Raw genomic sequence first — 61,224 nt, 5'->3', positions numbered from 1 at the left:
AAAAAAAAAACATGCCCAACAGAAAACACAAGAAATAAACACACCCAAAATTGAACTGTGAATTAGTTTTCAATTGAAATCAAATGAAACCTAAACATAAAATCGAAACCTAAAAGCAAACAGAAAACCTAAAAAAATCAAATGAAACCTAAACTTAATAATCTTTTGATTCACCTTCAATTGAAAAAAGTGAAACATTAACCATTGGAGAATTGATACGATTTCTTACCTTTGAGAGGTGGTTTCATAGTTTTCTTTAGATTTCATATTTCTTTTTCTCCTGTTGATTTCGTTTCTTCACCATTTTTTTTGTAGTTTTAGAAAAATTAGGTCACAAAAAATGAAGCGAGTTAGGTCAGAATTTGCTTCAATGGTTGAAGTATGTAACCATAGAAGAAGAGAAGAAGGTAAAATCGAGAATCAGAGGATGATTTTCGCTTCGATTGAATTTTAGATCTGGGATTTCTGGGTTTTGATGGAGTAAGATAAGACTCAACAGAGTTTTATTTTCTTTTTGAACATTGTTCTTGAGAACTAGTTAAGAATCTAGGATGCTCTTCGGGAGTCGTAAGATCCGTATTTGTGAGGTTTGCTATCTTTGTTTATTGTAAATAGATTTCCACACCTTGATATTTGATCTAAACATAAATCAAAAAGGATTATCTGTTAGAGGCAGACTGGTATCAAAAGTCTTCACTTTGGCCGAAGAAACTCTTAGGCTGTAAATGACGCCGGCTAAGGGAATCAATTGCGTAGAGACTTACGGGGTTCAAGAGACGTAAGGAGTGCGACTGTAACTGAAATTCCTGGAGAGTGGATTATGTCTCAACGATATTCCAGTTCGAAGTCTGATAGTTGGTTAGTGTCTGAAGCGGCTTAATACAATGTGGTGTTCAAATATGGACGAGGCTCCGAGGTATTTCTGCTATTTTAGTTTCCTCGTTAACAAAATTTTTGGTATCTTGTGGTTTTTCTTTTCCGCATTATATTATTTATCTTTATAATTAGATTTTCACAGATTTGTACGTATTCAATCTAAGTAGATACGTTAGTTTAATTGTAATCGATTACGAGACTTTTTTCTTGTAGAATTTGTATCTTGAAAGATAGATAATAATTTTAGTCACTTGGAAGAATTTTGATTGGATTATTTGGATATAATGATTTTTGAGATCGTCCAAGTACACTTTGCTTAACAATCAGGTTCACGAACCCTGTGTCTATGCACATACTGAAGAGTAGAGGTTGAGATTTAAAATCTATATATACATATTATCAAGGATCATTCAGTTGGTATACTTGTTATTGTATTAACTTTTGTCTATACACGTTATCGAACGCAAAAGCTGGGTATATTTGGTATGCCCTGCATTTTCAGTACCCAAACTAGCTTCTGAATTTTTGGGCTTCTAGAAGCCAAAAAGGACTTCTGAAGTGATATCCACACATGACATTAGAGATTGGGAAAGCGAAATTTACCTACTAGATTTTGATGGGCTTCTCCATATTTCTATATTTTACTATTATATAAGGATATCGGTCAGGAAAACTACTGACCGGTATCTGTGGCGTGTTATTGAGAGACCCATAAATTCCCAAGAATGCTATTTAGTTTGCATGAATGTTATGATTCAAAGGTGAAATTGGTGTTAGGCCACCAATCGCGTGGAAGAAGTTGAGTTACGTCATTTCTCATTTATTGTTGATCATTGAATAAGCGTATACTTGAACTGGTTAATCCCAATCGAATTCTCTATTTGCTACTATAATATAAAATATACCGTGTGACTTGAAATCTATCATTATGACTACATTTTTTATTGTTATTAGAATTAAGCGGTAATTATACGAAGGTATGTGATTTCCAAGAAATCATGCATATTTTTGGTTGTTGCATGGTGGGATTGTATAATGAATATACATCTATCTCTGATTTTATTTTATTCTTTGGTGTCCCAAAATAATTCTCTAAACTAAAACTCATTCAAATACTCGAAATATGACACATAACCCCTAGATATCTAGTCCCGAGAATTAGAATTGCAGTTCCATATCTACCTTTTAACCTAAATTCTCTACTTCAACCCAAAATTGTTTTTGTGATTATAAACTTCCTTAGAGCAACCACAATAGGCGAGTAAAACTATAAATATGGTCCACAAAGCAGACACATTCGATCGAACTAAAGAGCAAAACCCGGACTAAAACCAAATCTCAGAGTATATTTGGTCTGCGAGGAAGACCAAAACCAAATATAGTCGAGCGGACATTAAAAGTGTGCCTGATACCGAGCGCATGTATAATGTCCGTTTATAGCAGGGCATAAGTACAAAATCCGTATGATGGTGGGGCGAAGGTATAACGTGAGCCTGATGAGTGAGGCGAAGGTATAATGTGAGCCTGGTGAGAGGCAAGTGTAAAATGGGGCAAAGGTATAATATGAGCCTGATGGGAGGAGAATATTTAATGCGAGTTTGAATGGGGAGGAGGTATAATGTGTGCTCGACCAAATTTTACTCGACTACCGTAGCGTACCACCATGGACTAAACCCAAAATTTTGACTATTTTTTGATTTTTGGTTTTAGTCGCACATTGCAGTTGCTCTTATGACCCAAAATTTGCATTCCCATCGACAAATATTTGCTCAGTGATTTTGAATTCATCACCGTGAGAAAGACAAACCATGTGACTCAGGATTTGTCAAATAATTCAAAATCTGCCAAACCAAAATATGTCATTTTGAAGTCGAAATCCTCGATATTACCCATAATCTATTAAGCAACCTTTTAAAGAAAAAATTGGGTTAAAGTCCAAAGGTTAAAGTCCATAGGAATCTTTCATACCGGGAAAGAAACGAAAGATGCCTCAAAACCCAAAACTCAGCCCAAGTAACCAAATATGTCTCAGGCGATCCATCCATGTGCCAGATACGCGTCAGAAGCAGACACGCAACTCTTACAAAGAAACAAATGTCTTCATAAGGCTCATAACTACAATATTTCCAAACTACCGTCGTTCATCGGACACGAGGGAGAAGTTCAACTACCGTTCAAGGTATTCAACTCTAAAAACAAACCCTAATTTTATATCTGTAATTCATCATATCATCATTCTCCAATTATATTCTCAAATTGAGATCACTTATTCGATTTTAGGAGCAATGAAAAACAAGGGGCTATTGCAAAGTAAGGAATTGTATCAGGTATTGCTTTCTTCACATTTGATTTTTGTTCTATACATCATTTTGATGATTGGGTTTAGGGATTTTGTTCTGCAATGCTCTATTGATGTCTACTGAATTTGGGTATTCTGAATCATGGTTTTAGTTCTAATTTCAATAACACTTTTTTGGCTAGTATATCTTGAACACTAGTGTGTACCCACGAGAATCAGAATTTCTCAAGGAGTTGAGAGATACTACTGCGGAGTATCTAGGGTAATTGATTTCATCTTCTCCGCCTTTCTTCCTAGTTAAGACTGTCTATATTAAGCTTGTACTGATCGTAACTTAACAATCCAGGGCTTTAATGGTACTGCGCCAGATGCCGGTCAGTTAATGACCAGGGGGTTAGTCCTCGAGTGATTTCGGGGGAGTTGAGTGTATTTTAAATCTCAGGGATTTTGAGAGAGTTTGAGAGAGTGTAGGGAGTTTGAGAGAGTTTTGTGTTTTTGAGTTCAGGTAGTTTGGGGGAGTGTAGGGAGTTTGAGAGAGTTTATTAGAGGGAGTTTGGGGGAGTTTGAGAGAGTTTATTAGAGTTCACTCCTAACTCATTCTCTTTTACGAAACAATACCCTTATTTGCAAATAACATTGATATTTAATCAAAAGAAAAAAATAAATGAAAATGATCATATCTCTGTATCAATAGTATGTTATTTTGTGCAACGAGATAAATTTTTTTCCCTTCAATTTAACGGTCTCCATACAATTCTAACTCCCTTTGTTCACGAACATTTTCCCACATATCATCCGCTATACTCTTTCTCCATGAATTAGAACTCTGCACAAAATAGAAGAAAAAATATCAAATTTAGTTTTCAGTAAGTAACACACACATACCTCAAAGTAATTGTTCCACATCTCTTCGGATCCAGTAATCATCTTGTTAGCATCATCCCAACCGAATCCAGAAGAACAAGATTTAAACAAATCCTGGTATTGACCAAATCTAGTCTTCAGCCATCTATGTTTCCCTTTATAGTTCTCAAAAGATTTGTCACAACCACATGCTTGGTTAAGTTTTGGAAGTATTTCCTCTTCCACTATTCTCTTAGTAAAACATCCACTAGTGTCTTTCTTCTTCTCAAGTGTAGCTTCTACCAATAGTTCCAATAATTTCTCAGTCTCTCGAGTTGTCCATTGTTTGTAATTCGTAGTCACTTCCGTTTCCGGTTCCGTATTCTTATTCTTCCTAACATTCTTTTTCTTCTTGTTGTTTTCAGCAGGTTGGCTGGATTTTTCCATTCTATGGTGTGACATGTTAGCTACATTAGTACTTAGACTAATACTAGAACTTAACAAAGCAAGGATAGTAATAACACCAAACAGTCTAATGTAAACATGATAAAAAAATGTGATACTAGATTACACAGCACTAACACGCAGAGCTACTTAGCCAAATTGTTAATCAAAGAAAATCCCTTAGCAACTCCTTGCAACAAAAGCACCGTATGAATTGGCTAAAACACGCCAATACGGAATGAAGTACGCCACTGTATTGAACTTTGGCATATAAAATAGAAGAAAAGTATGTGTCTAAATAAGAGGACTTAACAAGTGATAGTTATTATCAATGACACCCATGCAAAGTAGCAATCCAATTAATGCATGATGACATAACAAATTATGAAGATAGCTGTAAAGGAATTCTGTTTCACCGAAACACAGTTTCAGATTGTCCAATCTTTGCAATACTAATACTTACCTGATCCTCTTGAAATTTTTACGGTACACTTACAACTCAATATTCCACAACACACTCAAAAATCATAGCATTCCAACGGTTCATTAAAAAGATACATTACTCAAAACCCGACTACTTTCAATACGTGCATACAAAATTCAGTTCCGGATTTCTCACACTTTGGTATACCTAAAGTGATCAAAACTTCATGAAATTTCTACAGTAGGAAACCTTTATATATACAAACATCATACTAAAATTTCAGCTTTGTCCGATAAGCGTAGAATGAGATACATAGGAATCAGTCCCCTATTCGGGATTTAAACTCAGCAGACCATAGTCATATATTGTGCAAGCTTTGAAGTAGCAAACGTGAAAATTTTACTGCACTTCTATAACATAGTAAACTACGACATACTCAAATTTCATCATATTCCAACGGTTGAATTTAAAGATATCATTATAATAAAATCATGCAATTTCTTACCAAGATCTTTTGAACCACAAATTAGGGTTTTGACAGCGAAAGAGTACCCACAAAAAAAAACTATACACACAATCAAAATAAACAATCATGGAGATCAAAGATATGAAAAAAACAATCAAAATAGTACACAAATCAAACTATTATAAACAATCATGGAGATCAAAGAAGAAAAAAAACATACCTGGAAAAAAACATTTCCTCTTCTTTCTCCTATGGTTTTCTACGCACCAAACTCCTTCCCAAATCTCTACTTTTTTGAGAGATTTGTTGTGAGACCAAAATACACTAAAAACTCCTTCGAACTCCCCAAAGCAACCAACTCCCTAGTATTGTAGGGTTTTATGACTAACAGGGAGTTCAAGAGCTTTTTTTAAACTCCCCAGCGACTAACAGGTGTTTTCTAGAGAGTTTAGGAGACTCCTCTAAACTCCCCCACGACTAACGGAGATTTGGAGAGACTCCCTCAAACTCCCTCAGGACTAACAGGAGAAAACCTAAATACATTAAAATCTCTCGAACTCTCCCACGACTAACCCCCTGGACATTGCTTCTGGGTCTTGTTAATGCAAAGAAGACAATTGGAATTGGGGTTTTCACAGGATATTCTCTCCTCCTAACTGCTCTTGCGATACCTGATGATGGGAAGGTCTATTGGTTTATCCATTAATCTGCTTCCTTTTATCGATTCATGTCTCTCATTCCCTTTCTAACTAAGAATGGTGTGTGTGCAAAATGATGCAGATTACAGCTATTGATGTTAGTCGGAAAGCATATGATGACATAGGATTACCAATTATGCAAAAGGCATGTGTTGAACATAAAATCGAGTCTCCTGCTCTTCCTATACTTGACAAACTGTTGAAAAATGTGAGTACTAAGAATCACTGACAGAGATAAAAGGAAATGAATCACTGTGACAGTGACTTGTAGTTAGTTCTTATCTTTTAACATTGTCCTCTATTCATATATTATTGTTGCAGGCAGAGAATGAAGGGACCTTTGACTTTGCTTATGTCGACGCGGACAAGGTTAACTACTGGAATTATCATGAGAAATTGTTGAAACTGTTGAGAATTGGCGGCGTCGTAGTTTATGATAACACTTTGTGGGGAGGATCAGTGACTATGAGCGATGAATCCTTGGTTCCAGAGCACTACAGAGCCTCTAGGCGTCACTCAATCGAGTTTAACAAGCTTATAGCAGCTGATTCTCGCAGTCGGTTGTCACAGTACCAGTTGACGATCGTAGCACTGTATGCGTACGTGTTCGTTAGTTGCTTGTAGTTTCTTATATGGTAACAAGCTCCAATCAGGAATCAACTGTAGTGTTGGCTGTCTTTGTTAATGACTGATTACGGTAGATTATGAGAAGCAGGAATGTAAAATGGAATAAATGGAGATAAGTTTATTTCTAGAGTGGGAGTGAGAGTTAGTATACGCAGGAGAGAGTGCCTGTAGCTGTATGACGTGCTTCTTCCTTTTCGAGATTTCTCGGCTTGAGGACAAGCCTTGTTTGAAGGAGAGTGGGGATGTAAGAACACCGGCACTACTGTGTTGTCTAAACTAGTTCTTTCTTCAGTATTTTTATTCTGCGACTGTTAGATGTTTTCCTTAATTAGTTGTGTTGCCTTATTTTAGAAATCTAATCCTAAGTACCTGCTGTAGAACTATTTTTCCTTTCATTCATTATAAGTATTTCAGGGTGGTCATTCCCCCGATCTGAGGAATTTTGATTGTTTTCAGTTAAAGAAGAAGAATTGGTTATGTTTGAGGCGTCGAAAGTAGTTCAAGCAACATCTTGATTGAGAAAGAAGGTAGAAGTATTCAAGGAACCACATAACCTGCAGAATTTTGTTCAAGCTACACTCCCAGCTAATCAAGTGAAAGGTGCTACAAATTGTTGTTTCTGGTGAAGGTCGTCATTGGTCAGACGATGCGATTCAGTTTATAACTAAGATGACAGCTGCTGATGGAATATGGGCACTTTTAGCCTGGCTGTTGATTCAATTGCCTACGGTTGTAAAAGATAGTCTTCTAAAAGTTGAATTCGTCTCTGTTGAAGATATAATTCATCTACTTGTGGTCGGCAATACGACGTCTCTATTGGCTTGATTCTTTACCACTGAACCAAGCGGCGTGTCAATAGTAAAGAAGTAAAAATACTGAATTTTGATGGGCCTTTTCAGCAAGTTTTCTGTTGGGCTCTGGTTTAGGTCCCTGAAAACTACAGGGAGACCCATTCTACAGATTTTCTACACCGTGAAATTCACGGGCGGAAAAGTTCACGCGTGCACCCAATTTTGGTGAAAAAATTTCTCCCAAACCCACAATTTGTAAAATTTGGTTTCTTCGTATCTTTTCTTCTTCTTCACGGGAAATTCTTTCTCAATTATTTTTCTTTTCTTCCTCCCAACTGTGACTTACGATCAATAATATTGTTAGACAGTATAATCACATGAAGATTGAAAACAATAGATGAATGGAATCGAAAGTTAGGGTTTGAGGTGATGTTCTGAGATGAATCGAGATCTTGTTGTTTGTTATTTCCTAAAGATGTATGAATAGTTTTTTTTTAATTAGGTATTATGATTGAGAAGATGGATCTGAGATGGAGATAGGGTTTGTAATTGTTTCAATCAAGTAGAACAGGAAGAAAAGTTGATTTGAGATTTAGAAAATACATGGAATAATAATAAAGCTTATTTGAGCTGGGATGATGATCAACGAAGAAGAAGATGATGTTGTTATGAGTGCATAACATGTCATGTAGTCGAAAAAAAAGGATGCACAACACATTATCCTGCATCTTTGTTATTTTGTGTGAAATTGAAAATTGATGCATAATGCATCATGCAGTCGAGAAAATGGATGCATAACCTGATATGCATCCAAAATACGGCTGCATAATGCATTATGCATCGAGAAAATTGTTGCATAATCTTTTATGCATCGAGAAAATGGATGCATAACCTGATATGCATCCTTAAATATGGCTGCATAACCAAGTATGCATCAATTTTTTATGTACGCACTAAAATCAACCAAAACAATGGCTACATAACTTGTTATAGATGCATAACTTTGTCATGCAGATGCATAACTTGTTATGCAGTCGAGAAAATGGTTGTATAATTCGTTATGCGTCTGCAGAATGTGTTATGCATCTCTTTTGGTGGCTGCATAATGGTTATGTAGTTAGTTTTCGAAAATTTTGCCTAAAATGATGAGCACCTCCGATTTTTTCGTGAAAAACAAAAATTTGATATTGTTGTTTGTACTCGTTGCGTAGCTTTCTTAAAAAGATTTCCAATGGTAAAAAATTTGTAAAATTCCAAGGCGCGGTTTTTTAGATATGTTATATCCAAGTTGCGTTGCCAATTATACCCCTGAAAAATTAGGCTGCATAACGAGTTATGCCTGGAAAAAATAGTATGCATAACGAGTTATGTATTGATTCGTAATAATTTCGGATAATTTTGGGTGTCACAGTATCTAAAATTAATTGTGGGTCTGACAATAAGAATATTATTTTTTTTGGGCATGTGCCAAATTTTTCCTACCCAGAAACAATTCTACCTTGGGGGACTTAAAGGGAAAATTAGGGGGAGTCCCAAAAAAATAATATTCTCATTCTCAGGCCCACAATTAATTTTGGATACCGTGACACCCATAAATATTTCTCTGACACCCATAATCATCCGAAATTATTAAAACTTGTCTGCATGACGGTTTATGCATCCGCATGACGTGTTATGCATACTTTTTTTCCAGGGATAACTCGTTATGCATCCTAATTTTTCAGGGGTATAATTGGAACGCAACTTGGATATAACATATCTAAAAATCCGCGCCTTGGAATTTTACAAATTTTATATCGTTGGAAATCTTTTAAAGAGAGCTACGCAACGAGTGCAAACAACAATATTAAATTTTTATTTTTCACGAAAAAATCGGAGGTGATCATCGTTTTAGGGGAAATTTTCGAAAACTGAATGCATATTCATTATGCAGCCTCCAAAAAAGATGCATAACACATTATGCAGATGCATAACGAATTATGCAACCATTTTTTCGACTGCATAACAAGTTATGTATCTGCATAACAAAGTTATGCATCTATAACAAGTTATGTAGTCATTGTTTTGGTTGATTTTAGTTCGTACAGAAAAAATTGATGCGTAATACGTTATGCAGCCATATTTAAATGATGCATTTCAGGTTATGCATCCATTTTCTCGATGCATAAAAAAATTATGGAACAATTTTCTCGATGCATAATGCATTATGCAGTCATATTTTCGGATGCATAACAGGTTATGCATCCACTTTCATGACTGCATAACTTGTTATGTAGATATTATTGTTGGTGCATAACAAGTTATGCAACCTTGTTTTTTGTTGGTTTCAATACTAAGAAAAAATTATCTGCATAACGTAGATATTATTTCCTTCATCAAACCACCCATCTCTACTCTTTTAATAGTTTGTAAGCATTCATCCTTAAAAGTGTGTGGAAACCATAACGTAGATATTATACTGTGTCCGTCTCCAAACCCTGAATTCTCTTTTGAATCATAACTCCTATTCACAGCAGCACGTCATCTAAAGAAGAAGATAAGGAAACGAATTGATAAGCAATGGCATACGAGAACACTTTCTTCACAAACGATATTCAACTATCTTTTTCTACATCCCTAATTGTCTATTATTTTCGTGTGCAGCCTAATATACTTTGATTGTTTAAACATCGGTGGTGTTTAGTTTGTTACCATGACTTAGAGAAACGATGGAGCAATCAGTGGGTGTGATTTCAGATCAGAAATTGGGTGAAGATTGATAGATATTACTATCCCATGCTAATTTAAGACTTCGAGTAACCCGTGAGTGGCGGTGCAACTATTAATGACACCCAGGGCCGTTCTTGAGTTATCCAAGGCCCAATGCTAAGAGAGAAAAAATGGCCCTTATTATTCTGAACACAGACCCTCTAATTATTTGTTTTATTATGATTAAAGGTCAAACATAATATGGGATTTAGTGTATCGTTGCACAATGTGGCCCAATACCTTACATTGCCTGCTGGGCCTAAGGGCCGGTCCTGATAGCACCCATACAAACGGTAAGGGGCAACCACAACAATAGTATCTGTAACATCCCGAGTTCCGGTGAGATAAGGATGAGGAGTAAGGATAAGCACCTCTACCTTATTCTCAGGAATAACTACGGATATATCAAAGATCGAGTCTTTCCTCTGCACCTGAATTCTTGTGCACGACTATTCTCATTTTGTATGAGTAGTCTGAATCCTAGCGTAACCTATACATTTCAAAGCAAAGGTAAGTCGTACTCAGTATGACTGATGAGCCGAGGTTGATTATCAAACTAGTGTGACCATCCTTACTTAGATCGAAGGCAAGTCGTACTCATTATAGCGAGAAGAATCATTGCCAAAGGTGTGGTACTCAGTGAAAAAGCGGGGGTACAACTAGGGCTGCACAAGAACCGGTCTACACGACCTGAACCAGAGTAGAACCTGAAAAACCGGACTGGTACCAAACCGAAACCGGCTTGACCGGTACAGACACCGGTTCTGAAATTTGAGAACCGGACTAGACCGGTACAGACACCGGTTCTTGGGGAGAACCGTACTTGAACCGGACCATCTGTACCGGCTATTATTAACCGTTGAGATCTATCTAGGTTTTTAATCCTAGCCGTTGAGATCTAGATAGGATGTCGAAAAGAAAAAAAAATGAAGAAGCATTCTTCAGTTCTTTCTTCTTCGTTTCTTCTTCTCACTCAGCGGCAACATCATTTTCTCGATTCTCTTAGGGTTTGAATCGAGATTGAATATCAGTAATATCAGTGGATCACTATCTCTATCAGGATTCAGGTCAGTATTCTTCTCCTTAGGCTTTGAAACTTTGAATCGTTTGATTGTACATTGATTTCGTATTGAACCATAGAATATTGATTTTTTTGACATAATCTCTAGCAAACTTTTTGATTTTATAAAGTTCAAATCATGGGTATGGTTCTAATTTCAGTTTTATGATCCGAGTTTTGATTGTATTAATTTTTTTAGGGTTACTGTACATCTGATTGTATTGATTTTTTTAGGGTTTATTTTTTCCTTTTATTTTGTTTTGGTTTGTCTGATTGTCTCGCAGTAGAATTCCTTTTCTAATTTATGTTCTAAGTTCGTTTGTATTTTTTTTCCTTCAGATATTAAGAAGATTAGTCTAAAGGCCAAAGCAGAGAAGAAGGAAGAATAAGATTTTTTGGGTTCTCAAGTACTGCACAATGGCTTGTGGTAAGCTCAATTTTTACTCAACTCTTATATAAAGAAACAAGCAATAAGAGTTCAGTGCATATTGATATGGATCAAAATGCAGTTTAGCTATTCCTTGGCTTTACAATAGGATTTCATTTTACTCTCATAAATGAAGGATCAGCAATTTCTGTAATTTGATGTAATTTGAAAGTACATATATGATGGGTTTCTACAAGGGACACACTAAGTTTCTCTTCTTCTTGAAACATACTTACAATAACAAATTTCTGCAGTTTTTATGGTGAGGTAGATGCTTAAGCTTTAAAGAGCATGATCAGTTTGGGCTTAACAATTTCTGCAGTTTTGTGGAAATGCTAGCTTTTTCCAACTTTTAAATGTCACCGATTTCCATTTATTAGCTTACACTCTTTACTGACTACTGTTTCTTGTGCAAATTTACTTACTTGTTAATTTCCTCTTTAACTATAAATGAATTTCAGGCTGAACCGCTGAACGCTTAAGGATCGTGATGTGTTTCAGGGCAGCATGTGTTACAAAATACCCATTAAAGACTTAAATTACTTCAGAGTATGTAAACTAGCTTGTATTTCATTAATTTTACTCTTTCAGTCATCTTCGTTGTAGTCAGGGATATGAGTGGGGAAATGATGAGTTCTTTGAGAACAAGTCTCATACGTTCAGCGTCTTTCTTGAATTTATTTTTTCTCTTTCTTAGATCCCTTTCTTAAAAATGCAGTTACTTCTCTCTCTTTGTCACTGGAAATTAATCACCCAGCCAGCATGTGATTAACTTAATAATTAATCATAGTGCTCAGCTAACAAGATATAGGGCTCCTAAATCTGATTGATAGATTACTTGAACCTTAAAATAAGAAGTGGAAAGGAAAAATTCAAATCTGTAAACAACAATGTAACATTAACAAACCCCTTTTCTAGTCCTAGTTGCAGAGTAAATGAGAGTTTTTAGAGGTGTGATCAGTGTTAGTTAGTACTCCAATCAGACTAGTACCGTACTGAGTAGAGAGACCCATGAAGTGCGGGGCAAATGGGTTCCGATTGTTGCAATCTCAAGGCCTCAGTCAATTAATGCTAACATATCATTAACTGCATTGCTAGATGACCATATATATAATACCATTGGTTGATTATTATTTGTTTCTAATATTCTATAATGAATGTTGGTATAATCTTAATGTAATTGGTTCTGTTTTATGTTTGTTAGATAACCACATCAACTGCAACTCCAACTACAAATACAACTCCAAATACAAGTACAAATCAACAAACAGAAGTTGGATCATCCTCTCAAGCTGCATCTCACACAAATGAATCTGAAACTGCAACTCCAACAAGTAAAGGCAGAGCTGAAGCAGTTGAAGTTGGTGATAGCAAAAAGAAGCACGGCAGAGTGAGATCAACTGTTTGGTTGGAAATGACTAGGATAGATGATGAATGGGCTGAATGTCGTTATTGCCACAATAAATACAAATCTCACAATGACAATAATGGCACTTCTGGATTGGGAAAGCATTTCAATAGAAATGTTGTTTTGAAGTTATGGAAATGTTGAACTTAAGTATGTATGCAACCTGAACTTATTTTGGATACATTGATCATATGGAAATGTTGTATAACTTAGTATTAATTTGTAACGTTTTTCGGGTAAAAAACCCGGTACCGGTCTTGTACCGGACCGGTACCGGCGGTACAGGTACAACACCAGGTACAAGTACAGGTACCGGTACTCAAAAATAGGTACGGTCAACACCAAGTACAGACACCGGTTCCATAAGAGAACCGGTCCACACCGGAGTATGTGCAGCCCTAGGTACAACAACCACACCCAATATTTCGCTTAGCAATCTGTATGGACAAACTCCAATATACTTTTAAGAGAATCAACAAGACTCAATCTATAAAAAGTATATCGAAGAGTTATATCTCTCTTTCTCGAGTTAATTCTTACTCAAGAAAATAGAAATATGCGAGTCTAATTGAATGCAAGAGAAAATACTTGAAAGGTACCAAAGACCAATATTCAAGTATCAATCAATCTCAATCAACAACCAAAGGTCGGATTTCCAATTGATTGATTCAAACGCACAACCTGTGATATTTTAATTATATAACAAAATATAATGCGGAATATAAATAACACAGACACCAGAATTTTGTTGACGAGGAAACCGCAAATGCAGAAAAACCCCGGGACCTAGTCCAGATTGAACACACACTGTATTAAGCCGCTACAAACACTAGTCTACTTCAAACTAACTTCGGTCTGGACTGTAGTTGAACCCCAATCAATATCATACTGATTCAAGGTACAGTTATGCTCATACGTCTCTGATCCCAGCAGGATGCTACGCACTTGATTCCCTTAGCTGATCTCACCCACAACTAAGAGTTGCTACGACCCAAAGTCGAAGACTTTAATAACAAATTTGTATCACACAGAAAAGTCTACAGTAATAGATAAATACGTCTCCCACAGATATACCTACGAGTTTTGTTCCGTCTTTTGATAAATCAAGGTGAACAGGAACCAATTGATAACCCAGACTTATATTCCCGAAAAACAGCCTAGTATTATCAATCACCTCACAATAATCTTAAATCGACGCGGCGAAAGAAGATATTGTGGAATCACTGATAGACACATTTTTGTGTTTTATGTGTTTGTAGGCACCTTTGGAAAATAAACATTTTTTGGAAATTCGGCTCGAAAAGTTGGTAAAAGCCCCGGAGGACACGTGTTATTCGGACTCTCACCATTGGATAAGGGGAACCTCAATTACTAAGGGGCACCCCAGGTCACCCCAAAAGGCATCTTCTATTCGCACCCCAGTACAGGATTAGGGGGAGGTCATCTTCTCCATTTGAATTTTGTTTTTGGCGGGAAAATGGAGAACACTTCTGCAGATTTTTGATCGAATTGTTGAACGTGTTCTAGGGAAATTCAATGGCTGATTTTTGGTAGATAGTTGTGATATGGCCTATTAAACACACTGTGGGCGTTTGGTTCGACTAGAATTGGCTAGAATCAGCCAAACAATTCACGGGTTGAAAACAGGGCAGTTCATATATATCACGGGTTTCACGTGATGTGGAGAAGATTCAACGTGTTTTGTGCGTGCATGGAAGACCCTTACAGCCTGTTGGAGCGTCAAGGAGTTAAATATGGTAATTTGGAGGCTTGAAAACGCGTGAGAAGATGAAACAGGAAAGAAAATATTCCCAGAAATATTTTCTTTACTGCCGAGTTAAAGAGAATTATATGGAGTGAATGAGCGAGATTCGATGGGTCTGTTAGCTATAAATAGGTTGCTTGGGTTGAGTAGAAAGGGTGTCGAGAGTCTGGGGGGCTGAGGAGACCCAGAAAAGAAGAAATTCGAGTTTTCCCAAACTCGGTTTCTGCTGCTGATGCTGATGATGAACATGAAGAACACGAAGAACGGACCTGCACCAGCAGTCGTTTTTCTACAGTAATAACGACTCACACCTGTGGGTCGTACATCAGGCAGACTTATTTGCTACAGCGTTTGCGACACAGCCGCAGCAGTCTTATTTTGTCACTGAGGGTCGTAGTTCTCTGGTTTGCAACAAATATAATTGTTACAAACCCGGTTTTATTGTATTTCTCATATTCTCATCATTTGTAAACCATTTTTGAGCATCAATGAAATATTTTGAGAGGTTTTCCAACATGATGAGCGGCTAATTCCCTCGTAACCAAGGCAATGGAGGAAGCTATTCACGCAACATAAATGGGTAACTATTTCATTTAATTATATAATTCACCTAATCACTGCTTTTGCAGAGTTTTAAATTATTTGAATGATTGTCTTAATTATTTGTTATTCAGTTTGATAGGTTATGCTTGGTTTAATCTTTTGATAATCTATGCTTAAGGTTTACAAATAATGTTTAAGAATCTGTATGATTGATAGTGAATTAAAGATAAAAGAGGACTTAGGAATTGAATAGAGTTTTGAAATATTTATCATTCAATTTTTCACAATAGTGGAATCTAGTGTCTTGGTTACCTCTCGCACCCATTGTTAATATTTTTGTATATATAATTTTATCAAATCTTTAAATTTAATCTTCACAAGTCCGAGAGTTTGAACCTCATTACTACAACATCATCAAAAACATTAACAATGAATAACGATGAGACAAAGATGTTTGTGACTAATTTTTATCTTGCCTATCGGAGATATCAATCTCAAGATAATCTTTGCGATTGTACTCATACGATAGAAACATCAAGATCAGATCACACAACTACGAGAAAGTAGTATCGTCCTGGCTTCACAATCCCAATGAAGTCTTTAAGTCGTTAACCTGGTTTAGAAGAATAAACCAAAGGTTAAAGGAGAATCGACTCTAGCTTACACAACTAGTATCACACGTAAGGTGTGGGGATTAGGTTTCCTAGTTGCTAGAGTTCTCCCTTATATAGTCTTTCAAATCAGGGTTTGCAATCAATGTTAGCTTGGTAACAAAGCATTCAATATTCACCATTAGATGAAAACCTGATTAGACTCAAGCTAATATCTTTCAACCGTTGGATCGAAAACTTAGCTTGTTACACACAATTGAAATGCACGATTTTAGGTTTGTTTAACCGTACCCAAACATATACATTTGTTGGTTCAAGCCATATGACCAATTTCATATCAACCATATTTTTCTTCACCATAACTAGTTCAAATGACTCAAATGAACTAGTTAGAGAGTTGTTCAATTGCAAGGAAATCTTATGTAACTACACAAGACACAATCGAAGCAAAAACGATTTGATTCACTCGAATCGGTTCATGAAATTTATAGCCATGGTTTGCAAATGCATTCCTTAGTTTATATAAACATGGGTTCAAGAACAATCGTCTTTAGATATAACCAACTCAAGTTCGCGGACTGGGTTCGCGTACTTAAGTTCCCGGAAGGAGTTCAAAAACTCCAGCTGATTTTCTCAGGTCGAGAACTTCCGCCAGTTCGCGGACTAGGTTCGCGGACTGAGTTCACGGCTCTTGTTCTGGTTCTCTTGATCAACAAAGTTCGCAAACTTCGGTTCAAGGAATAAGGACTTATACATATATGTGTTTCCACAACAATGCTTATATCCACCAATGGTTATATAATCTAAACTCTTATTTCAATCATTGAAACATTCTTAGAGGACATTATTATATAGGTTTTATTCACAAACTATTTTTCGTCAAAGTAAGCAATTTTCAAAGTGATTGAAACATGACATGAGTTTAGTCACTAGGTAAAGATGAACTTGGCCAAAGCGAAAACTTACCAACACATATTTCGAGAAATAGATAGGCGAGATAAACTCGGCTCGAAATACCAAATGTGTATAATCAAAGTCTACACAGCAAAACGACTTTTGTCTCAAGATAGGAGATAAATAGACTTTTGAGTGATAGATAAGTTCAAGTCTCCATATACCTTTTAGTCGATGAAGTTCCACCAGTTCCTTGAGTAGTTCTTCGTCTTGTATGGTGATTTCCATGGAGTTCTTGAGCTCAACAACACTATCTATCCTAGTCCGAGACTTTAGCTATAATATACTAGAAATCAATACTTATATTTTTGATCACTAATATTGACAAACATGCTTGAGATAGCAACGCATTCGAGTTCGACCGAGCAATGCTCTAAAACTCAGTACTATAGAAATTTGTCCTAAGTCGTTGCAGTCATAGACGTCGTAGAGTGCGGATACCGCATACTCAATGCTACGAGAACCTAGCCGGGCTTGAAGAATAATGATAAAACAGGCCTAACTCTTAGTATTGTTGAAGCCACCCGAGACCCAGGATAACGCTAAGAAGTATGGGTTTTTCAAATAACCTCGGGTGATGCTGAGGAGTCTTTAGTTTAACGGATGTTTTACTCCGAGCGGATCAACAGAGGCATTTATCATTCAAGGGGAATGAAGGAGGCTCTTCACCTTCGAGCGTAGAAACGAAGATTCTTCGCATTTTAACGGACGACAAAGGCTTTTCGCATCTAAGTGGGGAGGTAAAGTATATTCGACTCTAAGTGTGGCGTCAAAGGATCTTCACCTCTGAATAGTTAGAGAGTAGATTGAGCCTTTTGGCTTGGGCTGATTGGGGTTCTTAAAATTTGAGAAAGCTTCCCTTATTCGGAAATCGAACCTCGTTTTTAACCTCCTTTTTGAGGGTGAAAACGGTTTCTGCTGATTTCGGTAATTTCGGGTGTGTGGGTGAGAAACGAGTCTAAAGCCTAAACAATGTACTGCAAGGGAGTACTTTAGATTCAAAATATCAATCTGTAAAAATCTGGCCTAAACCAAGAAATGGTCGTTCCAGACTTGCTTCGGTCACAAAGAGGAGGAGAAGGGTTGGTTTTGGAGAGGGAAGCGAAGAGAGTGTTGAGACCAGAATAGTTGATCCTGGAAGAGTAGTTGTTTTGTGACTTGCAACATAAAGTTGGAAGCTAACAGATGGGAAAGCTAGCAAACGTTTTCTGAGTGTTGTATGATCCTAACCAGAACTTGTTATTCGGTGGAAATAGGTAAGACCTATTTATACAAGTCGAAGTGAAACGTACTCTGGTCTCGTAAGAAATGTAAAACAGATGAGTAAATGAGAGGAGGTGGTAACCGGTAACGCCTGGAATTGATGTTCCATAAAAGAAAACGTTTTACCATTACTCCCTATATTTACTAGCCGCCTCATCCTTATGACACTGTCTTGTAACGGGCGTAGTGTACGCCGCACGCTGTAAACCTCCAAACCAATACCCAATGAGCATCCCCCAGTTTGTGATATGTGTTGATGTCTCGAGTGTTTTCATGGAAAACATGTAGCATGTTGTTTTTGTTTGGCAAGTTGAGCTTGGGAGACTTGCCGGCTCGGTGGTGACCTTCGACGGTCGAGATTTTGCATCTTGAAAGGAAGAGTAGTGATAGACGCATTTATGTGTCTATATTAGTCTCAATTATCTGTAATGTTAGTACTCGATTTGGTGCTTATTTTGGTATTTTATGTCTTTGTAGGTGTTTTTTGGAGAAATAAACATGTGTGGAGAAATCGGCTCGAAAAGTTGATAAAGGCACCTAGGGGATACTAACTATTCGGTCTCTCAGTTTAGATAAGGGGCATCTCAATCACTAAGGGGTACTCCACTGATAAGGGATACCCTAATTGCTATTTACACCTCACGGCTATTGGCACCCCATCATAGGATAGGGGGAATACCTCCTTCACCTTTTGAATATGATAATGGCGGGAAACTTTCTTCAGGCGCGATGATTCTGAATTATTTAAGAACCGAGTTTTTATGGGTTAGGAAGGGAGATTTCAATACGTTCAGTTAAAGGGAGGATTAATACGTGTTTAAACACGTCATAGGTAGAGCTTCAGGCCGGAAAAAATGGAGGCTTTCTTCTCGGGAAAACAAAGTTTTGGCGGGAAAGAAGTCAGTTAGCAGCGATGATTTTCTTGGCAGATTTGATCGGCATTTTGATGGATTTTCTCGTCAGTTTGACTTGGTATGAGTGTTACAACAAAACGGGACTATTACGTGTGCCAGAAAATAAAATAGGAGTACTCGATAAAACAGGGTGAAAACAAGTTTCGGACTTTTTAGGATTCATTTGGACGAGAATTTAGTGGAATTTCTATTGGATATGGACTGGGAATGATCCAGTACATCAAAACAGGGAAGGTATTGAAGTTGGATTAGATAAAGATGGAAGTTCACCGGACTTGCATCGAAACAGGGAAAGAAGAAAGTTTATTGGGATGGTTTGGTTGTTCTTTTGGAAGTTACATGCAATTTTGGAGAGGATATCGTGTTTGGATTCTTCCAGGATTTAGTTACCGAGTGTGGAGAGTTTAGATAACTCAGGGAAGGTTGGAAGCGTGCAGAGAAATATTATCGCAGCTTGGCCGGGAAGAAAAGGGAAGATATTTTCGTGATTTCTTTCACCTGTTGTGTATATATAAGAGGTTTAGAGTCCCAGGAAGGGAGTCGAGAGTTTTGGGTGTGTAAGGAGAGCCAACAGAGGGCTCAGGAACGGATAATAAAAATTGCAGAGAAGCTCTCGGTTGCTGCTGAAGGAGGAGACGAAGAATATTGACGCACGGAGACAGTCGCAGATTCTGCTGCAATAACAAACTATCGTTCTCTATGCAGTCTTATTCCCTTGTAACGGTGAAGTCTGTAACACAACAACAGCGTGGCAAAACTCTGTTTCCATATATTTCTTCAATAAAAACATCTTTTGAGCCATGAATTACTATTTTGAACGAGTATTTAACATCATGAGCTAAACCCTACCACTGGGACGACGGAGGAAGCCTTATCACAATTTTTTGGTAAATATAATTGATTCTTTAAGACTTTTTGCACTTATTTTAATTGTTTTATGATTTTCACTAATTAGTTGTAATTTCGTTTGATGGTGTATGCTTAGACGTAAGAGCTTTTGATACACCATGCTTGTGATTTACATCTAATATTTTAGAAATCTACCTTGGAAAGGAAATAGAGTCCATAAAAAGAGATATAATTGTTGTGAGTCATCATATGAACCAATTGAATGTGATTAATGGTGGAATCCGAAGTCTCAGTACCTCTTGATCTTGTGACATCTTTTGTATATATTTTTGTTTATTAAGTCTGAAATCAATCTCAACAAGTCCGAGCGAATGATACTTTACTACCACTTTCTACAACAACATAAAAACCACATCAATTTTGGCGCCGCCGACGCGAACTTGTATTTAGATTTGTTTTAGGTTTCTTTTTATTTTTATTATTTTTTGTTCTTTTTTACGTGTTTTGGTATTTTTCGATTCTTTTCAGATTTGGAGCGAAGCTACAAGGGAAGAAAAAGTGTTATAAAAGGAAAGCATCGCCAAAGAAGGAAAGAAAAGAGGAATCCGAAAGGAGTGAAGAAGAAGATTTTGTATATAGTTATTTTGTTTTATTTTTAGAAACTGTAAATAGGGTGTTATTTTTGTAATTTTTCTTTTCCTTTTTGGACATTTTTATTTTTGGACTTTTTGGACATTCTTGGACATTATTTTTAAACCCTAAGGAAGGGTCAAAATTAAATATCAATTGTTTGCAGGGAAGGACGACAGTTACAATACTGTCTCGGCCCCTCGGGTTCGTGCACTGGCATCGGAGTCGGTGGCCTGAGTCGTCTTCAACGGTTCATCGCCCGTCTGGTATGGGAGGTAAGACTCTATCCACCCACGAATCCCCTGTCAGTGGGTTTTATTTTGTGTGAAAACTCACACCCCTGCAATAGAATGTCGAACTGGTATTACAATAGCCAATACAATGAATATCAGACTGAGTTTCAAAATGGACGTTACTACTTTGACCATAGTGTGAATAATGGTTGGGAACATCAGCCTTTTGAAGTTTATGGTCCATATCATGGTGAGACCAATTACTATCCACACGCCAACCGGTCATACGAGCAAAATTCCTCTCTACTAGAGTTAACACGTAAGTTAGCTGAGTCGACACGTAAGTTAGCAGAAATGAATAACTTAGTTATGGACGAAAGCAATGTAACGAGTGAACTTTATTTCCTAGATTCAATCAGGAAGTCATGTGAGTCGACTCAAAATATTTTGTTAGAGGCCCAGAACATAACTGCTCTTAATTTCCAATATAGTGTTTCCAATAGTACCTTTGATAATGAAGATAGTTATTCACATAATCAAGATGAAGAGGATAAAATTGGTAACACTACTTGTTTAGATGAGGTTCAACCATTTTCATGTTATTATAATGATGATTATGATGAGGATAGTGTTGATGAAGAATTTGAAATAAGTAGGCATAGTGATCAGGAATTTGTTACTCCAATTGAGCTTAATAATGATAATGTTTCTAGTTCAAATCCAAATAATTTTAATAATTATTCACCTATTCAAAAGGACGAAGATTTGACTAGAGATGCCCCCGTTTTAGACGATGTAGTATTTCCTTTTGATTACGAAGCTAATAATGGTTTAGAGGAACGAGTTTTTTCGGAGAATATTGTTTTAGAGTCTAGCGATTTAGAAACATTAGTCTTAGACACAGAAAGTGAACTCGTAGAGATGAGTGAGGATGAACCATACTTAGAAGAATCAATTGACCATTTTCAGGAATCTAATGACCTTGAAATTAGGAAAGTTGTGACTAGTCTTTCTAGAGACACTAAAAACTCTAAGTTTGGGGGTGATTATCATTTTCCATGTGCTTTAACTATTAGAAAGGTCCCTCACTTGGGACTTGACATATGTGCCTCAACCATTTTACAAGATTATCTTCATACACGTTTTCCTGAACCTAGTGATGTCCATAAGGAAGTTCAGTTGTTAGAAACCCATCCTATGGTTGATGTGGTTTACCCAGGCTATGATATCCAGATTGACTTTGTTTTCCCACCAAATATTTTTCAACCGATTGTGGGAATGTGTAAGTTTCATATGTGTCAGTTATTAAGTTTTGAGACTAAACCTAATTACTTTAGGAGATTAGGGTCGACAAATTTTTTTAAGGAAGACCACCACTCTCATTGTGGTCAGTTGTGTGAGTCAAAACTGATTGACTTTAAGGATCCACAATTATTCAGGTTATTATTATGTGCTTCTAAGTTTTTACTTGAGTTTTTCCAGACTCTAATACCTGAACCGGACCTTAGCTTTGAGGAATTCCAGCGCATGAAAATATATCTAGACCCTTTCATAGAGCCTGAACCTGAACCACGACTAGATGTAGTTGTCTTAAACAGGAAACTAGACAAGGGTGCGCTTTATTTGTCAATTTTTATGGCATGTTGCAGATTCCTTTTACTTGTGATAGCTCTATTTGGTTTTGATGAGCCACAAATATTTCGGCTATTACTTTATGATACGAGGTGATTAATCTTTTCTTATGTCTGGCTGAAGACGTTAAGCTTAGCACTTCTTGGGAGGTAACCCAATCTCATGCAACACGGTAATATCTTTCCTTATCTCTTGTGATTCAAATGGTAACAGTTTCTCCTTATTCATGCTTTTAATTTTATCTTTAGAACATTGAGGACAATGTTAGATTTAAGTTTGGGGGTATGGGAGAAACTTTTTAGTTGCAATAAGTAAACTCCAGAGCCTAGAAATTTATGCCTATTAAGGATTGCACTAACCAATCTAAGTGGATGGAAGCATTTTGGTTGTAGGAGTTGAGGAACCAATCTGATTAGATGAAAACATATAAAGAGTCTATTCATAAAAGCACAGAGCTCAGGTGTTAGAAATAACATGGTAGTTTCGCCATATCTCGTTGAGTCCTTTTCACTTCTGTTTTTATTTTTCTTTTTAAATATGTTTCTAAATGTTTTGGTGGGGCTCACGATTCAAGTTGTTACCAATGTTAGGGTGAATTAGAGTGATTGAGATACCATGAAAAAAAAAGTTGAAAAAGAAAAAGAAAAAAAAAAGTTGAAAAAAAAAGTTGAAAAAAAAAAAAAAAATTATGACCAGACCATTTGACCAAAAGGAATAAATTCAATAAAGTCGACCACTGGTACCCTTGTATATGTCAGTTGTGTTGACCCAAAGTTAGGTTATCGACCACTGGTTCCTTTTTATATACCACTGTGTTGATATTAGTCAAACTAGTATCTCAGTCCATTAGGATAGGTTCATTTTTTGGCGGAGGCCTTGAGACAGATATGAGAAACGCCGTTCACTTAGTAAACATCAAAACCATCTATGTTTTTCTCTATATCCATATTCTTGATCTATCCATGTGATTAGTTTTGACTCCGGATATTGATGTCCATAGTGCGACTATCTGAGTAGAGCTCTGTCACTTATATATGAATTTTAGTATGCTTGAGTGCAAACTCGTGTACAACAATTGGAATTTCGCATCAGGGTACTTCCTCTTATAGTCAATAAGTATGCCAACCAAGGAGATTCTTTAGTGCCTTCCAAGGTTCTGCGTAGATAGTTAGGGTTTTGAGTAAAAGTTTTGTGGGTATATCTCTTGTAAGCCCTCCCGAGACTATAACTCGGCCACTAGAGCCACCTAGGGGTTTAAAGGCTTATTGCATACGCTAAATGCAATCGACGATGCCTGCGACAATGAGTTAGGATTTTATTTTCTATTTTAGATTTGCTCGAGGACTAGCAAATAATAAGTTTGGGTGTATTTGATAGACGCATTTATGTGTCTATATTAGTCTCAATTCGCTGTAATGTTAGTACTCGATTTGGTGCTTATTTTGGTATTTTATGTCTTTGTAGGTGTTTTTTGGAGAAATAAACATGTGTGGAGAAATCGGCTCGAAAAGTTGATATAGGCACCTGTGGGATACTTACTATTCGGGCTCTCAGTTTAGATAAGGGGCATCTCAATCACTAAGGGGTACTCCACTACCCTAATTGCTATTGACACCTCACGGCTATTGGCACCCCATCATAGGATAACGCGCATACCTCCTTCACCTTTTGAATATGATAATGGCGGGAAACTTTCTTCAGGCGCGATAATTCTGAATTATTTAAATACCGAGTTTTTATGGGTTAGGAAGGGAGATTTCAATACGTTCAGTTAAATGGAGGATTAATACGTGTTTAAACACGTCATAGGTAGATCTTCAGGCCGGCAAAAATGGAGGCTTTCTTCTCGGGAAAACAGATTTTTGGCGGAAAAGAAGTCAGTTAGCAGCGATGATTTTCTTGGCAGATTTGATCGGCGTTTTGATGGATTTTCTCGTCAGTTTGACTTGGTATGAGTGTTACAACAAAACGGGACTACTACGTGTGCCAGAATTGAAATAAAATAAGAGTACTCGATAAAACAGGGTGAAAACAAGTTGCGAACTTTTCAGGATTCATTTGGACGAGAATTTAGTGGAATTTCTATTGGATATGGAATGGGAATGATCCAGTACATCAAAACAGAGAAGGTATTGAAGTTGGATTAGATAAAGATGGAAGTTCACCGGACTTGCATCGAAACAGGGAAAGATGAAAGTGTATTGGGATAGTTTGGTTGTTCTTCTGGAAGTTACGTGCAATTTTGGAGAGGATATTGTGTTTGGATTCTCCAGGATTTAGTTACCGAGTGTGGAGAGTTTAGATAACTCAGGGAAGGTTGGAAGCGTGCAGATAAATACTACCGCAGCTTGGCCGGGAACAAAAGGGAAGATATTTTCGTGATTTCTTTCACCTGTTGTGTATATATAAGAGGTTTAGAGTCACAGGAAGGGAGTTGAGAGTTTTGGGGGTGTGAGGAGAGCCAACAGAGGGCTCAGGAACGGATAATAAGAATTGCAGAGAATCTCTCGGCTACTGCTGAAGGAGGAGACGAAAAACATTGACGCATGGAGACAGTCGCAGATTCTGCTACAATAACAAACTATCGTTCTCTCTGCAGTCTTATTCCTTTGTAACGGTTAAGTCTGTAACGCAGCGACAGCGTTGCAAAACTCTGTTTCCATATATTTCTTCAATAAAAATATCTTTTGAGCCATGGATTACTATTTTGAACGAGTATTTAACATCATGAGCTAAACCCCATCACTGGGACGACGGAGGAAGCCTTATCACAGTTTTTTGGTAAATATAATTGATTCTTTAAGACTTTTTGCACTTATTTTAATTGTTTTATGATTTTCACTAATTAGTTGTAATTTCGTTTGATGGTGTATGCTTAGACGTAAGAGCTTTTGATACACCATGCTTGTGATTTACATCTAATATTTTAGAAATCTACCTTTGCAAGGAAATAGAGTCCATAAAAAGAGCTATAATTGTTGTGAGTCATCAAATGAACCAATTGAATGTGATTAATGGTGGAATCCGAAGTCTCAGTACCTCTTGATCTTGTGACATATTTTGTATATATTTTTGTTTAATAAGTCTGAAATCAATCTCAAGAAGTCCGAGCGAACGATACTTTACTACCACTTTCTACAACAACATAAGAACCACATCAGGTAGCCGTTGATTATTGCAACCATTCGTTGGTAGCCAGTGGCATTAAAGTATGGCCGGCATGGCTTTAATATGTTCTAGTTTAGGCGTGTCCAAAATCTAGGGTTTTGGCATTGTTTGGGCGCGACCAAAACTAGGGCTTAGCGTCGAGCAAAAAGGTTGCCCTGCGTTAACTGGTAACCTTTGACGGATAAGATCTGCGTCTTAGATGGAATTGTGGCCGTCGATTGTTGCAAGCCTTCGTTTTGGAAGCCGTGAAGGGAAGGCCGGCATGGTATGGTTTAGGCGCAGCAAGGTGGCTGGCACGGAATGCCATTGGCACATGTGGCATGGTCGGAATGCCTTGGCGCGGTTTAGGCGTGGCCAAAACTAGGGTTTTGGCATTGGGACAAAGGTTACCATGCGTTGGTTGGTGACCTTGGGCGGCTATGATTTGCATCTAAGATGGAAGGGTGGCCGTTGATTGTCGCACGCCTTCGTTTTGGCCGCTGTAAGGGGAAGGAAGACATGGTATGGTTTAGGCGCGGCAAGGTGGCTGGCACGGCATGCCAATGGCACATGTGGCATGGTCGGCATGCCTTGGTGCGGTTTAGGCGTAGCCAAAACTAGGGTTTTGGCGTTGGGCCAAAGGTTACCATACGTTGGTTGGTGACCTTGGACGGTTAAGATTTGCATCCAAGATGGAAGGGTGGCCATTGATTGTCGCACGCCTTTGTTTTGGCAGAGTGAGGGAAAGGCCCGCAAGGTATGATTTAGGCGCGGCAAGGTGGCTGGCACGGCATGCCATTGGCACATGTGGCATGGTCGGCATGCCATTGGCACATGTGGCATGGTCGGCATGCCTTGGCGTGGTTTAGGCGTGGCCAAAACTAGGGTTTTGGCGTTGGGCCAAAGGTTACCATGCGTTGGTTGGTGACCTTGGACGGCAAAGATTTGCATCTAAGATGGAAGGGTGGTCGTTGATTGTCGCAACCCTTTGCTTTGGCAGCCAGCGGCATGTAGCGGGGCTGACATGGCTTTGGCATGGAATCGTGGCTGGCATGGTTTCACATTGGCACGGTGGCGCGGTTGTCATGGTTGGCATGCCTTGGCGCGGAGGTGTGGCTGGCACGGCATGCCATTGGCACATGTGGTGCGGCTGGCATGGTTTTCCATTGGCACGGTGGCGCAGCTGGCATGGTTGGCATGCTTTGGCGCGAATACGTGGCTGGAATGGTTTGCCATTGGCACGCTGGTGCGGCTTGCATGGTTGGCATGCTTTGGCGCGGAGACGTGGCTGGCATGGTTTTCCATTGGTACGGTGGTGCGGCTGGATTGGTTGGCATTCCTTGGCGCGGATACGTGGCTGGCATGGTTTTTCATTGGCACGGTGGTGTAAGAATTTAGGGTTTGGTGTACGCAGGTGATGTCGGTCAATACTAAGGGTTCTACCGTGGAACATGACACATATATATGTAAAAAAAAAGGTACCATGGTAATTCTTACGTAGGCGTGTTGAATGATTCAATAAATGCGCTAGTGGTCCTAGTGACGTCATGTCAGATGTAAGGTTTTACGATTTTAACCCTAAGCTAAAAACCACCATCAATATTAAGTCCCCTGCTTAGCTCGGAGCAGGAGCATTGTTGCGAGGTAAGCATAAGATGGTGACAGGCGAGGACAAAATCGAAATGACAAATCGTGAAAAGATGGTGAAAAAGACCCGATTAACCTTTTTCGAGAGGTAAGGAGAGTTCATGGTTCTCGTGTTGGAGGCCTTGCATAGATTCTACTTATGGTGTTGCTGGCTAGACCGTGAAGTGGTGAGATGTAGATTGTCGGCTTGGAATGGGAGCCGCAGGCGTTGGTCGGCTTGGAATGGGAGCCGCAGGCGTTGGTCGGCTTGGAATGGGAGTCGCAGGCGTTGGTCGGCTTGGAATGGGAGCCGCAGGCGTTGGTCGGCTTGGAATGGAGGAAACTGGCTTCGGTTAGCAGAATGGTGGAAACTGTCTTCAGTCCGCAGAATGGTGTAAACTGGTTTCAGAACTTCGGCTACCAAACAATGGTGATGACGCTGGAACTTCGGTTATCAAATTGTAATGATGGCGCCTGACAACTTTGTCGAAATCAGGGTTTGGGATACCGAAACCCTAATTAGTGCTCCTTACTAAAATCGTTGTAGAATTCTCGTACGAGCTCGGATTTTGATGGGCCGCCCCTCCATCTGACCGGAAAAGAATTTCTTATCTCCTTACGAGGGAATATTTAGGTTTTGAGCTCGTTTAGGAGGTGAAAACGGCCCGACAGTGAAACTCAGGAAGAATTCAGGAGGGATGTTGTGGGCCCGGGGTAACATAGTCGTGCCGAGTCATCTGTTCCCGTTCATGGAGCAAGAAGGGAACTTTATTCTCTGCAAAACTCTAGAAACTCCATCCGTATGAAAAGAGGTATTGACCTTCTTCTGTTTTCTGTTGCTCGTTTGTATCCGCGCTTTCGTCTACAGTATCTCTCCAGTGGATTCCAAAATTTACCAAACTTCATTGCATTCTTGGGACGGATGGATGGAATATATGCTCGATAACGATCATGTCAGGGTTAATCTTGTAGATTGTGTTTGCGGTGTCGGTCCATCTTCGGCTTTAGGTTGTTCAGTGCCTGGACCTTCTGATCGTGATGATGATGTGTTGTGAATGCTTGTATGGTCGAAAACTTCTGGCGGCCCCAGATGAAATAGGGAGACGTTCCGTTGCCGATGTGCTTCTATCAAGTATTCCAGGACTTTGTTCCAAGCGACATCCTTCGAACCATCTTCTGAATCTTGGACTATCGTATGGAATGAGATGTGGTAAGAAGTCCCCAGTTATTCTTCGGTTTGATCCGATGGCATGGATGAATATGTGAATGTATCTTTGTAGCGTGCTCTTGAAGTCTTCGGTGTACATGTACGGCTTCGTGTTGAGAAATTCCTGCGGCTCGTGAAACTTCGACTATGATGATGTTGAAATCAGAAATAACCTGGTTGAGGGGAGTGAAAGCGTCTTGATAGATACATTTTTGTGTCTGATTTGTCCTCAATTTCTGTATTGTTTGTACTCGACTGTGTGCTTATTATAGTGTTTTATGTGTTTGTAAGTGTTTTTAAAGAAATACACTTGTGTGGAAAAAGTTGCTCGAAAAGTGCTATTTGGACCCCCAGAGGAGATTTGTTATTCGGACCCCAGTTTTGGCTAAGGGGCATCTACTATTCTCACCCCTACTCTGGGTAGGGGTGTCCTTCTTATTCACCTTGTTTTGGCGGGAAAATAGAGTTTGTCGCTACGCAACTTTCAGGGCAAGAATTGGACATGAGTTTTGCCGAGTTTCTCTCGGATTTGACTTGAAATAATCCTGTTTCACTAAAACATGGAAGGTAATTGATTCATGCACACGAATATGGGAAGATTTGGGTTTATTCTCGATAAAACATGGAAGAAATATTACGGGGTTTATGGTTGATTTTCTGGTTATTTTTATACGGACGTTAAGTGAAGTCTAGGGAGGATATATTCTCTAGATTTTATACCATTGATTGGGAGAGATATTATACAACTGGAGAAGATGTGTAGAAAAGATAAAAAAAAAGGGAAGAAAAGCTGGATTATTCCCGTGACCTGCAAATAAAAAAAGTATATTGATCGGAGTTATTACTAGAGATTTTTGGATGCTGTTGGGTTATAAATAGTGCTGAGGTAGTATAGAGGGAGACAGAGAGTTTTGGGAGAAGTGAGAACGAACAGAGAGTCAAGAAATCAAAGTTGCAGGAAACACCATTTCTGTTGTTGCATAGCTGAAGAACACGAAGAACAGACCAACCAAGACAGTCGTTTATCAACAGTGATAACGGCACACAGCCGTGGGTCTTAGAAGCTACAGTCTCAGGGACTGTTGCGCGACAGTCTTATTTGATATAGTAACAACGACTTTACTCATTTATCGTTCTTTGTAACAGCTGGTTTGTAACAGAAATAAGTGTTACAAACCCGTTTTTAATTATTTTCTCTCATATTATCATCCTTGTAAGCACCCTTTGAGTAATGAATTATATTTTTGAGTGTGTTTGCATCATGATGAAGAGCTAAACCCAATCTTTGGGGCGATGGAGGAAGCTGTTGTTTCGGTAAAAGTGATATATCTTTATTTTAAATTAATTATAGCAATTTTACTATGATTTTTGCATTGAACTAAAAATGGATTATATGATTTTGATTAGTTAGGTGTATTTTCTCTTGATAGAATATGCTTGCTTTAGAGTTTTGATATTCTATGCTTGGATTAACATCGATTCTTTTAAAAATCTACATATCTAGGCAATATTATTAGAATCAATTTGAATGTTGAGTTGCAAAATTATTGTTTTATTAAATCACTAATATCGACCAATGGTGGAATCCTAGTCCCAGTCTCTCCACAATATTCACATCACCTTTTTATTTGAGTTTATTATTATCATTTATAAAATTTAAGTCTAAAAAAATTGCTTTCACAGGTCTTGAACAAACCATTACTTACCACTTCTACAACCACTGTGAAAATTCCATCAATCTTTGTCTTTCGGCTAGAGTTTTTAGATTTTTTTTTTAGGTTTAATTTTTGATTTTCATTTTTATTTTATTTTTTCTTCTTTACGTTTTTGGGTTTTTGTCTTTTCCTTACAGATCTTGGAGTTTGGAGCGAAAGAAAAATTTGTCAAAGCTTTTGGTGAATACTTAAAGATTTGGAGTAAAAGCAAAGCGAAAGGAGCGAAAGAAAAGAAGAATAAAAATTAATTAAAAAAAAAAAGACATTTTTTTTTATTTTTTAGATTTTTTTTAGATTATCTTTTTCTTTTGCACTTTATTTTTGGACTTTGGACTGTGAACTTTGGGACTTTATTTTTATTTTTTTTTAACCCTACGGAAGGGTAGTTTAAATATAAATTGTTTGCAGAGAAGGACGGCGATTACGATATCGCCTCGTCCCCTCAGGTTCGTACATGACATAGGAGTCGTGGCCCGAGTCGACTTCAACGGTTCATCCCTCGTCTGTTACGGGAGGTAAGTTTGTCGAAACACTCGTGAATCCTCTGTCAGCGAGTTACTGTATTCCTTCGTTTGCATATATGATGAGGATTTGAAAACGGCTGCTTTGATTTCCTAATAAAGGGCAAGGACTGACCATACAAGATAAGGGTTCGGATTTCATCACCGTTCCCTTCTTTCCCGCCTTAGGAAAACGAAACCAAACGCGAACCTAAGCCTAAAATTTGACTAGAACGAGACCTATAGGGTAACGATCTTAATAGGAAAGTCATTCGAAAAATATTGGTTACTCTTTTAAGCATGCTTCAAAGTTCATGATGGTTTCTGTGAGTTGAATACGCCGCTTTGTAACGCCGGTGAGGCCTTGGGTATCAAAGCTCCACTGATATTCCCTCGTCTCGATTCAACTTACTTTAACTCGGATTGATTCAAGAGGGTTTTGCTTAAATTATAACGAATTCCCTTTCGAAGGATTAGAAGCTGGTCTAGAAACAATCTAAGTGGAGCCATCATGATTTTTGTTTGCTAGAAATCAGTAGGTTTGTTGTGGTGGAGTCAGCCTTATTTGTGTTTGCATAGAACTTCCCTTCCTTTTAGGATTTCTTTCCTTTTATTTTTTTTCTAGTGCATGCCCGAGGTTATTAGAGAGCGGGCTTGGAAAAGAAACACTCTAGGTCGTTTGATTAGTGATAAACCTAGTAGTTCTTCTTGTGAATGCAGATAGCTCGAAGACTCTTCTTTTGAGAGCCCTGTATTTGGAAATTTCAGCTTTGAAAACTTTACAAATAGTGAAGAAAGTACTCCTAGTCCTTTGGTAGTGCCAGAAATTGCAACTTTGAAAGCTTTATTAAACCCAACTAGGACCTCTCGTCCTTCTTGTATCAAGTTAGCTGAAACCGAGGCAAATTATGAACTCAAACTTGGGACTTTACTGATGCTCCAATCTTTTTAGGAAAAGAGAATGAGAACCCCTATTTTCATGTTAGAGAATTTGAGGAAGTTTGTAGTACTCTGAAAATTAAAAACCTTAGTGATGATGGGTTGAAACTTGGGTTATTCCCCTTTTCCTTAAAAGATAAAGCCAAATCTTGGATGTATAGTTTGTCTTCTGTGTCAATTGAAACCTATGACCAACTTACATCTGCCTTTATATAGAAGTTTTTCCCAAGGCACAAAACATCGTCTATTAGGACACAAATCTGTACTTTTGCTCAACAAGAGGGAGAATCTTTATATAGGTATTTAGAAAGGTTCAATGACTTAATATCTCAATGTCCTCATCATGGTTTAGAGATGGTTAGGTTAGTTCAGATCCTCTACGAGGGTTTAGATTATTCAACAACAACCATGGTTGAGTCCTTATGCACAGGTGGGTTTGAGAATAAAACTGTTGATGAGGCGATGACATTTTTGAATGAAATCGCCGATAAGACCCAACAATATGAAAATAGTAGGGAAACCCAGAAAACAATTCTTCTAAGTAGAGGAAATGTCAATATGGTAGAAGGATCTTATGAGTCAGATGCTAAAATAGCAGCCATATACAAAAGGTTAGAAGCCTTAGAATTAGGTCATTCTAGTGGTAATAGTGGTAGAATAGAGCCTTTTTGGGAAGGCCATACTATTGAGGAGCAATCCAATGCTCTTTATAACAACACTAGATTCGATAACCGTCAGAAGTTTGACCCATATTCAGAAACCTATAACACTGGCTGGAGAAACCACCCCAACCTTTCTTGGTCTAAGGGCCAGAATCAAGGTCAGTCTAGTAACTCTCAGGTTCCCCCAGGTTTTGGCTATACTAAGAATCCTTCAGCTCCGGCACAGTTTCAGAACCCTTCGGATAAGAAGATTATAAGTTTAGAAGAGTCTCTTTCTTTGTTAACTCGTAACATTGTGCAGTTTCAGAAATCTGTTGCTCAAGGTTTAGAAGAAAATAAGAGAATAGGTCAGGCTAACTCTCAGGCTATTTCCGAGTTGAAAACCCAGGTTATTCAGATAAATGAGTCTTTAAGATAAAGAGGTAGGTTTCCTAGTCAAACTCAACCCAACCCTAGAGGAATTAACGAAATAGGTGAAAGACCATCCGATCATGTTAATGCAATCACAACCCTTAGGAGCGGTAAAACGGTAGACAATAAGGTAGCCATGCCTAGTGGACATACTGTAGTTCCACCTTCTACTTCCGAAGAGGAGCCCATAGCTGAGGAAACTGAAACAATTTCTAAGGAGTCCTAAGAAATTCCTAATAGGACCATCTATGTTCCTAGAGCCTCATATCCACATTTGTTAGCCCCAACAAAGAAGGAGTCGACTTTCAACGAGATAATGGAAACATTTAAGCAGGTGAATATCCATTATTAGAAGTAATTAGGCAGATGCCCGCTTATGCCAAGTTCCTTAAAGATCTTTGTACACGAAAGCGTAAGTTGAATGTCCATAAGAAAGCCTTTTTAGCTGGTCAAGTAAGTTCAATTCTTCTGAACCAAACACCCCCTAAGTATAAGGACCCTGGATGCCCCACCATATCTTGTGTGATTGGTAATCATGTAGTTGATAAGGCATTGCTTGGCTTAGGATCTAGTGTTAACTTACTCCCATACCATGTGTATACCCAGGTAGGACTTGGTAAGTTGAAACCGACCAAAATGACACTTCAATTAGCTGATAGGTCTGTCAAAGTGCCTCGTGGTGTCATATAATATGTTCTTATTGAGGTTGATAGGGTCATATACCCAGTGGATTTTGTTGTTCTAGATACCCAGCCTGTTCAGGACCCAAGTTCTCAAATACCGGTGATTTTAGGTCGCCCATTCTTAGACACATCTAATGCTGTCATCAATTGTAGAACCGGACTTATGAACAAATCTTTTAGTAATATGACTACTGAACTAAATGTCTTTAATGTCATTAAGTCTTCTGAGATAGATGATTTAGAAGTGGTGAACATGATTAGCACTCTAGTTCCTGATCCTTTAGCCTGCACTATGTTTGATAATCCATTATTTGATGAACCTTTCAGTGCTTCGGAGGAGGTAACCATGACGAATACCTTAGTTGATGAGCTTATGCTAGAGATTTTCTTTGATAATCCATTATATTAGGATGTTGTTTGTTTAGATAAACAGTCCCAAAAAGAAGCTAGTATTTGTGTTGACTTTATGGAACCTAGAACCCATCCCATAGATTTTGGTTCATTTGAGGATATTGTTCACCCTAAGTTTGGGGGTAATGATGACTCTAGTGATCGTCATGTATCCCTAATTGAAGTCCCTAACTTGGGACTCGAGCTTTGTGCGTCTAAGTTACCACTTGAGTTTCTTCAAACTCTGCTACCCGATCCTCCAGATACTGTCCATGAAGAAACCCAATTCTTAGAGGCATGTCATTCGGTTGAACCTGTTTTCCTAGACACTTATATAGAACCCAAAGAGACACCCTAGATAAATCTAGTTTCCTTGATGAAAGCCCTAGATCAAGTTATGCTCTGTCAGCTCATTTTTTTCCAAGATGGTAGTCTTTCTTTGGTGTCTGCTCTATTTGGTTCTGAGGACCCACAACTATTTCGGCTATTGGTATATGACTTTGGAAGGTGACAATCCTTTTTGAAGTATTTGATGTCCAGCTAAAGACTTTAAGCTTATCATTTTCTAGGAGGCACCCACTCTCATGCTTACGGTAATATCCTTCCTTATTTATTTTTCCATCCATCAAGTGGTACAGTTTCTCCTTGTTCATGTTTTTAGTTTCATCTTTAGAACCTTGAGGACAATGTTAGATTTAAGTTTGGGGGTGGGGAAGAAACTTTTTGTTAGCTACAATAAATAAACTCCAGAGCCTAGAAATTTATGCTTATTAAGGTTGGCAATAACCAATCTAAGTGGATGGGAACATCTTGGTTTGTAGGAGTTGAGGAACCAATCTGATTAGATGGAAACATCTAAAGAGTCTATTCATAAAAGCACAGAGCTCAGGTGTTAGAATTAAAAAAAATGGTAGTTTCGCCATATCTCGTTGAATCCTAATCCTTCTGTTTTTATTTTTTAAGTGACTTGGTGGGCACACGATTCAAGTTGTTACCTTTTCTAGGGTAATTGAGATACAAAAAAAAAAAATACCGGATCATCAGACCAACCGGAATAAATTCAATAAAGTCGACCACTGGTGCCATTGTATATGCCAGTTGTGTTGACCTAGAGTTAGGTTTATCGACCATTGGTTCCCTTGTATATTCCAGAGTGTTGGTATTAGTCCAGACCAGTATCTCAGTCCATTATGATAGGTTCACTTTGGCAGAGGCCTTCAGACAGATATGGGAAACACCGTTCACTTTGAACCATCTACTTTTCTCTTTATCCATCTTCTTAATCTTTCCATGTGATTGGTTGACTCCGGTTATGATGTTCAGAAACTATCTGAGTAGAGCTCTATCACTTATATATGAATTTTAGTATGCTGAGTGCAAACTCGTGTACATCAATTGGAATTTCGCATCATGGTACTTCCTCCTATAGTCAATAATTGTATGCCAACCACGGAGATTCTTTAGTGCCTTCCAAGGTTATGGGTAGATAGCTAGGGTCTGGAGTAAAGGTTTTGTGGGTACACCTCTGGTAAACCCTCCGGAGACAACACTCCGCCGCTAGGGACACCTAGCGGTTTAACGGGTTGCTGCACGTGCTAAGTGTAGTCATTTTATTTTCTAGATTATTTTTGCTCGAGGACTAGCAAATAATAAGTTTGGGGGTATTTTGATAGACACATTTTTGTGTCTGATTTGTCCTCAATGTCTGTATTGTTGGTACTCGACTGTGTGCTTATTATAGTGTTTTATGTTTTTGTAGGTGTTTTTAGAGAAATACACTTGTGTGGAAAAAGTTGCTTGAAAAGTGCTATTTGGACCCCAGGAGGAGATTTTCTATTCGGACCCCAGTTTTGGCTAAGGGGCATCTCAGTTGGGCATCTACTATTCGCACCCCTACTCTGGATAGGGGGTGTCCTTCTTCTTCACCTTGTTTTGGCGGGAAAATAGAGTTTGCCGCTGCGCAACTTTCAGGGCAAGAATTGGACGTGAGTTTTGCCGATTTTCTCTCGGATTTGCTTGGGATAATCCTGTTTCACTAAAATAGGGAAGGTAATTGATTCATGCACGCGAATAAGGGAAGATTTAGGTTGATTCTCGATAAAACAGGGAAGAAATATTACGGGGTTTATGGTTGATTTTCTGGTGATTTTTTTACGGACGTTAAGTGCAGTCTAGGGAGAATATATTCTCTAGATTTTATACCATTGATTGGGAGAGATATTATACAACTGTAGAAGACGTGTAGAAGAGATAAAAAAGGAAAGAAAAGCTGGATTATTCCCGTGACCTGCAAATAAAGAAGGTAGATTGATCGGAGTTATTACGAGAGATTTTTGGATGTTGTTGGGTTATAAATAATGTTGAGGTAGCATAGAGGGAGACAGAGAGTTTGGGGAGCAGTGAGAACGAACAGAGAGTCGAGAAATCAAAGTTGCAGGAAACACCATTTCTGCTGCTGCATAGCTGAAGAACACGAATAATAGACCAACCAAGACAGTCGTTTATCAATAGTGATAATGACACACAGCCGTGGGTCTTAGAAGCTACAGTCTCAGTGACTGTTGCGCGACAGTCTTATTTGATATAGTAACAACGACATTACTCATTTATCGTTCTTTGTAACATCTGGTTTGTAACAGAAATAAGTGTTACAAACCCGTTTTTAATTATTTTCTCCCATATTATCATCCTTGTAAGCACCTTTTGAGCAATGAATTATCTTTTTGAGTGTGTTTGCATTATGATGAAGAGTTAAACCCAATCCTTGGAGCGATGGAGGAAGTTGTTGTTTTGGTAAAAGTGATATATATTTATTTTAAATTAATTATAGCAATTCTATTATGATTTTTGCATTGAACTAAAAATGGATTATATGATTTTGATTAGTTAGGTGTATTTTTCTCTTGATAGAATATGCTTGCTTTAGAGTTTTGATATTCTATACTTGGATTAACCTCTATTCTTTTAAAAATCTACATGTCTAGGAAATACTATTAGAATCAATTTGAATGTTGAGTTGCGAAATTATTGTTTTATTAAATCACTAATATCGACCAATGGTGGAATCCTAGCCCCAGTCTCTCCACAATATTCACATCACCTTTTTATTTGAGTTTATTATTATCATTTATAAAATTGAAATCTAAAAAATCTGCTTTCACAAGTCTTGAACGAACCATTACTTATCACTTCTATAACCACTGTAAAAATTCCATCACGTCTCATGCTGGTAGTCCGCGTATGTATTCTATTTTCATTGCATCGCCTTGAATCCACGTCCACGTGATTTGATACAAGCTTATCGTACTCTTCTGTATGTGACGCTGGGATGCTCAGGATATCGCATGGACGAAATATTCTGGATAGCGAAGATGTAGGAATGAGAGAGTTATGTTGTTTATCATGGATCCCTCTGTTTCTTCAAGAAAATGTTTCAGCCGCGTCTCTGGAGTTATCTCATGAGTCTTTGATGGTCGTCGATGGACTGCGAAGAGAAGTCCCCGGTCGCATTTTTCTTCAGTTTCTGAAGTTGTTTTCCTCTGAGCAGGATTAGGATCCTCCGCGTCCTCGTAAAGTGTTGAAGGCGTCTTCTAGACAGAGAGGTGATGATATTCTTGCGCTGCACCCTTGAAGAGTAGATGACCTTGTTACGGCTATGGCCTTTTGGTTGACTGTGTCTTCTGAGCTTTGACAGTGAAGCGATTCCGTGTATATCCTTAGTCCTCAAGTATGGTTTACATGTTTCCATATTTGTAGTGATTGCTGCTGTGGTGAAGCTCTGGCTGGTATCAACAAATAAGCGGTAATGATTCTTGGTAACAGATGTAATCAGAAGAGACTACATTGTCGTGGTAATAAAGTAGGTTGGCTGGAATTGTATGGGCATCCGTGGAAGTAAAAGTATTGGATGGAGTTGTACGGGCATCCGTGGAAGTAAAAGGATTGGCTGGATGCGTAAGCGAGCAAATTGTCCATGACTACGAAAATTGGTTGGCTGTGATCATGATCCTTGACATTGGGAGCGTGGTGGTACGACCCTTTGCAGGAAGAAGCGTCGTTGAAGCAGCTTCGTCTCTTGGAGAAGATGTTGAAACTTAAGAAGCAGAACGCTGAAGCCTCGTCTTCGAATCCTGGAGAAGTTTATGGAGAGAACGCTGAAACGGAGCGGCTGTGTTAATCAGTGTGCTGTCAAACTGGACACCCTTCAAGCGAACAATGGTTAGGAGTCCCCGGTTCCATCTATTAATCGTGCTTTCCAGGAGAGGTTGGGGTTTGGGAATGGCTTCTCTGGTTGTAAACAGCTGCTCCCCTGATGCAGTGCAGTTGAGGGCTGCAAATATGCCTTGACGTTGAGCCTTGGGGAAATATAGAATCTCACATAAATGTTTCATCATATACCGCATGATTTTGCGGGCGAAGTCCCCAGAAATCATGCATCTCCTGACAGGGAAAAGAGTCTTTGTGAACTTAAGGGGGTTGCTGATTTTTGTTTGCTTCAATTTTGGAGAAGTCGTTCCTGATCTTTACGTGTAATGAAATTAGATTGCTGATTCCCTTCTACTGGGCGTTAAAGAGCAACGCTGTAAGGATGCATGTTGCTGGCGCAGGGAAGATGCAAGCTGCTGGCGCTGGAAAGATGCAAGCTGCTGTAAAGATGCAAGTTGTTAGTGCTGGAAGGATTCAAGTTGCTGACGCTGGAAAAATGCAAGTTGTTAGCGCTGGATCGTTTTGGAATGGCTTGGCGTGGACGCTGGCTTGGCATGGACGCTGGCTTGGATTTGGTATGGCATGGACTGTCGGCTGCGCATGGCGCGGACTGTTGGCTTAGCGTGGCGCGGACTATTTAATGCGGGCCCAGTTGCCTCTTTCCATACGTAGCTCAAATAGGAAATCATTTCCTTATTCAAATTCCACAAGTGTTATGCGTATGAAAGGGGTTGGATCTCCTTTTTATCTCGTATCTTTGTTCTCACGTCCTGGTGTTAGCGGTAGCGCGGTAGCAATAAAGTTGGCAAGCATATTCTTGCTATGTACTCCAGCGTTTCTCTTTCAATTTGTTTTCTTGTGTTGGTGCAAACCCTAGCCATAGGTATTCCTTCCATAAATCTGTAGAAATATTGTTCTTCTGAACTTGTGTAAACCCTAGCCGTGGGTATGCCTTTCATAAACTTGTAGAAACACTTCGTCATAAACAATTCCTCTTCGAATATCACCGTAGTAACGTCGGCTACCTCATGAATAGTGACGGGTAATAATTATTATGCAAAGTAGGCACATACGGGTAGGTGACTGTTTTTTTTTTTTGAAAGGAAAACAAAGCGCTTGGTTTATGGTTTTGATTTTCTGTATTTTTGGGTTGATAGACAAGTATTACCCCTCAGGGTTTTGGATTATTATTTGGAATGAACTGTTTTAGAATATTGATGTTTTTGGTTATGAATATAAGTGGCATGAGTACCCCATGGAAGTCATGGAACTGTGAATGTTGTGCGATAGTAGAAAGCATGAAACACGGGAAAAATATGGCTATCGGTTTTTTATCTCCCCTGTGAAGATTTGAAGTAGTAGACCATGTATTTTGTCTAGCAAGACTTAATCGGTTTTTCGGATCTCCTGATGAAAAGGAATCTCCCAGGTGTAAGATCGAGTTTTGTGGGAAGCACCGCCATGACTGTGGAAAGTCCCCAGTCATCCCTTATCATGTCATGACTGGTAACCGGGCCGTCTGGTAACTGAGTCGTCGATCCCTGGGCGGGTCATTTGGATTCTACCGTCCTGACGTCTGGGTCGAAATATGAGATCGAGGATTGAAAATTGGTGTTGTAACCGAAAGATCAATCTCCCACTGTGGTCGCCAATTGTTTGAGGGTGAAAACGGTTTCTGTTGATTTCAGTAATTTCGGGTGTGTGGGTGAGAAACGAGTCTAAACCCTAAACTATGTACTGCAAGGGAGTACTTTAGATTCAAGAGATCAATCTGTACAAATCCGTCCTAAACCAAGAAATGGTCGTTCCAGACTTGCTTCGGTCACAAAGAGGAGGAGAAGGGTTGGTTTTGGGGATGGAAGCGAAGAGAGTGTTGAGCCCAGAATAGTTGATCCTAGAAGAGTAGTTGTTTTGTGACTTGCATCAGAAAGTGGGAAGCTAACAGATGGGAAAGCTAGCAAACGTTTTCTGAGTGTTGTATGCTCCTGACCAGAACTTGTTGTTCGGTGGAAATAGGTAAGACCTATTTATACAAGTCGAAGTGAAATGTACTCTGGTCTCGTAAGAATTGGAAAACGGATGAGTAAATGGGAGGAGGTGGTAACCGGTAACGCCTGGAATTGATGTTCCATAAAAGAAAGTGTTTTACCATTACTCCCTGTATTTACTAGCCGTCTCATCCTTATGACACTGTCTTGTAGCGGGCGTAGTGTACGCCGCACGCTGTAAACCGCCAAACCAATACCCAATGAGCATCCCCCAGTTTGTGACATGTGTTGATGTCTCGAGTGTTTTCGTGGAAAACATGTAGCATGTTGCTGTTATTTGGCAAGTTGAGCTTGGGAGACTTTCCGGCTCGTGGTGACCTTCGACGGTCAAGATTTTGCATCTTGGGAGGAAGGGTAGCCGTTGATTATTGCAACCATTCGTTTGGTATCCAGTGGCATGAAAGCATGTTCGGCATGGATTTAATATGGCCTAGTTTAGGCGTGTCCAAAAGCTAGGGTTTTTGCATTGTTTGGGCGCGACCAAAACTAGGGCTTGGCGTCGAGCCAAAAGGTTTCCCTGTGTTAGCTGGTAACCTTGGACGGCTAAGATCCGCGTCTTAGATGGAAATGTGGCCGTCGATTGTTGCAAGCCTTCGTTTTGGAAGCCGTGAAAGGAAGGCCGACATGGTATGGTTTAAGCTCAGCAAGGTGGCTGGCACGGCATGCCATTGTCACATGTGGCATGGTCGGCATGCCTTGGCGCGGTTTAGGCGTGGCCAAAACTAGGGTTCTGGAATTGGGCCAAAGGTTACCATGCGTTGGTTGGTGACCTTGGACGGCTAAGATTTGCATCTAAGATAGAAGGGTGGTCGTTGATTGTCGCACGCCATCGTTTTAGCAGCCGTGAGGGGAAGGTCGGCATGGTATAGTTTAGGCACGGCAAGGTGGCTGGCACGGCATGCCATTGGCACATGTAGCATGGTCGGAATTCCTTGGCGCGGTTTAGGCGTGGCTAAAACTAGGGTTTTGGCGTTGGGCTAAAGGTTACCATGCGTTGGTTGGTGACCTTGGACGGTTAAGATTTGCATCTAAGATGAAATGGTGGCCATTGATTGTCGCACGCCTTCGTTTTGGAAGCCGTGAGGGGAAGGCCCCCATAGTATGGTTTAGGCGCGGCAAGGTGGTTCGCACGGCATGCCATTGGCACATGTGGCATGGTCGGCATGCCTTGGCGCGGTTTAGGCGTGGCCAAAACTAGGGTTTTGGCATTGGTCCAAAGGTTACCATGTGTTGGTTGGTGACCTTGGACGTCTAAGATTTGCATCTAAGATGGAAGGGTGGTCGTTGATTGTCGCAACCCTTCGTTATGGAAGCCAGCAGCATGTAGCGGGGCCGACATGGCTTTGGCATGGAATCGTGACTGACATGGTTTGCCATTGGCACGGTGGCGCAGCTAGCATGGTTGGCATTCCTTAGCGCGAGGTGTGGCTGGCACGGCATGCCATTGGCACATATGGTGTTGCTGGCATGGTTGGCATGTCTTGGCGCGGAGACGTGGCTGGCATGGTTTGTCATTGGCACGGTGGCGCAGCTGGCATGGTTGGCATGCTTTGGCACGGAGATGTGGATGGCATGGTTTTCCATTGGCACGGTGATGCGGCTGGCATGGTTGGCTTGCCTTGGCGCGGATATGTGGATGGCATGGTTTGCCATTGGCACGGTGGTGCGGCTGGAATGGTTGACATGGCTTGGCGCGGAGATGTGGCTGGCACGGCTTGTCATTGGCACGGTGGCGCGGCTGGCATGGTTGGAATGCTTTGGAGAGAGTGGCTGGCATGGTTTGCCATTGTCACGGTGGTGTTGCTGGCATGGTTGGCATTCCTTGGCGCGGAGACGTTGCTGGCATGGTTTTCCATTGGCACGGTGGTGAAAGAATTTATGGTTTGGTGTACGAAGGTGATGTCGGTCAATACTAAGGGTTCTATCATGGAACATGATACATATATATGTAAAAAAAAAAGGTACCCTGGTAATTCTTACGTAGGCGTGTTGAATGATTCAATAAATGCGCTAGTGGTCCTAGTGACGTCATGTCAGATGTAAGGTTTTACTATTTTAACCCTAAGCTAAAAACCACCATCAACACCTCCTTTTGAGTTTTTCCTTTTCTTGTGATTAAGTTCAAATACTTCATAACATGACCCAATAACTGACCGTGCATGGGATTGAGTACTCGGATTAAATTGAGCGTTTTAGCGAAATGGAAATTTTGTGCATGTACTAGAACATGACCATTTTTCCCCTGGATCGTAAAGTCACCATCTACGCCAGTTATTTTAACATCATGAAAAAAATAAGTGAGATTTCAGAAGATTTTTTAATTTGACTCAATAAATGGTGTTAAGAAGAGGAAATTGATTGTACAATCCGAGTACATCCTATTAAAAATTAAGACCTTTCTAAGATATGGTTTCATAAATTATTAGAGGCATTTATAATGGTTTCAATTCAGGATCGATTCAGAATAATTTTTTTCCTCAAAAACAAGCAGGACGCAAAAAAAATTCCATTACAAAATAGAAATTAGGACTGCGGCCATGCTTGCCACTGATTAGAAGGAGAAAAGAATCACTTTAGATAATTGGTAAATGAAATGTTTTGGAAATATCAATACAAACTAAATGTTGATTGGTTTTTCCTTCTAAGATTTATGTTGGGCGTTAAGGTGCAAGTCACATGCGAAATACTGACCAATGTCGCTTTGGCATTATCGAGTGACCCTAAATTTTATGATATTGTGTGAATCCGATGATTCCAGGGCAAAAATCATGTTAGGCCTGGAAACTCGAGGTTACAATGAGTTTACGAACGAAAATAAATGAATACAAGGAAGCAAGAACATACTGGAAAGTACAATACCGAAGAATATGATAAGAGAAAGAAAAGGATTACTGGAGTAATACATATACAAGTATGAAAAGTTCCGATTAAATAAAAGGAAAAATGGTTTTTCTTGAAGTTAAATTCCAACAATTTCGTGACCGAAAATCTGCCATCATGACGAAAGATCTGACATTAATTATTTTATTATGGAGGGTCAAAATATATTTTTCCCTACGACCTAGAATCTATTTGGCTACCTAACTATCCTATGTCTGCCTCATGACCAAGAAATTATCGAGTGTATTAAAAATGTGTATTGTAATTCAAATTCTGCCTTTCAACCCAAAATATTCGCTTTAACCCAAAGTTGTGTTTGTGATACAGAGATCGCTATGTAATTCAAAATCTGTATCCCATGACAAATACTCTGCTGGTGATTTTAAATTTAACGCTCGGACGAAAACCATATTATACAACCTAAGATTCGTGGAATGGTATAAAATTTAACATTGTAACACAAAATATGTTAGTGTGAACCCAAAATCCTCCATGAGGCCAATTTAATATGTTAAGTCACCCAATATCCTCTAAATTAGCCAATCAGTCCAAAACATTTAGTGATATAAAATATCCATCATGACTGAATTTTTTTTTATTGTGACCCAAAGCTATATGATGCGATCCAAAATTTTCTAAGAGACCCATAATTTACATGTAATCCACAATCTATCATATAACTGAACTTTGCTTAGTGATTCAAAATCCAGCTTATATGCTCGATATTCAATCTTGTGCGGTGAGCCAAAAATTACCAAGGACTCAAAAAATTTTCTTTTAATCTAATATCATGGCTGAAATTTGTTCCTTAATCCATACTGAAATTGTTGTTAATATTATCCATCAATTTTCTTACATGCCACTTTTGCAAAATGGAATCGCATCATAAATTCACATATGCAACATGTTCATCCATCTATCCCTATGATCATAATATTAATTAAACTTCATACAATTTAAGTACTAACCAATTCACTTTAAGATGTTACAGTCCAGTTCAAATACCTATATTGTATATTCAGGTGATTGGAGTCTTATGATTTGTCTTCTTGAGTCTTCAAATTTTGCCTCAATGCTTGTAATTAGAGACGGGGAAAGGATTTCAACCTAGAAATATGAAAGGCATACTTAAAATAATTGAGTTGTATTTTCATCAAAACATAGATCGAAAACTTTCTAAGCTTGACATACCAACTAGTATAAAGTTCAACCATCCATGTGGGGAAGATGCATGACTGATTGACTCAAAGCATAAGTAAGGGACTAAACAAAAATGTGCTTATATACTTTGTATTTGTATATAATCGTGGTTCCAAATTTTTATTTAATGATTAATAATTTATGAGTTCGTAATAATGTTTTTATTCGATTTATGATAAACAGATGGGTGTTTTTCTTGTAGTACTAATTCACCAAGGAGGATTGCTTCTAGGTTCGTACAGTTATGCCCGCTTAAACACGACACAATCTTCTTTAATGAGAAAAATCGCTCTAAAGTGTAGTTTTAAAAATAGATACTTTTGAGCAATTTGTAGTGGCCGATTTCTGAAAGTTGTATTCGTAAAGACTGGTAGTTTGGTGGAACTGACTATTTACGACAATAACACAAAAAACTACTAATGTGTCATACTTGGCTTCACAATTTTAGGAAAATCCGAAGGATAATGTTTCAAAGGTTTGGATGCAAATACCGAATTTCTTTTGGTTAGGGTAATCAAGATTGTTCGAAGAAATCTTTCGCCGCTATATGAATTCCCATGAAGAAATCTATATTACTTATACGTATTTTTAAGAATTGTTTTAAGGAAATTATCGGTTGTGACTTGACAAGATCAACCACATGCAAATTGGGATACTGGAGGAGGATCTTAGCATCAATGTACCTTAGTGACACCTTATCAATGTGAGGGGCCCTCTTTTAAATTTTCAAAGTTTCCCGGGCGTATTTTTTACACCTTAATTCGAGTCTCGTATGTACAAAAAGATTTCGCATTCTCGCTTTGATTAAATATTATACAAAATTGGTTAAAAAGACTAAAATCAACAATTCCTGGGTGAAAAGGACATTTAGATTTTGATACTGTTTAAATAGATAAAAATAAAAAAATAGCCAGGATGTAAACAGTTTCATCCTACCCATTTTCAAATACTTTTTTTTTATTTTTAATTTACATCAGGATGCATCCAGTTTCATCCTTGCTAGTTTTTAAGTTAAAGTCAGCATGAATCCAGTTTCATCCTTGCTATTTTTTTGGTGTCCATTTCACCCATATTAATTTTTACTCGTCCATTTGAACCATGTTTTAAAAATATTTGGACAAATGACCCATTTTCCGTAAATATTAGTTAGTCGGGTAAGATCAATTGCTGGAAGTATTCAAGACGTTGTATTTCAAGGAAACCCAATCAAATGATCTTTCTTTTTAAAAATAAAGTCCTCTAACGTCCTCTAAGAATGTTTCAATGGTTGGAATGAGAGTTTAGATTACATAATCAATGATGGACATAAGTATTGTTGTGGAAACACATATGTGCATAAGTCATATCCCTTGAACCAAAGTTTGCGAACTTTGTTGATCAAGAGAAACCAGAAGAATGGCTTGTTGCCAAGTCCGCGAACTGTCGAACTTCTCATCCCGAGAAATTCTGCTGGAGTTGACAAACTTGTTGCGTGAGTACCAGTCCGCGAACCGGCGGAAAGTCTTTGTCGAGATTTTCTGCTGGAGTTTGTAAATTCTACCCGAGTGCTTAAGTCCGCGAAACTAGTGTGCGAACTTAAGAAGGTTATATATCTGAAGATGATTTCTGAACTTAAACTTATAAAGACTAAGGAATGCAATTTGCAAACCGTGGCTATAAATTTCATGAACTGATTCGAGTGAATCAAATCATCTTTGCTTCAATTGTGTCTTGTGTAGTACATAAATTTCCTTGCAATTTAACAACTCTCTAACTAGTTCAATTGAGTCATTTGAACTTGTTATGGTGAAGAAGAATATGGTTGGTATGAAATGCTCATATGTATAACCTTTTGGTTAACTATTGTTGAACCAACAAATTTACACGTTTGGGTACGGTTAACAAACCTAGAAGCGTGCATTTCATTTTTGTATAACAAGCTAAGTTTTCGATCTAACGGTTGAGAAATATTAGCTTGAATCTAAATCAGGTTTTCATCTAACGGTGGATATTGTTTTCTTTGTGACCAAGGCGAAACCCTGATTTGAAAGACTATATAAGGGGACATCTAGCAACTCTGCAAAGCTAATCCCCACACTTCACGTGTGATACTAGTTTGCATGCTAAAGTCATTTCTCCTTTAACCTTTGGTTTTCTTCTTCTAAAACCAGGTTAACGACTTAAAGACTTCATTGGGATTGTGAAGCCAGACCGATACTACTTTTATCGTGGTTTTCTTCTTCCGTCTTCTATCGTACGAGTAGAATCAGATTGGCTTGAGATTAATATCTCCGATAGGCAAGATATAAAAAGTAGTCACAAACATCTTCGTCTCATTGTTTGTGATTGCGCAACATCTTGTTTCGATACCATACGATTAAGATTGTTGTGAGGTGATTGATTTATCTAGGTTGTTCTTCGGGAATATAATACCGGATTATCAATTGGTTCCTGTTCACCTTGATTATTATCAAAAGACGGAACAAAAACTTTAGGGTTTTTCTGTGGGAGACAGATTGATCCTTTGATAGACTTGTCTGTGTGAGACATATTTTTTTTATTTTCAAAGTCTGCGATTTTTGGTCGTAGCAACTCTTAGTCGTGGGTGAGATCAGCTAAGGGAATCAAGTGCATAGTATCTTTCTGGGATCAGAGGCGTAGGGAGTACAACTGTACCTTGTATCAATGGGAGACTGATTGGGGTTCAACTATAGTCCAATCCGAAGTTAGCTTGGAGTAGGCTAGTTTCTTTAGCGGCTTAATACAGTGTGTGTTCAATCTGGACTAGGTCCCGGGGTTTTTCTGCATTTGTGGTTTCCTCGTTAACAAAATTTCTGGTGTCTGTGTTATTTCAGTTTCTACATTATATTGTTTTATCTTTATAATTGAAATAATACAGGTTGTGCGTTCGATCATCAATTAGAGCAATCCAACCTTTGGTTGTTGATTGTCATTGATTGATCCTTGGATATTGGTCTTTGGTACCATCCAAGTTATTCCTTGTATTTGATTAGTACTCGCAGTTTCTGTTTGAGGAAATCAAATCAAGAGAGAGATAAACTCGTTGATGTAATTTTAATTGATTGAGTCTTGTTGATTCTCTTAAAAGTATGTTCGAGTTTGTCCATACAGATTACTAAGAGAAATATTGGGTGGTGTTGTTAGACCCCCGCTTTTTCAATTGGTATCAGAGCAGACAAACACGTTCAAGACCTCAAAAGTCTTTGTTTGTAGCGATCTGACTATATGGACCATAAAGTCTCAATTGACGCTTCACCAGGTTTAAAAACCAACCGTAGAAAAAAGTCTGATAAACTGGTTACTCTTCAAAAAGGTTGGATGAAAAAATACGGATCAACTCTGGTCTTGTTGCAGAATTGCAATTCTTAAGGATTTGATATCTGGTAATAATCCCTTGGTGAATCTGAGAAACTCCAGTTGTTCCTCTTTAAAGAATAGTCGTAAATCAGATGATAATCGACGACCGGTTATTGTGAAAACTGATATGACTAGGAACCACTCAGACAAACTTCAAGGTTTTGGCCCGTATTGTTTTTCTGATTCTTCCAATCACCTTCCACAGATTTGTATATCGTTTCAAAAGAGTCTGAATGTTGCAAGTAATCTTTGTAAGAAAACTAAACAACTTTTTGATACTCTGAAAGGACATACAAAACTATCAGGAAACTCTAAACAGAGAAGTACTAATAGTATGGGTGCCTTTGCTTTAAGATCTACGTCTCCTTTTCAATGGTTTCTTGATAGTGGTTGTAGTAGACATATGACAGGTGATCTCACATAGTTTGTTTCGTCTATTGACTATGAAGGAGGTCCTGTAACGTTTGGAGATGGGAGTTGTTGCTACATCAGCAAGAATGGAACGATCAAGTTTCCCGGTGTTCCAAAAATCCATGATGTAGTATACGTAAAAGGTATGACTGCTAATTTTCTTTCTATTAGTCAAATTTGTTACAAAGACCATCGAGTTGTATTCAATGCAAATGGATGTGACATTGTAGACAAATCTGGGAAAGTAATTTACAAGGAACTCGTGGTAAAAACAACTGTTATCTACTTGATACTCAGTTTAGCAACCGTTGCAATTTGACTAAGGTGGAATCTACACATCTTTGGCATGAGCGTTTTGGTCACATCAATTATCGTCTTCTAACTAAGATCATTAACAAAGAACTTGTTAGAGGCATTCCCAAAATAAATACACAGATTGAAGGTGTATGTGGTGCCTGTCAAAAGGGTAAGCAAACGAAAGTTCACCAAAAATCATCTCGAGATATTCTCACTAAAGCTCCACTTGATTTAATTCATATGGATCTCTTCGAACCAATTCGACAACCCACTGTTGCTGGTAAGAAGTATGCTTTAGTTATGGTAGATGATTACACCAGATTCACTAGTGTTGCATTTATATCTCATAAGAATGAAACTCTTAGTGAATTTAAGATTATTGTTAAAAGGATCAAGAACGAACAAGGTCGCAAACTAAAGAAACTTAGAAGGGATCGTGGAACTGAATTCAAAGACACCAAAGTATTTGAATTTTGTGACGAACTGGGGATCATTCAACAATACTCACCACCTATCACTCCTCAAGCTAATGGAGTTGCTGAAAGAAAGAATAGGAATATTCAGTAAATGGCCAGGGTAATGCTCCATAACAAAAACTTACCATTAAGATTTTGGGGAGAAGCTGTTTTTACAGCATGTTACTTGATCAACCACGTGTATTTACGGCCTAAAACCCTTAACACTCCTTATGAGTTGTGGTAAGGAAGGAAACCCAACCTACACTATCTCAGGGTGTTTGGAAGTAAGTGCTATATTCTGAAAGATCGAGAACAAAAAGGGAAATTCGACACCAAAAGTGATGAAGGTATCTTTCTTGGTTATGCTTCTGATAGTCGTGGTTTTCGAGTGTTTAATCTCAGAACACAAGTCATGATAGAATCTTCTAATGTTATCATCGACGACATTAGTAACTTTCGTCATGATAATCCTCCTGCTGAATTGCCTCCAACCAAGAGAATTGAGAAAGTCAAAGAAATTCCAGAATCAGTTGAAGTAATCCCAACGGTTACTGATCCTGACATTTCTAGTGACGAGGAGAAGAGCATTGATCAATCCATTCCTAACGAACAAGAACGTGTCCCTCCATGAAATCTCTGGGTTCAAAGGAATCATGATCCCAACAGTATTATTGGAGGAAGAGATTCTATAGCCAAAACAAGAGGACAACTTCAAAATATGTGCAATTTTAGTTGTTATCTCTTACAAGTAGAACCAAGGAATATTAATAAAGCTCTGAACGATCCCTTTTCGGTAAATGCAATGCATGAATAGTTAAATCAATTTCAAAGACAAGATATGTGGGAACTTGTAACTTGTCCCTCCAATGTTAATATTGTTGGTACCAAATGGAAATTCAAGAATAAGTCTGATGAATTCGGCACGATTGTCAGAAACAAAGCTAGACTTGTCACTCAAGGATATTCACAGATTGAAGGGATTGACTTTGACGAGACCTTTGCTCCCGTGGCACTCTTGGAATCCATTCGTCTTTTGTTAGCTCATGCTTGTTTTCTTAAGGTTAAGCTGTTTCAAACGGATACAAAATACGCGTTCCTAAGGGGTTTAAAAATCCTGATTTCCCACATCATGTGCTAAAGCTCAAAAAGGCATCGTATGGGTTGAAACAAGCACCTAGAGCCTGGTTTGAAAAAATTACCTCTTCTCTCATTAGAAAAGGTTTTTCAAGAGGCGGAGCTGATAAAAATTTGTTTACCAAATGGAGTGGGAAAGATGTGGTTATTGCTCAAATCTATGTAGATGATATTTTCTATGGATCAACTTCTGAAAAATTTGCAAAGGACTTACAAGTCTCTCTTGCTAAAGAATTTGAAATGAGCAATGTTGGTGAATTAAAGTTCTTCTTAGGATTACAAATTCAACAACATAAGGATGGAATTTACTTATCCCAAGAGAAGTATGATCGAGACCTTGTGACAAGGTTCGGTCTGGATAAGTCTTCCCCAAAATTAACACCTATGCCCACTACTGGTAAACTACATAGAGATGAGAAAGGAGAAAAATTGGATCAAAAGTTGTATCGATCCATTATTGGTAGCCTTTTGTATCTTACAACTACTAGACCTGATATTTCTTTCAGTGTTGGTTGTTGTGCCAGGTTTCAGGCAAATCCAAAGGAATCTCATCTTGCATCTGCAAAAAGGATCATTCGATATATTAATCACACTACCGGGTATGGTTTATCTTACACTTTTGATACTAACACTGATCTATATGCTTATTTAGATGCTGATTGGGCAGGATGTGTAGAAGACAGAAAAAGTACATCAGGGGGTTTCTAGTATGTAGGACTGAATCTTGTAGCTTGGCATAGCAAGAAGCAAAATTCTCAATCTCTGTCTACATGTGAGGCAGAATATATTGCTGTTGGATCATGCTGTACTCAACTCCTATGGATGAAACAAATGCTAGATGATTATGGAGTTGATACTGGAATAATAAAGATCTTCTGTGATAACTTTAGTGCGATTCGAATCACTGAGAATCCCGTTGAGCACTCAAGAACAAAGCATATTAACATAAGGTACCATTTTATTCGTGATCTCAATGAAAATGGTATCATAAGTATGGAATTTGTGCCTTCCGAACAACAATTGGCTGATATTCTTACCAAACCATTAGACACTGCTAAGTTTCAACACTTGCGGCAGTCTATTGTTGTTGTTCTGGTTCATTAAAACGTTTATATAACTCTTGACCCTTTGCTTATCTCTATCTTTTGGGCAATTGAGTTTGAAACTCCAGTAGGTTTACTCCAGTTCAGTTTCTGTAGAGTTGTTTTTTGTCTTGTTAGTGTCATTTTTGTTTCAAAAACCTTCTTTTCTTTTGAAATTAAGGTCGCTCTTGTTGTTCCCTTGGGAATGACATCAAATGGGGAGAGTTATTTTGAACTTGTGCTTAGTGGTCATATCTTGAGGGGTGTGCGGCTATGGATTTTTAAAGGGGTTATCTTGTATCTTTAAACTCCTTGATGAATGCTATTATCTTCGGCTATATGATTGCATCTAAATTAGATGGTATGTATTTTCTTTTAGTCATGAAATGTCTCTTACGAAAATTTCATTATGATCCCGCTCTTATACCTTTGCCAATTTTATTGACAAAAAGGGGGAGAATTAATATGTAGTTCACACTACAAATACATATGGTTTTCGGATCATCGTGTAAGGGGGAGTGGTTTCCATGTGAGATGGAGTATTGACTAAGGGGGAGTGATACATATCACGATAGTATTATTGTTGAAGTTGTGATACAATTGGACTTTGACACTGTGTAATAATACTATGACATTGTATAACAATGATCGAGACTGATGCTTTCTCATTGTTATAGCTACGGATCTTCAACAACGGTGATGCTAAACTTACAACCTTTGGGATCATGGGAGTACTTAGAAGTGATGAAGATTTCAAGAAATGTTGAAGATTAGACATGTGGAATAGGAGCTACTAAAGTTTCTTTATTTTTTTTGTATTCCATATGTATTGATAGTTTTGTCACTAAAATTGACAAAGGGGGAGATTGTTGTAGCATTGCTCGGTCGAACTCGCATGTGTTGCTATCTCAAGCATGTTTGTCAATGTTGGTGATCAAAACTATAAGTCCTGATTTTTAGTCTACTATAGCTAAGTCTCGGACTAGAATAGAAAGTGTAGTTGAGCTCAAGGACTTCATGGAGATTCATCATACAAGAAGAAGAACTACTCAAGGAACCGGTGAAACTTCTCGACACAAAGGTATGTGAAGATTTAAACTTATCTGTCACTCCAAAGTCTATCTACTCTATCTCCTACTTCTTGAGACAAAAAGTCTTATGCTATATATATACTTAGATTATACACGTTTGGTGTTTCGAGCCAAGTATACCTCGCCTATCTATATCTCGAAATATGTGTTGGTAAGCGTTTCGCTTCGACCATTTTTATCTTTACCTAGTGACGAAAGTCATGATATGTTTCAATCACTTTGAAAATTGCTTTGACGAGAAATGGTATAACAACTATATAACGTCCTATAAGAATGTTCCAATGGTTGGAATGAGAGTTTAGATTACATAACCAATGATGGACATAAGGATTGTTGTGGAAACAGATATGTGCATATGTCCTATCCCTTGAACCAAAGTTTGCGAACTTTTTTGATCAACAGAAACAGGAAGAATGGCTTGTTGCCAAGTCCACGAACTCAGTCCGCGAACTTCCGAACTTCTCATCCCGAGAAATTCTGCTAGAGTTGACAAACTTGTTGCGTGAGTACCAGTCCGCGAACCGGTGGAAAGTCTTTGCCGAGATTTTCTGCTGGAGTTTGTAAACTATGCCCGGTTGCTTAAGTTCGCAAACCTAGTGTGAGAACTTAAGAAGGTTATATATCTGAATATGATTTCTGAACTTAAACTTATAAATACTAAGGAATGCAATTTGCAAACCGTGGATATAAAGTTCATGAACCGATTCGAGTGAATCAAATCACTTTGTTTCAACTGTGTCCTGTGTAGTAAATAAGATTTCCTTGCAATTAAACAACTCTCTAACTAGTTCAATTGCGTCATTTGAACTAGTTATGGTGAAGAAGAATATGGTTGGTATGAAATGCTCATATGGCTAACCTTTAGGTTAACTATTGTTGAACCAACAAATGTACACGTTTGAGTACGGTTAACAAACCTAGAAGCGTGCATTTCATTTGTGTATAACAAGCTAAGTTTTCGATCTAACGGTTGAGAAATATTAGCTTGAATCTAAATCAGGTTTTCATCTAACTGTGGATATTGTTTGCTTTGTGACCAAGGCGAAACCCTTATTTGAAAGACTATATAAGGGGACATCTAGCAAATCTGCAAAACTAATCCCCACACTTCACGTGTGATACTAGTTTGCGTGCTAGAGTCGTTTATCCTTTAACCTTTGGTTTTCTTCTTCTAAAACCAGGTTAACGACTTAAAGACTTCATTGGGATTGTGAAGCCAGATCAATACTACTTTTATCGTAGTTGTGTGATCTGATCTTGCATCTTCTATCGTACGAGTACAATCAGATTGATTGGCTTGAGATTAATATCTCTGATAGGCAAGATATATAAAGTAGTCACAAACATCTTCGTCTCATTGTTTGTGATTCCGCAACATCTTGTTTCGCTACCATACGATTAAGATTGTTGTGAGGTGATTGATTTATCTAGGTTGTTCTTCGGGAATATATGACCGGATTATCAATTGGTTCCTGTTCACCTTGATTATTATCAAAATACGGAACAAAAACTTTAGGGTTTTTCTGTGGGAGACAGATTGATCCTTTGATAGACTTGTCTGTATGAGACAGATTTGTTTATTATCAAAGCCTGCGATTTTGGGTCGTAGCAACTATTAGTTGTGGGTGAGATCAGAGGCGTAGGGAGTACAACTGTACCTTGGATCAGTGGGAGACTGATTGGGGTTCAACTACAGTCCAGTCCGAAGTTATCTTGAAGTAGGCTAGTGTCTGTAGCGGCTTAATACAGTGTGTGTTCAATATGGACTGGGTCCCGGGGTTTTTCTGCATTTGCGGTTTCCTCATTAACAAAATTTCTAGTGTCTGTGTTATTTCAGTTTCCGCATTATATTGTTTTATCTTTATAATTGAAATAATACAGGTTTTGCGTTAGATCATCAATTAGAGTAATCCAACCTTTGGTTGTTGATTGATCCTTGGATATTGGTCTTTGGTACCATCCAAGTTATTCCTTATATTTGATTAATACTCGCAGTTTCTGTTTGAGGAAATCAAATCAAGAGAGAGAGATATAAACTCGTAGATGTACTTTTAATTGATTGAGTCTTGTTGATTCTTTTAAAAGTATACTCGAGTTTGTTCATATAGATTGCTAAGAGAAATATTGGGTGGTGTTGTTAGACCCCGCTTTTTGACTATCTATATTGTAATATATTCATCCTCTAAGACGTGTCAAACAGTAGGAGGCAAAGTAAAAGTTTTTTTTCGCCTCAATCACCTAAGATCCAAAAGGAAGAAAGTCAAACATAAAGATGTGTGAATATATTTCCTTCAAGAATACTTTTCATGTAACACTCACAAAAACTGATCGTACAGAAGATTATATTAAATATAAATTATTATCACGAGATTTTATGTGTCACCAAATTCCACTTGAAGATTGGTGAAACAGTTACCTGTCTTGTCGTCGTGCATAACAACAATATTTCTTTTGACTTTAGGTTGCAACTTTGTTATAAGTATATTGATATTGTCATTTGACCAGTGAATTGTATTAATAGTATAATAACGATACAATTTTCTTATGGGTATCAATAGAAGAAAGAAACAAGCCGACAAACTAATAACGTAATTCAATACAAGGAATTAATAAATTACATGGTGGTAGTATATTCATAATTATGCATGTATTATAGAAAATAAATACTTTACAAAAAAAAAAAGAAACTTGACGATGTATCTACATTACCATGAATATGTTTTTTTTGGTATTAATAAGAAGATAAGAAATGATTCACATAGTTTCAAAGTTGTTAATATATTGAAAGTTTTAAGAAAATATTAATAGGTTGGCGTGTCAAACGAGAAAATTTGTACTGCTAAATAATATAGCAGTGTATCCTTGGTATATATATATTGTGATGATAATAATTGGAACTACATTCCATATGTTGTTACACTTATTGAATATAAATACCGCGTGTTTCGGAATCAATGTGTACAACGCGATCATCCATAAGAATAACCCGAATCTACAAGAAGTGCACATTGTACTTCCAGAATATACATATCTATGTCCAGTTCTGCAAATAATATTGATTTTTTAAATCTCCGAATAAAAAGTTTGCCAGGTTATCCTTCCTTTATGGGAAGGAAATACAGTTATCGTATTGATTTTCTTTACTTGTTATAACTCATGCATCAAACAACCGCTCCAGTAACTTGTTTACGCCAACAAAAAATAGTATGTAAGAGATATCAAGTATCTTAAATTTCCACTTTTATTGGTAATTGTTAAAGTCTTGCCTTCTATGTTAGCACAACAATCAATAACGACGCATACAAATACTGAGGCCATCCCCTAATGGAACTTGCGATACCTGACATCGATTATCAGAAGCTAAATACTTGTTAAGATCAATCACAACAGCTCGAATAGTTTTCATGCGGTTATCAAGTGCAAAATCATCTTTCCAAGCAACAGTTCCTCCCCATAACGTGTTATCATACAAAATGATTCCTCCAACCCTGACCAATTTCACTAACCTCTCATGGTAATTCATGTTGTTAACCTTATCCGCATCCACAAATGCACTGTCAAATGATCCTTCATTTTTGGGCTACAAATAAATGGAAAGCGTAAGATTGATTTATAAATAATAAGTAAATATGTAAAAGATCATTGTTAATGGTGCAGTTTTCATCAAATTTGAACAATAGTTACTTGTGAAAAGAAGTAAAGGGAAAAGAATTCTCACATTTTCAAGTAGCTTGTCAAGAAAAGGAAGAGCAGGGGAATTAATAAATTCCACCTTATGTTCAACCCAGCCTTTTTGATGATAGGTAACCCTAGCTCAAACATTTCTCGGTCAGGGTCGATGGCTATAATATGTGGCACAAAGAATTAAACACTGATATATTTGATTAATTAGGTAATCAAACAAACTAAAGTAAAATCTCCCACCTTCATAAAGATGACAAAGAAAATACATATTAAATAGTTTTTCCCACAGGTATTAAGCACCCGAACAACCTGATAAAGTGGAAGGTACGCACAACAATTCGAAAAAATTTGGGAATCCTTTCAACCGTTGGATTTTTGCAAATTAAAAAACATAAAAATAAAAATAACGAAAGAAAAAACTATTTGGATGTAGTTTTAAACTTAGTCTTCATATTGTGGTATATACTAATTTAATGTACATATACATGTCACTTGTAAATTTAATGTACATAAAGATAAATTCGTTTATGGTATATATTCTAAGCCGAGTATTAAGAGATAGTCAAACAAATTATTATATACCTTGCCATCTTTCGGAAGCGAAAGAGCTGTTAGAAGCAGTGAGTATCCCGTGTAAACTCCAATCTCAATTGTTTTCTTTGCATTAACAAGCTTTAGAAGAATAGACATTAATGGACCTACATCTGTTGCACAGAGCATATGATTTCTACAAGAAATTTTTTTTTAACTATTCAGTTAAAATTGTAAAAATTGATATATTTGTATTTTACTTGATTTTCAAGTTATGTAAGTTATAAATAATTTTTATTAGTACATTAGAGTATCAACGAGAAAAGTATTAAGAAATATAGTATTGTTTGGTTCGTTGATTTCTTAAATCATGAATTTTTGAGTTTGTCCTTACTGGCTGTGTTACAGTCATTGATTTAGTATTTCAATTTCATTTTTTTTATGCCATGTCAATAAGTTTAGAGAATAATAAGGTGTTTATATTTACTTTTTCAACTAAGGTGAATGTGTTTAGTTAAGAATCCGTATCAGTATAGCAGTTTTAGTTGAGTTTTGAATTAGCGTATTTACTTCCTAGTTTGTAGAATTTAAGGTTAGTGGGATAATTCTATATCTTTTGTAATCTATTTAATATTTGTAAATGAATGGAAAAGTCATCGATTGAATTAAGTTTACTATAAAAGGAATACTTTGTGTGTTATCTTGGACGGAAGGCTCGTTAGTAAACTAGACGTAAGCTTTGTCAATAAACACATTATCCTTCGTTACCTCTACTTTTAAGCACTATAACTCTTCTCTTTTATCATCTACTGTGTCTTTCCTAGTATGACCGTAACAAGTTTAAAAATACTAGTCTGATTATCTTGTATTGTGGGTAGAAGTCCAACAAAAATTATCATACTCCTCTGTTACAACCAGCCTAGTACCAAATTCTAAAAATGGAGAGTTGAAAGCTTAGAGAAGAATGCATAAGAACTGAAAAAGTCTATGATTACTATAGTTGTCAACCAAAAAGTAATAGTGGAAAAACTAACTAATATTTTCAGTAAGCTTGCTCCGATAGTTGATTTGATGAAAAAAAAAAGCAGAAGGTGAAGAAAAACAATCAAAGGAAAGTGGAGATTCTTTTTCATATACTATTTCAAAACTCAAAAGTGGTGTTAAATTAGTTTTTCCAAGATTCAAGGGAACAAAAGATCCTACTAGTTGGTTATGTAGAGCTCAACAATTAATACTTTTTTCTTCATGAAATTCCTTAAAGGGAATTTTTTTCTTATGTTTCTTATCATCTTGATGATGATGCACAAATCTGGTACCAAATGTTGAAGCACGAGATGATTTACCTCAATTGGGAAGACTTCAAATCAGCGCTACATCGTCATGGTCTAGATATTTTTCTTGATTCTTTGGAGAACTTACTAAGTTGTAGCAAACTGGAAATGTTGAAGACGATCAAAAACAGCTTGAAAGTTTTTAGCAAATTATGTTCACTCCCACAACCTAGAAACGTAAGTTTACTCGTTAGTGGGTTGAGAGAATCGATTCGTACTGACGTGAAGGATAATAAACCAGCAACATTGTTAGTATCCTTTGGGTTGGCACGACTATTTGAGGCTTGTGACAAGTCTCACCCATCACTACAACAACTATTCAAGGGATAGTTTCAGTCAAGCAGTTGACTATGTTGGAATTACAAAAAACTAAGGAAAAAGGGGATTTGCTTCAACTGTGATGAAATATTCAAACTGGGACATCAATGAAAAAAACAGTTTCTGATAACAACAGTCATCCAAGAAATTAATGGGGATCATCTGATGGAAGATGACAATCCACAACCTTGAAGACAAAACTTAAATTAAGGGGAGGTCATCGATTTAGTTGTATATATTAGTTGATTTATCATTTGAATTTCGTTTGCTTTGTTATGTCAGGTCAACAAGTTTAGAGAATTAGAGTGTTTAGTTCTTCAACCAGGGCGAACGTGTATAGTTAAGAGTCCATATCAGTGGGATAATGCCTTATCTTTTGTAATCTACAATAAGAACTCCATATATACTAATAAACTCTATTATTAATAAAAAATCATAATCCCAACTTAGGCCAGTTATAAATAGTAATAACCTCCACATTTTAATATTAATAGTTTTTTCCAGTCTCGTCATAAGGAATTTACCTCCATACATTAATATAATGGTCATTATTGGAAACTTATAGATCTTGTTATACCAGAATTTGAGATGAAACAAAATACTTATCTTTAGTTGTTTGAGAAAAAGATGTAACTTTTTGGATTTTTATTGTATCTTTTTGATTTGCGGAGGACTAAGACCTCATTACTATGAGTACCTTCCTGTTGAACCCAAAACATTTGCGCCTTGTGGAGCATGTTTAAAGCTTCTTTTCATGAAACATTTGTATCTCTATACTACCATTATTAGGATTATCTCCCTCATATTCTTGTCTAATTCCATCATTCTTCGATTAAAGTATATACGACATGTTGCTCATTTGGATGATTAAGGATGGCATACATATCCATTATCATTAACATACTTTGAATTAGCAAAAAAAAAAAATTGATATACCTCCTTATATTAATAAACTCCATATATTAATACTCCCTCCATTCCATTTTACTTGATGTTTTAGGGTTTTTTTTTTATGTTCCAAAATAGATGAACGTTTAGATATTTTTTCCAAATTCTCACTAATTTGCCTTTGCTTTGGAATCATACAATACCATTAGTTTTCATTGAAATCAGTAAATGGATAGTTAATCTAATCTTTAAATCCACTCCATGGAGGATAAATACTCTATCCCAAGTAAATTACAACGGGATTCGTAATTTACACTAAAACTAAAAACTGGGTGCTTTAAATTTTTAGGAATCTATTAATATGGGTAGGTTTGGAAAAAAATTTATTCTCTATGTTATTTCTTAATCTGCGTGAAAAACTCTACAACATCAAGTAAAAGGGAACGGAAGGAGTAATTTTATGAAGTCCCAAGACTATTATTACATTGAGATTTTACTGTATATAAGATTTGAGAATGAATAAAAACGGCACCAATTAAATTAAGTTTATTTTATCTTTATCTTGGACGGATGGCTCGTCAGTAAGCTGGACATAGGGTCCTTAAGTCTTAAGTAAACCCATTATCCTTCTTTATATCTACTTTTAACCATTATAACTCTTCTTTTTTATCATCCGCCGTGTCTTTCCTAATGTGACCGCAACAAATCGTCATAGGAAATTAACCATTTCTTATGTTACCCATATCACATTTTCACACTAATATTTACACATAGAACTTCTAAAATAATATAAGAATTTTTCCTTTTGTTTGTTTTGGTAATACTATATTTAAGATTAAGAGGAGCAGTGTTTGGGAAAAGTTATGTGGAAATTTATCTAAACCCTACCACTGGAAGTTATGGTATGAGTTTAATCCTTTTCGATCATATAAGACATTGCAGGGGAGTAAGAGGAGCAGTGTTTAGGCAAAGTTCAGATGAGGAAGTGAAACAAAAGACGGATCTGGAGGCATACAACTGGACGGCAACATTAGGAAACAGAATGGATTTTGAATCCAACTCCTGCTAAATAATCAAGCTAATCAGGAGTATGTATGCAGACAAGATAGGAGCCCGCTTCTCTCTAAATTACGACGGAAAGGAAGTTTTTGAAATTGGAACGTGGAGCACAAATAATGATAGGGAAAACTTTTTAGCAGTCAACCTTGCTAAATATAGCATCGATTGTAATTTTGGTGGGTCTTGGGACCATCTTACTGTAAAAAGTATTATCCCGTACATTATCGCCAGTATTTTCCCTTCTCGTTTTAGATTTTATCAACCAACAAATATAATAGCTAGTACTATTTCTCAAGGTTTGGACGCAAATCAGGGTTTCTGGAAATTTGCTCAGCAACTCCAACCCAGAGGTGATCGTCGGTTGAGGTTTCATTCCTCTTTATCTATAAAAAAGAGGTATTTACGATCAAGTATAGAGGTTTCGGGATTTTGGTTCCGTTTAGTGTTCCAAATTTATTCCTTCCTATCAAATCTATCCATTTTCCATATCCTAGTTAATGACTGCCAGCGCTGATATTTTCGAAATTGACGCAATTAAGTTCCCTAATATATATCTAGGTGTCTAGTTGGTTCCTGGTGTTGTGCGTTATGTCTGGCCCATTAGAGCATCTCCAATGCTAAGGGTCAAGGTCTTAAATTGATTTGGAATCATAATTTTTCATACCTTTTCTTGTTTTACCCTTTGTCTAATTCCTACCACGATTTTCCACACACAATAAATGAGAGTATTTAGGAGAAAATTCATCTTGGAAATAGGACTCCGCCTATCTAGTGCTACAAATGAAAATCAAAATTCCTCCTATATAATAGGTATGGAGGGAGTAGGATTTAAGACTTTGTCTACCAACTTTTCATCTCCAACACTAAGGTGGAGGTCATAAAAGAAGATGACATGTGCATGTGGGACCAAGTGGGGGTAAAGGAGAGTCTTATTTAGACTTTCTTCATGACCCTGAGTCTTAAGTCCATATCATCTTTTGTCTCTAAATTTAGATAAAAAAATGTTGGACATAACCTTGGAGATTGGAGATGGAATTTAGATAAAAAATCTTACATTTATTATTTTTTGTTATGTAATGAAAAACCCACGATCAAAAGATCTTAATAAGACCTTCAAATAGGATTACCTTGACCCCAAACATCGGAGATGCTCTTGAGATAAATCATGTTTAAATAGTTTAACCAACAATCTCACGAGTAAAAATTAAAGTCTCACCTTCTCCCTCACAAAGGGTGTAGAAATCCATAATAAGTTTGTGAAATACGAGGTAACGTCTAGCTTTTCAAGACTTGATTTAAATCGCCAAGAGAACCAGCCAAATGGCATTTACGGGCTTGGCTTGAAATGGGCTCTTATATGAAATAAAAAAATGTGGGAATTATTTGTACAGTTGAACTCCCATTGATTAATTAATGATCAATCCCGGTTTAAGTTCATCACTCATGGATTTCTTTTACTGTAAA

The 61,224-nt window shown here is 37.7% G+C and overlaps 2 pseudogenes; one reads left to right on the top strand and one right to left on the bottom strand.

Moving 5' to 3' along the window:
• The first annotated feature begins 3,161 nt into the window (after positions 1 to 3,161).
• On the top strand, positions 3,162 to 13,255 carry LOC113351321 (annotated as a pseudogene).
• A 41,980-nt stretch (positions 13,256 to 55,235) lies between these two features.
• Positions 55,236 to 61,224, bottom strand: part of LOC113351320 — a 6,342-nt pseudogene continuing 353 nt past the window's right edge.

Source organism: Papaver somniferum, chromosome 2, assembly GCF_003573695.1.
Source record: "Papaver somniferum cultivar HN1 chromosome 2, ASM357369v1, whole genome shotgun sequence".
In the NCBI taxonomy this organism is placed as follows: domain Eukaryota; kingdom Viridiplantae; phylum Streptophyta; class Magnoliopsida; order Ranunculales; family Papaveraceae; genus Papaver; species Papaver somniferum.
This window is presented reverse-complemented; position numbering and strand designations above follow the sequence as displayed.